Raw genomic sequence first — 59,422 nt, forward strand, 5'->3', positions numbered from 1 at the left:
AACATTAATGCTTATATACAGGGTTGCTCTGTATTGATTATGCTACTGTATGAGATTACAGTGCATTACTGGGTCCAACATTAGATGTTGCAGAAAATTATTGGTCTGTGAGATACGAACTGAAGAAATTTTAGAAGTGTCTGCTTTGGGCGGTCACCATTGCTTAAGAGGTTTCATAAAGACCTTGCGCTGATGTCCTAATTTTAAAAGTTTGGGTTTGTTTGGGGTTTTTTGTCAATGGCACTAATGAAATTTCTGCAAATAAAATTATAACTTGTCACTTTTTTTTTCCCCCCGATATTTTGGCAGTTGGCATCTTGCATATTGTAAGCCAAATGAATTTGAAGAATTAGAATCTGTACCTGTGTGCACAACATCTTACATGTCTTGAAATCATGAAGAAGAAAATCAACCAAACCTGATTTCTATCAGATACACACTTGGGATTTTTGAGTGAGCCTGTATTTTGAACATCAAAATTCACTGAGAATGAGGATTAATTTCCTAGAGGGAATAAGGATTGTAGCTGTGTGTGCTAAGTTTTCAACAGATACAGATGAAGCCTCTAACCCCACAGCTTTTTTTTCAGGTGTGGCTTTCACGATGTTCTTCCTCAAAATAGCAAGAAAAAAAACCCCCAGTTTGTGTTATTTATGTTAAATTGATTAACTTATGGAACTTACTGGGATGAATTTTATTTTTAGGAGTTTAGTTGTACACCCTTTCTAAACCTTTCAGCCTGGAAACAACCCACACACTGCGAAGGAGTGTATGTGCTGTTACAGTCTGGAAACTTCAAACTAGCCTTGGTCTCTGATTTATAGAAAACAAACAAACATCCTTTTAAGTAGCATGCTGATCAGCTGCAGAAATTATTTACTACAGCCTGTTTAGGGTCAGAATTTAGGAAATTCCTGATGAAGATAACACATCATCTCTTGAAGTGTCATCTCTCCAACTTTTTTTTCAGCTGATGCAGAGACTACGTTTTCCTAGATAAGATTATTTTATTTGCTCTGTTCAAGTCCTGGCAGCATTTATTTGGCTTCTCCAAATCCTCACTCACTTTGTTCTTTTCACAAAACATTTTTTTGGGTTTTTTTTTTAGGCCTATGATGCTGTATTTTCACCTTATTTTTCACTTTTCCAAGTAAGTTGTTTCCATATTTTGAGGATATGTAACAAAAATCTGGCTTTCTTTACCAAAAAAAAAAAAAAAAAAAAAAAAAGGATTTACAGGTCTGGATTTTATTTTATATTCACATTTAGATTTTTTCACATCTGTTTCTTTTTTTGCAAGCATTCTGAGGGAACCACTTTGCTTGAATTTTTTTTCATTATAAAAGACCTCAAATTCTGTTCCTATGGATTTTAAATATTTTCATGTTCAGTTATCTGCAAAATAAAATTAGTCTTCGACTCAATATTGTTTCAAAATAAAAAAGACTATGGTTTTAGGAGGCAGACAGGAAGTTATGCCCTTTTGACCCAAAGAACTAAGAGGAAGGTTGGGAGGAAGATGATAAAGAAAAAGAAAAGGAGAATACAATTTGTATGCCCTGGTCATACATGTTAAAAGTTTTAAATCATCCCAGTAGGAGGTACTTGGGGAGCAATCCCAGGCAGAATGTGGAAACATGTTGTAGTGCACCAGACTGTATTGACTTTTCCTCCTTGTCCCCGGGATCTTTGGATATAGCTGTTCCCAGACATCTCACAGAAGACTGGGTTTTTGTGATCCTTTCAACGGGTTATGTGCGGAATTAGTGTTTATGAGGAGAAAATGTTCCTGCATAGTTTTGTCAATCTAGGAAGTGCACATTACTGTGGAAGTGGAAGTGTCAGCTATGCAAATACTTGGGATCATGGCTTCTTTTCTGTACCTTTGTTTTTTCTCTTTCTTATTTCATACTATTTTTTTCCTTTTTTATTTTTTTCTATATTCTTCTCTGGCTTGCAGGGTTTTATCTTTCGTTTTTAATCTGTTTTCCCTAAACTATTTATATTTATGCTTTTTTATACCCCCCAGCCCTCCTCATAACCTGCCAGTGCCTATGGGAAAGGAAAATGGGGTAAAGCTTATCTTTTTCCATTCTGCAGATGAGAATCCAGAGGTTGCACACAGAGAGATCCAGAGAGATAGGGGAAGGAGTGCTCTTGCTAAAGGAGTCTTCTTTACTTCCTCTCTTCTGCAAGAGCTTGTCCTTAGAGAGTCTGGGGGACTCAGGATAGGAAAAGGCTCTGAAATTCTTGCCAGAAATAGAAAACAGGTAACTTGATCCTCCTTTTATCCCACAGAAACATGAGGAGGAATGAGTGTGCCCAGTGTGACAGCAAGGCAAGAAATTAGAAACAGTCCCGTGAATGAGGAGAATAAAAGAGAAGAATGGACAGAGATGCCAGGACCACACATTTTACATCTCCTTGGCATGTAGAAGGACAGGGAAAGGCAAAGAATTGCACTGACCCCCTGTTGCATCAGCCAAAATGTACAGCTGGACGGTGAGATAAATTACTCCCACAACCAAGCAGATGAGTCTCACTGTCAGTGTGTCCCAGTGCTCCTCCTGGCCTGGGGCAGCTGAATGCAGAGCCCTCCTGAGACCTCAGATGAGGCAGAAGGGTCTAGCTAGTAAAGCAAAGTGACAAATGTATATGGACATTTCTCATAAACCTAGCAATATTTTCGATGTCTATGTCATGACATTTTATGCCTTGCCATAAATATGTGTCAAACACCTTGTACAAGCAAATCATTAGCTGCTGCAGAGTGCAAAACTTGTCTTTAATTAAAATTTATTCCACGCATCCTGGACATTTGAATTTGTGACCCTTACATTTATTAAAACAAACTTTCTTACATCTGTTGGGTTGAAGTGTTATTGGAGCTTATGTTTTCAGGCACTTACACCAGGCAAATCTAAGCTTAATAAATGTCTGAAGACTGATGAAATTGGGATAGAGAAGAATTTGGTCCAGTCTCTTCAAAATCAGGAGATCTATAGGGGGATGTAATAGCCCTACTTCATATTTGCAGGGGTAGATGCACGTGAGTTTCTGTTAAATTCAATTACTTCATTGTTTTTATAATATTTGACAACTTGTCCTCTTTATATCTTATATCTTTCCAGTACATCTAACAATGGATACAATGTAAAGCTGCTGATAAGCTGAATTGCATGTTTCCACTTAAATGTGCATTCCTTGTTGGATTTTTTTGTTATTTTTCTTTAGAAATGTCCCCATATTTTGCCTACCACATTTCCAGTATACCTGTACTTAATGCTCTTTCATTTCCTTTGTCTAGCACAAGATGCTGTTATTCCACAAAGTCCCAGGGAAAGTAGGGGGAAAAAAAAGAGAAAAATGTTAATTTATGATGTAAATCTGCTCAGTGTTTTATCCCAGCATCCTGTCCTCCTACTGCTTTTCATACGACCTTTTGTGCTGCACAGAATTCATTACTATTGTAAAAACCATGGTTATGCTTCTCACAAAATTTCGAGAAATCCGTGCCCTGTTTTAAAGTAGATGGAATTCACAAATTACAAACCATGCTCTCTTTGAAATCCTTTTCATTCAGTAGCAACTCTGGAAGTTTGCTAATTAGGCCCACTAAACCAAAACACCACGGCAATAGCACTGTGCAGAAGGACAGGAGAAGACATCATTATCACTCTATTATTTACCATTTCACTGCAAGACAGCACAGGAACCCTACTCAGGTCACAACTACATTGTGTCAGGTGCTGTACACAACAAAGAGCAGTTCCTGCTTCAGGAAACGTGAAATTTGTGAATATATTTATAGGCAGGTTTGTGGCACCCTGGTAACTCCTTTCATGGTTACCTGGACAAATAAATGCTAGTGTAGGAATCCAGAAATGTTTGCTGCAGGATACAAACACCTGTGGTTTTCTCGGGGCTCAAGCCCAGTACAGTTTCACCTCCATGGAAGAGTAATAGCACCTTAGTGTAAACAGAGTAGAATAAGACCCAAGACACTTTGTGTTCTTTATATGAAAGGCCTTCCAAAGAGGCATAATTATGTAGGAATCTTTGTAATATGCCTGGGTCAATGCTAGTGTTAGACAGTACTTATTCTGTGGGGTAGATGTATTGCTGCTGTTTGCAGCCCTGACCCATCGGTCTGTAATGAATCAATCTGCAGAAGAACTAGACTAATGTGTATCTGTCTCAGCTTTCTTAATTGCAGACCACAAACACTGATAGAACCTAAAATGTTTGTTCAGTGTAGATTGAGCAGAGAAACAAAGGAGCACATTGAATGTGTCCTTTGGGGAGCACCTTCAGCTCCTTTTAAGGAGGCAAAGCCTACATTTGGCACCAGAAATTCAGACTGTGTACAAAAGCAACAAGTACTAATAATTGGCTCCTTAAAAATAATTTAAATTAATACAAAATAATCAGATTTGTGGGTGCTAAAATTTGGGAGTGCATTTAGCATCTCTGGATGTGCTGGCTAGACCATCCACCACGAATATGAGCAGCAGGTGAGACACTGCCATCTCCCTTGTCCCATACTAGAGGGGACAGGTCCTTTGCTTGCTGAAATGACCCCAGAGCTGCAAACGCTGACATCAAAGACACACCGAGTTATCCTGTCCCCAGTGTCCCTTCCTGCACCCCCAGCTCCCGCAAGGACAGGCTTTCAGGAAGAGCCATCCCAACTGACTGGCCAACAGAGGAGAACCTGCAATCTGAACCAGCAGCCTATGGTCACATTGCTGTCACGAGGTCTCTTTGTGCAGACAGGCAGGAATGTGATCCCACTCCTCCAGAGAACAGGGCAAGAAGAGCCCTGTGGGCTGGAGTGGGACAGGGCTGCTGCTTCCCTCTGCTTGGAAGCTGGGCACTCCATTCTACTGGAGCTACATTAAAAATAGCAGCCAAAGCCAAGTGCTGGGATATTTACAATCCAAAAGCCTCAATGGCATTCAAGAACACTTGGCTTTGGGTGCCAGGAAGGGCCATGCTGGGCTGTGAGTCAGTGTCACCCTCACAAGCCTCAGCAAGCCCATGGCTACTGTTTGAGGGAGACAGTCCCCACCTTGAACCCCAGTGCAGGTGGCCTGGTCTCGCCCTTTCACCGTCTGCATGCAGCTGGTGTGCTTCTCTCAGCGCCTCGGTTCTTCTTGGTGCAAATGGCACCTTCCACTGGAAGTAAAAAGTCACTTTCTAGCTCTGATGGAGCCAGTGCAAAGCCCAACGTGACTAAAGGGCTCAGGAGCCAGCAGGAAAGTCCAACTGCCAGTGTTAGTGTGGGCTTTTTCCAAGAGGTCTCCATCCCAAAGAAGGCACATCCATGGTTTCCCAAAGGCAGGGTTGGCTGTGGAATGGGGCATCAAGGCCTTCACCTTTCCTGGGCTGAAATGCTGCTGACAGAGAGGCAGGCAGTGGAAACTGTGCTGCCTTGTTGGGAATGAGGCGTGCTTGGAGCTGAGGTTGCTCATGGTTTTGCCTGGCATCCAGCTTGGGCACATATTTTGGGTATGGAGATGCATCTCTGGCCACCTGCCCTTTTTCCTGTGATTTCCACATGGGGAACATTGAAGGCCTTTCTAAGAGTCCTTGGTGCAGTTGTTTAAGGGCAGTGCCAGCAGCTGTGGGGAAGCGCCTTGACGGGAGCATTCCACACAAAGCAGGACACCTGGGACAGGATCCTTGCAGCCCTGATGCTCCCATCTGTGCCAGCCACCAGCACTAGCCACTATGGGGGCCCCTCATGCTTCAGCAAAGCTGGAAGCTGAAGGCAGGAATTCCTGACTTGGCTGTCCTGAATCCAAAAATCTGAGATTTAGAATGAAAAAAAGAAATAAATAAAAAAGCAGTTAGCTCTTCTCAATTGAATTAATAATTAATGCATTTTCCAGGCTTGTCTCGTCTGCCAGAGAACAGGAAGCAATGCCCCTGAAAAACTTCAATTTTCATGTGTTGCCTTGGCCCATGAGGGTCACAGAAACAGCCTCCCACCTGGGATAATCCAGGGCTGCTCGTCCTGTGCAAACACAAGCAGCCAGCTCCCCTGTGTCCCTCTCCAGTGCCTGGGATCAATAGGCATCACTCTGGAGAAGGCTTTAAAGGGTTACCAGGCTGTGAGAGGGAAGGGTGGGGAGCGGAAGGAGCAGGAAGGCGCGGGGGAACCGCAGTTCTCTTACAATCATCAGATCAAGTCACAGGGTGGAGGAGGATTTTCCAGATCCTCTGACCTTAAGGTTGGGGAGTGAAAGGAAGAGGAAGCACATTTGCACAGATCCTCTGTCAGAGCTTCCTCAGGGAGGGGCTTGGGCCTTCTGGCCCTTTGCGACATGCAGGGCCATGCACACACATATGCACAGCTAAATAAACACGGGAATGAAGTTCAAAGTAGACCTACGAGAGAAAATATAATCTATGGGAACCTGTGATTAACCCTTGTGTTCACCAGCCCTTCATATCTTAAGCATTAAGTGTGTAACCAGCCATAAAAGAAGATTTTTGCTGGGTAGGGGGACTACTTTGCAGTCCTATAGCACTTCCTAAGATCTTACAAACACAGTATGAGCCATTAAGCCTGATTATGCCTTTGTGCAGGAACTTTAACAGACTCAGAAAAGCAGGGAAACTGAGGCATAAAGCATAAATTAACAGCTGGGATCACTTGGAAATCCTGTGGTAGAGTTGGACAGGTGGCAGAGACCCCATCGTTCCCCATCACTTACTTTGTGCCTGATTCTATGCCTATTGAAAACACCAGGAGATTTTTTTATTGACTTTAATATCTTTTGGCTTAACCTCTTCTGCCACAAAGATATCCTCATTTGTATTTTATAGGGCACCTGTCCTGCAGAACAGATATCTGAATCCTCAGCGTAAGTTTCTGAGACAGTAAGACATACTAGAAATAGACATGAGAGAATCTTTTTTTTTCTCAAAAAGTAAGCATCAAAAATAGGAATTCAAAGGTTTGTTAATGGTAGAACCAAATCTCTCCTATGTTTTTCTTCTTTTTCTCCTCTTGGTCATGTTTTTTGTCCCCCTCTTCATTTTGTTTTCAAGCTACAGGAAGTTTTAGTATGGACCATTTTAGATTGGACACAGGATTCAGTGGGTGAGACCTTCCCTTCAGCAGATTTCAAAGAATGTTATCACTGTAAAGATGAACTCAGAGCTGTAAAATTGACCAGTAGTTTATGTTTCCTAATCCTGAATAATTCTTCTCCTGAAGAACATTAAAAATAATAACCTAGCATGCAAGAAATTAATCTTCTTACAGTGGCAGATGAACTGTCCAAAGTGTCAAATTCAGTAAGACCTCTTTTCATAAGCATTTTTTTCTGTTACATACATCATAATTGTGAGTGTCTGCAGCAGTGTGGTCCACTGGTAAGTGAGCCGGCTGAAGGTAGCTGAAACTTTTTCTAGAATCACTAAGCTAATTTGCCAAGGGTAGCAGCCGTGTTGGCATCTCCATTGGCTCTGTGGCTGGATTTTTATCTCAATGGGAATGTAGTTCAGTCTCCTTCACTGTTAGTCTGATCACTTCTCAGTGTTTGCTCATTGTTTATCAGTCTTTTTATGGCACATCTAAGCCATTTTTTTCCTATCCACCTGTACTCCTACATCTCTTTCTTTTATTGCTTCTATGATGCCGATACAAGGAAATAATAAAACTCTTCTAGTGACCACATATTTTCTTCTTTTGGCACTAAGCGATGCTTACACAGCATTCTGTTCACCATAACAGGGGAGAAACAGACCCTTTGCAAAGTGCTTTACAAACTCTTCAATCTGTCATTTTTATATCCAAGAACCACTGGTTCTGACAAATGAGCCAACACATCTGAACATCAGTACATTCTATATTTTTGATGTTTCTTTTCTTCCAATCATCAGCTTTGATTTAGACTATGTATTTCTTCCTCTTTCTTTTGAGTGCTTTACTCCTGTGAAAAAGATAATGCTATTTATTGATCATTACCTTCTGGAAGTCTAAATTTTATTCCTACAAGCTAACAAAGATGGCAATAGACCACTTGTGATTACACATCATCTCTGCCCATTAGAAAAAAATGCACAATTTGCAGAGATAAAGGGACCTAGACAGATGGAGAGCATTGAATACAATTGCCTTTCTGGTTTACAACTAAAAGGGCTCTGCCATCAGGAGGTCTGCAGGTAGTGAAACCCAGGTGCCAGCGCATCCTGCTCACTGCTGGATTTCTATGAGCCATTGTGTAGATACAGCACTTGAAACACTGGTGACTAGCCTCTTCCAGGTCATCTCCATCCAGCCCCATCCTGCAGAAAGTCTCCAGGGCGTTCAGTACGGGTCGTCTTCAGGAGGCTCCAGGGTGAGGAAAAATGGCAGGAATTGGCTATCTTAGACTGAAATCAATACATGAGTGGCAACATTCCCTCAATCTTTCTGGAATATGCAACACAAAAAGTCAGCCTTATCTCCCAATTCTTGATCATGCCGGTTGTCACTTGTTGCCATCTTGGTAAATGTTGTACATATGACCTAAGTATCTACCGAGTGTTGACCTGCTTAGACTCCTGGATGCTTTTGAATAACCCAAATATTCAAGACAGGTAAAACTTCGTGTTCACTCTGTAGCTTCTAAGAAAATTGCAACCCTAAAATAACCTGGACTTCTGGACACAGTGTCAGAACATCTTTAGCATCAGCAATTCATCCAGTAGTTGAAATTTTTTGGAGGTGTACCTTACTTGTACACTGGTAAAAAAGCTTCCTTCAATCCTTCCTGACAAGGTCACTCCTTTCTGTCTGTGACAGCACCTGTCTTTAAGATTTGCATCCTCTTGGAGTGCTGATGTTACTACCAATAGGAGGAAAGAGCCAGGGCTAGATTAAACCATACCCCTTACTACATCAGAGACAGGAACAACTGCAGGGTTTGCAGGAGGAAACCAAAGGCAAATCTAATTTCTTCAACTTAGCATTTCTTTAGTAGCATTTTAGGCATATAACAGGGAATTTCAAGCAGTGATACCTCACTGCATATTCCAAAGTTTAGTCCTGCGGGTGAGGGGAGGAGGAGGAGGACAGAGAGTCTTTTTTTTCTGGAGGTGGGTATTCCAGCTGCCTTATCCTGGGGAGGCTTTCCTGAGCCCGATGTCACAGGCTTTCCCATCAGCAGCCTCTGAATGATGATGGTGACAGCTTCCTCTCCCATCTCCAGACCCACCTGGAATTGGGCACAGCTGGATGGGGTTCCCACAGGAGGACTTTGTGATGTGAAGGATCTATTGTGAAAACTGAAAACCTAAGTTTTTAAAAGCAAAGGTAAAAGGAGCTTGGTGCTTCCTCCCCAAGGGCAGGAAGAAAAGCTTCCAACTTGTCAGTCATGTGTTTTTGCTCTGCCTTGTGTGGACAGAGTAGTCATACTTGTCTTCTTTCAAGGCTCCCAAGAGAGGCCAAAACTAAGTTACAACAGATTTTTGCATTTCAGGAAGGACGTATGGTCTTTCAAGGAAAAGAATAAACAGTGCCACTGTTCACATCTTGAGCTCCCACTGGAGCAACATGGCAATGTCTTTTCATAAACCAACCTCTCTTTGCTTACTAACTGAACCAGTGCTCTCATAGGAAGTCAGACAGCTTGTGCATTGGGCTCTGTGAAGCTTGCATCTTGTCACCTGCAGAAAGCGCTCCACTGGATTTGGTCATGGTCCTATGCATGGGGTCCTTTACTTTCTGCCAGTTAATGAGGCTTTTAATGCTCTCCAGGCAGAAATTTGAAGCAAAATCCCATATCACGTTTTAGAAATGATTTGTTTGCCACTCCAGGGTCAGATGTCTGCGCTAGCTGAGCATTTTTAGTTACGAAAAGTCGTGGCCATGGCTTAGAGGGATTGTGTTCTTAAATAATTTGCAAAAAAACTAGTATGGAATTGAAATGTTTTTGAAATGTTTTTGAAATGTTTTCTGTTCTCCACTTGATTCCCATATCTCTGTCTCAGAAGGGTAAAGAGCAATCTTCTAATAGTGAGGTCAAAATCTAATAGTATGGTCAAATCTTCTAGTAGTCCAAGCTCTGTAATAGTGGTGTACAATCAATTATAGCTATCAATCTGGAAATCTGAGATAAGCCTTAAAATTCATTTGGGCATAATTTCTGAGAGGAAGAGGTAAGTGTCTGGAGAAATCCCTCTGTGTGAATCCTCATTACTCCTAAATTTTCTGCTCTTCTTATAAAAAAGTATTGTGACCCAGACTTGGCTACAATTTTCATTTTCAAATTTCCATGCCTTGTAGAACACCTGGCTAGCTGCTGACTTCTCAGGAGTGGGTTGAAGCATTTAAAGCTGTTCCTCATGAAGTAGCAGTGCCTGGCACCCATGTCAGAGGGTAGAAGTGGCTGGAGGGGTGCCAGCAGGAGTGCAGAGGAGGGACACAGGCCAGCACCACTGCTCGGGCACACTGCTGAGTGTGCACTCGCACTGGGGCAGGAGAAGGCAGCAACAGACCCAAACTGGGAGTGTGCTGGCAGACTGCCTTCCTGCCCAGCTGCAGAAAAGGTGGATGTGATTAAGAAAACTGTCCTGCCCATTAAATGCACTCGTACAGCAAATGCAGAGTGAAGGTCAGCCTGAGCCACAACTGTGGGACACTTGGATGTCATGGATTTATTTACCTCATCACAGGAGTGGAGGCTAGTGTTAAAATTTGCAGTGTACTGGTCTCTACAAACAGTATGTTTCCTAGTTTGTGATTTCCATTAAAAAGATCTTTCATCCTCTTATTGCTTGGTTGTTTGTTGGTGTGGATTTTTTTACCAGACGAGAACACCTGTACACTGGCATTGGAAAGGAGAGGGAATTATCCTGTAGCAGGAGCCAATAATGAATGAATTGATCAATTTTTCTTTTGGAGAGGAGGAAACAGAGGGTAGGCAGACATGGGTGGGAGGAAGTGCTAAATGTTCAATTAATCAAATGAACTAGCAGGTTCAACTTTGGGGAGTGCTTTATATGATATATTACCATGCAATTAAATGGCAGTGTGGTGTGGTTTGGGTTACATCAAATTCAATTTTATTTCCTGTAAGCTGTCGTGATGAAAATGAAGGCAAAAGCTGATTCTGTTGATCTCTTTTGCTCTAACCTACTGGACAGCTCCTCAGGGGACAAATGACTGTTTTCCTTAGGTTAGCTATATATGAATATAATCTAAACTTAAACACTGTGAGGTAATTACTTGCTCATGTAAATGGCTTCACTGCATGCCTTTGGGACATATTTAGGATGTCATCTGATTGAACGCATGATGTGTATAGCTTAGTATGTGATGATAAATTTTTGTTGCTCTTTGTTTTTGTTCTTCTTTCCTTTCACTATTGCCAAAATCCATGATGATGACTACTTTTTTTCCAAATGTAGAAATGAGTCACTTTTTAAAGTGGTTGAAAACCAAAGATTGGGGTGGGGGGGGGGGGGGGGTGTGGAAATTAGTGCTGCAAGCTTAAACATGTTCATTTTGCCACTTTGTATCAGTCTTCAGTCACTAACACGCCCTTCATCTAAGGACTGAATCTTGCAATCACGTTCCCCTAAAGCATAAACAATTAATATGGTTGTGTGAATGAGGGGGCTTAAACCAACATAGGAATGCATTGCAAAGTAGTGATGTACCTAAGTACGTTCTTAAATGCTCACGGCTGTAATGAAAGTCGTGATTGTTGGTCAGGTACCACAGCGCTGAAGTGTTATTATTTCGTATTCCTCTCATTATAAGAAACTCCAGTGGGTTCACTAGCCTTAAATTACGCAAAGTGAGTAATTCTTCAGTTCTTGCAGCATCTGCAGTTCCTGTTACCACCACCGTCAGTCTGGAAAGGAGCGTAACCTGGAGGAGGGAAGGAGTGCAGCCGGCCGGGGCCGGGCTGAGAGGGAGAGCTAGGACAGGCACTACCCGGGATACACCGAGACCATGTTAGTTCCTACTTACTGATGCTAATTTGTAATTTTCATGAGCCCTGTGATCAAATAAATTTACAAAAACATAATCCAGATTGCTGGGGCAGAGGAACACTGAACACAGGGCTTTTCAAACATCCTGTGTATTATTGGCCCAGAGCCATTGCCAGCTGCAACATTTTTCTGTTAGAGAGATGAAATTGCTGCTCCTGAATGCACACAAATATTTAAACAACCAACACAATATAAAGTAATGGATATAAGGATGTAGAAGTAAATCAGCCTTTTGGCAATGTATCTTGACAGGAGAGCAACAACCTAGTAAATCCCATCTAGCTTTTGGCAGAGCCTTAGCCCTAACACTGGCCTCTAAAAATACATTTGTGTATAGACTTGATAGCAATCCCAACATCTTGGGTCTTGGTTTTCCTTTCACCAAGTTATTACTAATACAGCACATTTGACGTGACTGTTCCACTTCATCTGAGACCTGCAAAATAAATATTCTCTTTCATTTACATTGAGTAATAACTATAAATAATTTGCATTTACAGCACCTTCTCTTGAAAACTGAAAGCACTTCATAAGTAGGAGGATCAGAGCCCCTTAATACTTCTGAGAGGCAGTGTATTATTTTCCCTGTTCAAAACTACAGAAGCTATTGTAGAGAAAATGTCACATTTGGTGTTACGGCTGAAAGAGAAAGGCAGAGCCTTGAGGAGATGTCAAACCCCTTGAGTGGTTTTGCCACAAAACCACCCTGCAGTAAATGAGAAAACTGCATGCACCATAAAAAGGGTAGTCACTCTGAATGAAGCCAGTAGCAGTACCTCTGAAATACTAAGCCATTTTAGAGTCAAAGGATTTTTATGAAACCTGTTCATTTGAAGTACTTCCCATGAGGCATTTTGAGTCAGATTCAACCTGCTAAATGGGGGGGGGGGGGGGGGGAATGCTAACTCGCATTAAGGGAAAGGTCAAAACTGCATGGACTAGCAAATGTGGGAAATAACCAGGCTGTCTACAGCTCAACCCAAGGAATGCTGATAACTGGAGACCTCAGTCCTCCCACTCCGTGTGCCTCAGCAGACTCCTGCTTACTTGATGCTCCTCACAGCGGCAGAGATCTTCTCTCACAAAGGCACTTTATGGCACTGAAGTGTTCAGAAGGCTCCCTCTTCTGCACCGCACGGGTGGAGGGAGCTGGGCTGATACGAAGCCGGGTTTCTGCCGTCTCAGTGCCTTGTGACGGGAACTACAGCAATATGTTGCCTAGTAATGATCTTTCCAGGGACTCAAAAGGCTCTATAAATTTTTAATGCTCCAAATTCGTTTTCTGATAGCCTTAATACAGGTTTATGATTTCAGTCTGTGAAACAAAAGCTAGTGCATGTTCCCAGTTATTAAGGTCCTACATTTTTTTGTTTAATTTTCAGTAGTATCACAATTTTGTGTGAAGCTGCTTTTTTAGCAAGAGATTTGGCAATTTTTATCAATCTCAGCTCACTGTTCTGTGCTGGCCACAACACAGGGTGATTCAGGTCTCGTGCAAATGAGTTTTAGAGTGGGTTTAACTTCTGAGCTCCCTGTGGAGTGACTCCTCCTTACACTGTGGTTAGTGCAGGATAAGGATCAAGCTATTGATATTTACAACTTTTCTTCCCTAGGAACTGTGCACCAAAGTCTACCGCTGTGATATGGGTAGTGAATGTATCCATTCTGCTCCACTTACAGGCATTCATTCCCTGTAATATAATTTATAAGGTAGTTCAACGAAAAGAGATTTTTTTTTTCTTTTCTTTTTGATCTCTCTTAAAAGCCTATTACTACTTTTAGTTACTGTTGTTTAATTTTTAAGGACAGAAAGCAGACTCGTTGAGCTGCTTAAGTCTCTCGTTAATCACTTCAAGTCAGCATGGTTTGTGTCAGCTGCAAGCCTAATGCAGAAGAGGGCAGCAGAGGCAGGGACCGTGCATCTACCCACGTGCCTCTTTGTGGCATGCTTTTACCCGTGCTTCCCTGGGTTTTTGTCATTTTAGTCTTGCCCCAATTGCATCATGGACACACTGGCACCATAAGACCTGCAGAATCAAGAGTCTTTGCCTCTGCTTATGGCATATCAAGACCCCAGGCCCCCACCAACATGGATCAAGTGAGCAAAGTTAGATGCAGAGCCAGTGAACAGAGTACAAGGTGGGAAAAAAGGGCTTGTCTTCACCCTGCCTAGCTGCAGCAAGCTGTGAAGCACGTAAGAACACTGGGAGAGCATTGGTGCTCCTGCCTCCTACACAACTCGCCTGTGACAGTTTGCTCTCTGTCACTAACAACCTCTGGTCATCATGGATGAAAACTCCTTCTGCTTCCCAAGGAGGAGCTAGTTTGGATATACTCTGCCATGGGCCATAAAATAGTCATAGAGATGGTTGATTTTCTCCTATCTGAAGGACGTCGATAGGGGTGCCCTGTCTGCGGCTTTCCCCCTCCTTTACACTTCTTTCTTCACATTTCTTCCTTTCTCCTCTAAGAAAACTTTACTGAGGAAAGTGTCTGTGTTAGACAACTGCTCACTTCTATCAGTGCTTCTTGAAGAGCTCATGATTCCTGGTTGTTTATCTGGTTTGTGTAAATGAGAACGTGGCACTGTAGTTTGAACAGAGAGAACAAAATAAGTAATGGTATGATGTGTTAGGCAGTTTTTCCTCTTGAAGACATAATGAGGCTGCTTACTGCTGGATCATTGTTTCTTCCTGCAAGCTCTGTTGTAAAACCTCTTGCTGCCACCATCAGGACATCAAAATATAAAATACTTTTTTTTTTCCTTTTTTTACATTATACAGCATCAAATAAGTCAGTAGAACCAATAAAAATGCCACTGAGACATAAATCTTTTGAATGTACACAACAATATGTACTGGATTGTTGTCTCTCCAGGGAGAAGTCCATAAGGAGAAGTGTGTGTCAGGGGATATGTCTATTATTTGTGCAATGGTCATCTGGTAAATAAAAATCTAATTAAAATAACATGCATTGCACATATTCATGGACATGAATTAAAGGGACATTTAATTATAACATTGTAAAAATATTAAGAATATTTTTGCCAGTACTTCAGTACATGATGTATGGCTCATTGAACACTGTCTTCTTTCCATGTTGATGCTGACTGCATTCACGAATTATCAGAGAGCTTTTGTGTATAACCTGGAAACCTAAATTCTTAAAACATTCTTTCTGCCACTTCGCAAATTCAGTCTCAATTTTCTATGAGGTATTTAACTGTCTAACACCAAATATAGCCAGGAAGTACCACATTGACATGGTATCACTTGGCTAACATCAGGAATTGTTGCTGGAGGCTGGACTGGGCTGAGTGTCAGGAGATGGAAATGGTCTCCTTCTAATGTAATGTATATTAGCAGAGAATTTGGTATTCTCTGTAGAGATTTGTGTAGTAGCTTTGTGTAGTCCAAACAAAGAATCACTAACACAACAATGCATAATAAAGGCATTGCAGAGTTCATTGCAATGCAACACTCCAGACAGCTTTTGCAGCCAAGGATGTGGAACAGCATCTGCTCTACCGTCCCATCTGCAGTAAATTTTTGTTTACTCCCATTCACTAATAAATTATATCGCGATCCAGGTGAATATGGTTTGGATGTTTTCACTTAAAATTATATCAGCCTTGAATCAAACTGTCTTCCCTGAAGAAGTTAAGCTACCCTCCTTCAATGTCAGTAGCTCTCTACCTACTGTGCAGTTTCTCCAGTCCACTGCTGTGCTCTTCCTGCTGTGACTAAGGACCCCAGGACCCCCATGGGTGTAAAAGCAAATCAAGTACATAAAGAATTTACAGGCACGCTAAAGGTAAGTAGATATTTACTGTCAGCAATTATGTGCATACCTGCATCCTCATTGTCCAATGAAATCACTGATGGTGATGCCCTTGTGACTTTACTGCTTTAATGTGTGTAACCCAGCATTAAAAAAATTGTAGGAACAGCTTTTGCTTTCCTGAATGAACAGGGCCCAGTCTTTGATAGCAAGTTGTTTTGGGACTTGATTGTTCTTATACGGCTGTCTCAAAAAGAACTTTCTGTCATTCCCAATAATTCCTTTAAAAGGAGAGGCAAATTAAAGTGGAAAGCAGTGGGATTACCAGGAGAGTGAAGAGCCATTCCTTATGGTCATTTGTGGGAACAGTTTTGAGAACATATAGGCGTTTCTCCACAGCTCAGTAAAGGGAAGCATTTGGCCCTGATGGGCTTATAGAAGAGATCACAGGGAAGTCCATGGAGCAAGAGGCATGGGGAAATGAAAAGAGGTGCAGAGTGAGGACAAGCAGTCCTCACAATGCAGTCTTGCATCTCACAGCTGACAATCTCTTGTGGGATGGATGGGGATTTCTTCTGGACTACATTTCTTGAAGTGCTGGGGAAATACTCTGGGTCATCAAGGAAGCTGGAAGAGCAGGAGAATACAGGCTACAGGAGAGCTGGAAGGTTTGAGGTCTAGGTCTGAGACTGCCAGAGGTCTTCGAGTCTTAGGAATGGGGCAGGAATATTCCCAGGTGGGGGACTCCTATGGATGAATTTTAACATTGGAAGAACTTTATACCAAAGGAGCACAAAGCACAACAGCAACTTCCCAGCCTGCTTAGGGTGTCTGATCCAAATGTGGAATCAAGGCAGGATATCAGCTAGCTATGTGTTACTGCAGACCAGTAAGGACCATCAGGCTGCTGGGAGGGGGGTGTTGCACAGCTGTGGTCGTGCTGAAAATTACTTGTGTTCTGCATGAACATTTACAGACTTTCAGGAAAAATACTTTCAATTATCTGAGTTTCCATGGAGGTCTGTGGAGGAAGACATGGTCCTTCGAGACCAGCCTCTAAACCACTTAGCAGCCATCCAGTTTTATACAGTGCTAACAGCTCAGATTACATCCAGATGGGGAAACCGTGTGGCTGTGCCACTCCTTCAGCCAGTCCTCCCCAGCGTGGAAACATGCTCTGCTCACGCTGCTGGAACAGGTGACTGGCTTTGCTGTATTGTCACTTGCACCAGCCATGGTCTGTTAAGTAACTAAATGCAGGAGGAGAAGTTTTGTGTGAGGTGGAACTATGAAGGTCCAGTACGGTCTCATGTCTGAATTACCGGGAATCTAAGGAGACATGAACTCTAGCAGATGATTTTCCTCTATTTGAGAAGAAATGGTTCATAATGTTTCTCCTCCATGATGCTAAAGAGGGCAAAATGTCACAGCCTTCCCCTCAGTAGAGGCACTAGTAGGATTTTTCTTCCCTTCCCAGTTATTTATTTTCATTTAATTATACTAAGCATCATTTTTTCAACTCACGGTAGCTGGGTTAAGCATACTTGGTTGTTACTCCCCTGCTTGTGACCAGTCTCAAACTCACTGAGAGTGGTTTCATTTTGTAGGTGTTCACCTCCAAAACAAACAAATAAATCTGTCTGCCTGCAGCAGCATAGCATGTGCTAGCCTTCCAGCAAAGAGCTAGAAGAAGTCAAAATTAGAGGAAGGCTGTATTCCTGATATAGCTGAGTAACAAGATCTGTAAGCAGGTATTTGTGACCCTCTAAGGATGCTCTTTACAGGAAAGGTAGCCAAGTAATCAGAGTACTGGGAGTCTAACCCTCAGCTCTGGAGAACATGGTGGGATCATAGTGAGAGTAAGGCTGTGGAAAGCTGCTATTCTCTACACCGAGAGCGATACAGGACAATCTGAAACAAAATTTTAGTGGGAACAACCACTCTTGTTTTGTGCTTTCCAGAACCAGAGGCAAAAATGCCTCCTTCTTTTATTAATGTACTGCATATGTGGATGGTTGCCTTTTCTCTCTTTCCACATTTGAGGTATGTTTGTATATTGTATTACAATTACCTGCAAATGGATTTGATAGGGACAGATTCCAGCCTGGAATATTTAAATGGTCAGACTGGATTGATGTATCTCTTTGTGCAAAGATGAGGTTCTCTTTTTTTTCCATGCAAAAGCACAGAAGGGCAGGGGGGGAAGGTGAAGGGGAATGTGGGAAAGGCATGAAAAATAAGGAAAATGGCACCTGGAAAGGGCAAAGGGAAATGGAAAGCACTCCACACACAAGCCCTCTTTGGCTCATGAATTTAACATGTGTGTAATGTTTCTTATGAGAAGTCATGTGAGCAATTTAAACTAGCCCCTAGGCAAGTCTAATCTGAACAAGCTGCTCTGTGACAAGCTACAAATTGCAGGATTTAATAAAAAGGGTTAGCAGAACAGAGGATAACACAGGAGGGGAAATGCTAGTATAATATCAGAACTAGAAATGAAGTCTCTATTAGCAGATCTTAAAAATACATTACACTGAGGTAGCCAAGGCTGAAAAGGAGATAGTGCATCAAAATTCTGCCCAGTTGGGGGTGTACATTGCATAAAGTATCGTGACATTGACTTCCTATCCATGAAGAGTGATACAGTTCTTATATCTCATTTGCACCCCTGCTGTGTCCTTGTCTTATATTGTGCCACTACCATTAGGTGTCACCACTCCACAGCAGCAGATTTCTGAGGAGATATACCAGAAACTCACATCTAATATGACAGATGCAGTCTTTCTTTCTTAAGGGCTCCTCTACTCCTACAAAAGGATTTTCCTAACTAATGAGCAGAGCTACTGCAGCAGACAGCAAGAGTGGCGCTGGATGAGACTGAGCAGATCCTGAAAGACCCTGGCATTGCTGGAACAGTTTGGTTTCAGGCTCTTAATATTGAGGTTCAACTTCTGTGTAGGTTCAGCCTCAACACTGCAAAGCAAGGCTCCCACCTAGCCTTCAGAATGCCTCGCTTGCCTTGCTCGGGACTCGCTTGGCTGGAATGAGCGGGGTCTGAGCCGTTGCCACTGCACCTGCACGTGGTGCATCTTGGCTTCACATCATCCGTGCTCGTCCAACAGACCGAGAGTCTACCTGTGGGTTCACAGCAGCCAAAGTGGCAGTGGGGCTAACGTGGCTACTTGTGTTTCATGAGGAAAACAGAGCTGGAAATGTGTTCTTTCCTCTCTGCCTCATGTACTGTAATCCTCTACACCTTCCCCACGAGAAGAGATTATACAACAGGGGATCGAACACTGGTACAACATTTCTCCTGGGACATACAAGCGTAATCTGCTTGGAAAAACAGATTTTGGAAATATCAAAATTATTTGTTAACTGGTCACAATTACAGGGATGGCCAGCAAACCTCTCTCAAGTTTTCATGGAGTTAAACAACTCTTTACGCAGACGTTTTCATAATAAACTGTTAACAGTGGCTGAAATGTCTAGTTCAACTAGTTTAGGTCTGTGCAAGCTTGGCTTCCAAGCAAATCCTCAAGCAAAGACAGTAAGTTGCTGGCTCCTAGAGCTGCTGTCTGACCCCACTCCTTGAAGAGTGGGAGGGCTCCAGACCCCTGAGCACAGTGGCCAGGGCAAGGCATGAATTGCCAGGCTGCAACCAGCAACATCTTTCCAATTAATTCAATACCTTCAAAAAACCAAGAAATTTTTTTGAAATTCAAAGTTCAATTTTTCTCCTGTAACTGATATTTCCTTAGCAACATAAACAAGTGACTGAAGGAGAGAACATGAGTCACAATGTGAAATTAATACTATTTGTAATTTTTGCTGACAGGTGAGCGCTCTGTCATGCTGACTGCAGCTGCCAAGCTCATTTTAGCTGGAGACTGTTCAGACCCATTTCTTGGATGTGACAACCTCGTCTGTACTATTGGGAGAGTAACACCAACTGAGCCAAGTGTGTGGGCCCCATGGTAATAATCTTCTCTTCCTACCTTTCAGCTTTCTCCCATCAGGGGAGAAAGATAGAGGGATTTCTTTCCTTTCCATGTTCTCTTGCTCTTTAATTAAGTTGTATCCAAAGAGGTTGCAGGGACCCTGTGATGCTAGGCCCTGCAACCATATGCCTTCCCCACAAAGCTTTGTAGTCGAAATCACAAGCGAGATGAAGGGGAAACTACTCTCATTTAGCAAAACTTTTGAAACGAGCCACATGAAGAGCCTGTGGCAGAACCCAGAAGAGCATCATGTTCTCTGAAATCCCAGTCAGTTCCTGAGACAAGATCCACACTGAGCAGACCCCTATCCTTCCAGTCAGACGCTACACTTCCCAGTGGGATATATGGCTTGCCAGGGACAAAAGTCATATATCTAATTAGAAACACAATCGATTAAGAGGGTCCAGAAGCAGGCTGAACCAATGGCTCACCTCACTCAGTACCTTTGTCCTGTTTAAGGAGAACAGCATAAGATGAAGTATGGAGTGATTTTTACCCCTGCTGTAATCTCCCAGGTTATGGAAACCTGCACTTTATCGATTTCAGGAGCTGGAAGCTGCACCCACTCAAAAGTGTTTTAAAGCACTGTTAGATCTGGATTTCACAACTGTTTAACTCTTTTGAATCTGTTTATGGTCCCAGTGTCCACAACATCCTGTGACAATGAGTTTCATAGTTTAAATGGCTGCATTTAACTCAACTGCGTGAAAAACTGCTTTCTTTTTCATACCTGCTTGCCAAAAATTCCATTGTGTGCCTCCTAGTTCTCGTTTTATGAGTTCATCTTCCCCAGACCACTTGTGATTTTATAGACATCTATTTAAAAAAAATGTTTAAAAATATATTCCCTGAGCTTTCACTGTCTTCACAGAAGTACATAGTTTCATATCGAAGGTTGAAGCTTGCTGTGGCTATTTTCCAGCTACATATTTTAGCAACGAAAGTAAATCTATTCAGCTCAGTCTCTTGCATCATTTTGTGTATTTGTCTGGCAATATTGCTTCCTCCTTTTTAGGGTTTGGCGGAAGTATTTATTTAAAACCAAGACTGGATGAATACTTTCTTCATTGGACTGTCTCAGACACTCAAGGATACTCCAGAGATCAACTGGAGGAAAATCGGGGGGGAGGGGGGAATCCTGCTGGATACAGGCAGTGGAAGAAGGGCAAGCACTGCACTTCCCATGAACTGGACTGATGGCTGGAATATATCACCTGTCAGTGAACACAGGTCCTCAAAGGGTGACTAAACTTCCAGCACCTCTTTGTGTGCATGGGGATTCACCTCATGGTTTGAGATTTGCTATCAGCTGCAAATAGGAATGGGGTGCAGTTATACGTTAAATACAAGCTCAAGTCAAAACCAGTGTAGCTGCTTACTTCTAATAAATTTTGGGAGAGAGGCTGTGCAGTGTGAAAGGTCATATGCAGGATTTCCTTTCCTTTCCTTTCCTTTCCTTTCCTTTCCTTTCCTTTCCTTTCCTTTCCTTTCCTTTCCTTTCCTTTCCTTTCCTTTCCTTTCCTTTCCTTTCCTTTCCTTTCCTTTCCTTTCCTTTCCTTTCCTTTCCTTTCCTTTCCTTTCCTTTCCTTTCCTTTCCTTTCCTTTCCTTTCCTTTCCTTTCCTTTCCTTTCCTTTCCTTTCCTTTCCTTTCCTTTCCTTTCCTTTCCTTTCCTTTCCTTTCCTTTCCTTTCCTTTCCTTTCCTTTCCTTTCCTTTCCTTTCCTTTCCTTTCCTTTCCTTTCCTTTCCTTTCCTTTCCTTTCCTTTCCTTTCCTTTCCTGCCGTAGTGGAAAGAGAGACTGCCCAGCATGTCTGTGCTCACTTGTTTGTTCATTTCTTTGAGGTGCTTGGCACACTTTTAGCCTCCTTCTGGCAGCCCATACACTGATGCAAAATTTACCCTGCCAGGAGATGCTGGTAAGCTAATGAGGGCAATCAGACAGGAAACAAAAGGTAAAAAAAAATAAATACCCCACAACTGAAAAGAGAAATCTATTGATTCCTGGTAGAAATGGTGCATTTTATATTCTGTGAGTGGGATGATGTTGAGAAGGCTTTATGCTGTGCTTTGTAAAAAGCAGGAGAGAAGGGATGTTGGGAAGATTTAAGCTGCTATACCTGCACCAGACCACATGTGGTCAGTCTGCACTGCTTCTGAGAACCATCTCAGTGGGGATGGCCAAGGCTCGGTGGGTGCATGGGCTCCTTGGAGAGTGGCTGGTTATCCCATCAGCCTTGCGTGGTACTCCTTACAGCCTAGCCCTGGCTAATAGGGGCAAGATGGTGAAAGGTGTCAGTCTGGAAAGCTGGGGTGCTGTATTCCTCACAAGATCACAAATCCTTCATTGCTGACTGTTTGCTCTCCTGGCTCACAGAGAGCATGGCTGAAGGAAGGTCTTACCACTGGTCCTGGCAAATTCCAATTCCCAGAACTACAAAGGGGATGCAGCCCCCTTGGCCACCCTGGAATGCCTGAAACCAGATCCCAGAGAGCTAAATTGGCTCCATGGGACTTCAAGCAGAAGCTTGCAGAGGTCAGGCTCTTGCAAAATAAATGTATTTGAACATGTCTTCTGATGAAGTATTTCAGACTTATTATTTCTCCTTAAAGAGATTATTCGAGCCAAAATTACGTCAGGGTCTGCTAAAGAAAGCTGTCTATGCTATTTCTTCAGTCCAGACTGTGCAGTGTTTGCCCAAGCACCCTGGTGTGTGTTCAGGATGAGAAGATCCCACTCCTCGGAGGAGTCCCAGCAGTTACAAGAAGTATTTCTTGCCATGTCTGAGGGACTGCCTATATCTTAGTGCAGTTCTTGATCATCCAGAAGTTTTGGCTCTGGCCTCTTGGGCTTTCTTGAACCTTTGTCTCTACTGAAGATGGCCTTGGACAACTCAGCAAAGACTTTCCTTCAGGTCATGTGATGAGTAAAGTGAAAAAGCATCTCAGTCTACCCCAGTTATCTGATCTCAATCAGACTCAGGGAGTAAGGATGCAGCCCCAAAGTTTTCCCTTGCACTGGGGATATCCCTCATCTATTTCAGCAGGGAAACCAAGGGGGGGAGGTGGAAAGGTCTGCAGTTCATGGCCCTGAACAAAACCTGCACAGGACCCCTTTCCTCTTGGTGTGAGGCCTTTCCCAAGAAGGTCCTGTTTCCCAGGTCTGGAGCTCTCTGCACAGAAAGGGCAGGGCTGCGGACATCATGCTGTAGTAACGCCACATAGCTGAGGTTACTCCAAGAGGAGGAGATCAGTGCCTCCACTGAGAGCACCACACATGTGGAAACCTGGATGGATGGGATGCTCCATAGGTTTTTAGGGGACAGACTTCCACCTGAATAGCATGTTTAATCGGTTCCTGTATTATGTTCCATGTTAGGCAATAAATTGTGAGAGAAGAAGGAAGATATTTCACACTTCTGCCATGTGAAATATCCATGGCAAAAAACCACTATGCAAGAAGTATGGAGATTACTTCCTCTGTTGTGAAAGGCTGGCTGTGCCTGTGGTAAGGGTCTCCAGTTGTTCTCAGATTTGTGGCATCCACACACAGACAAAGGGGGAAGTCTGCTAGTACATCTATTTAGAGAGACTTCACTTTATGGCCAGAACACTGTAGGCTGTGTGGGTATTTCTGCAAAGGAGCTGAGATATCCAGAGCAAAGAAAAGGCAGAGACAACTAACAAAGAGCATTGCAGGGAGCAGCTTATCATGCAGAGTAAACACGGGTACTTATTGACCAGTAGCTGAAATGAGGATAAGGAAAGGCTTGCCCGTGTTTGAGAAATAGAGGACAACAAACTGTGAACAAGCAATTTCTGTTCACACCCTTACAGCCCTTCACCAAGGAGTGATAGAGAATCACATTATCATTCAGTGATTTTGAAAAAAGGGTTTGTCTTTGACTCTTTCAATAATTCTTTTGCTTCCTTTCTGTCTTTTTTTTTCTTCTCCTCTATAACAACGTTTGATTAAACTTCTTTCATTGCTTATTGTGAAAAAGCAGAGTTTTTTAAATATTGGCATAGAATAACTCCATTTTTTCAGCTTGAACTCTACAAATTGACACCAATGCTACTACCAGAAAAGTCACAGAGTGAAATTCAGGCTTAAAAAGATGAGATTCTTATGCATCCAATACAGAACTTTTAAAATTTGGAGAGACTGACAATACCACATAAGGCTGCATGGTAATATAAACATTGCTCTAATAGGTAGTCTTCAGCTCACCCCCCAAGTCTATGCATGAGAGGGGGCAGAAATGTAATATCAAATTGTTTGCAAAAATTTCCATTTGTTGGTGCTGCATCATCAGCAGAATGCTGTAGGTGGTGTGACTGCAGGAAACCAGGCAGAAGAAATAAGCAATGCCTCTGCAACCTCAAAAGTTACAGGGATACTGTTGCCCTAACTGACAAGAGGAAAACACATGACTGAGCTTTTCTTGAAAAATTGCAATAGAAGCTTTTGCCGTTTAATAAATATTTCTTCTCTGCTCCCACTCTTGAATAAAGACATCTTTCATTGCGATGTATAAGACTTCCGCTTTTTGATTACATCTTCAAGTAATAAAGTATTTTTTCTGCACAATTATTTTGTTTCTACTTGTGTTTTTGCTCTGGTTTTTATTCCTGCTCTGAATATGGATGTAAGGGACAAATATCCAGATAATTAATTGCACCATTTCCCTGAAGAATCAAAGAAAGGTTCCAAGAAGCCAATTTAAGTGTAAAAAAAAAGTCAAGCCTAGTTAAGTCCAAGCTACTGATCTACAGAAGTAGGCCTGACAATGAGCTCAAAAGCAGTCAAATTGCTGCATGTTACAGTGACCAGATGGCATGGCCTGGTGCAGAAGCAGGAGGTGGTGGATGCCTTTCTGTGCATCTGTTGGTGAAAGTCAGCAGCAGATCTAGGTGCAATTCCATAGCACTCCTGTAAAACGAGGATCCTCTGCCCAAGCACTCTCACACCATTCCAGGAGCTGCACACACCACCTGAGACTGTAACTCCTGGGACTGGAGTCCCATCACAGTGAGCAGCTCCATGAGCAATGGGTGACCCTTTCAACTCATCGCTCACACATCCCCCCACTCTCAGGTGCACTTCCTCCTCCTTTGGGCTGGACCCTAGATTTCTCAGCCATCAGAATTTATAAAAATAAACAATTCAATAGAGTGGTACAGCAGCAGATCAGCTTGAGCTGGATGCCTTTGGAGACACTCCCCCAACCCCCCCATCACATGCCTTTCTTGGTCCAATGGTGATTTTCGGTCTGGGGTTGTCTAACACCTTATTGGATTCTTTCTCTGTGTCCATGCAGGCAGGCCATTCACTGCTCTTATATTGTCAAGTTGTGGTTTCTGCTGAGAGGTGTAGCCTCCTTATCTTGTGGTTTACACTTGTGGTGCACCTGCTCACTGGCAGAGCATGGAAAGCAAAAAAGTTCTATGCTTAGGATAAACATCACTTAGCAACAACCAAACCATCAGTGTGTTATCAATATTCTTCTCATACTAAAGACAAAACACAGCACAGTACCAGCTACTAAAAAAGTTACTAATAAAATTATCAACAATTAGTATCTCTCAACACTCCTAACTCTAAAACAATACCCCAAGTTTATCCAGAGGCCAGTTTGTATTGATCTCCAGAGAAAATGTTCTGTTCCAGTACCTCATGGAACAGAAAGGACCCAATCACCCAGAAGCAGAAGTCATTAAAATTGATCACCAAGAAGATTGTGAAGCTAGTAATAGCCATAGAAATACGTAAAACATAGATGATTTCTTCATATGCCACAATTCTAGATGATTTCTTCATATGCCACAATTCTGTCTGTATAACAAATTTTGTATGTACTAGGGTTCTCAGATGGAGAAGGATGTTGTAACCCACTGCTGCTACCTACAAATAACATGACCAGAAAGAGGAAGTGGTGTCATCCACGGTATTTCAAAACATTTAACAAAGGAAAAATTTGAGACAAAGCAAAATCCTGAATAGGCAAAGTTGTGTAATAGACATTTAGCATCAAATCAGTAGAAGAGTTGACTGTGCATCATCTAGATTTTTGGGTTTAGGGCAGGAATTATCCTTACTTGAGCCAGTCATGATGACACCCTGAGGTTGCCAGATCTCCAAGTACAGTTAAATAACATCCTCTGGAGAAGAAAACACACTGCACACCTTGAAGTGGTAAAAAGGAATTGTGCCATAACTGTGTAGAAATATAAATATAGTCAGTTCAAGTAACAATTTTAAAGTTAATTACTTAATAGTGTATCCCAAAGTTGTAGGTTAGCATTATCAAATGTGTATTGTGATTTTTGGATGCTTTCCTTTTGAAATAATATGAGTGAATCTGAACATCAGGTCTCTGTAGTAGCTTAAACATATCCTAAAAGACATAACCTAAAAGCTGGGGCTAATTTTTTCTGGTGGTGTAATCTGTGGGTATGTCTAGAAACATGGAAATTACATTTAACAGATTATCTCACAGGTAGAGATGTAACTGTATGAAGTGTTTGCTCACTTTTACAGAAAAGACAGCACTGAGGAACTGTCTTGCTAAGGAAAAATAAAAGAAATAGAATAGACATTCTAAAGCATTGTAAAAAATAAATAAATGGAGAATAAACTACTACTAAGATATTTCTTTAAGATATTTTCCATCTATATGTCGCAGGAAACTGGATCCATTAATGGTTATTCATATACAAAGTGGAACAGTTCCTTGTACATCATTATGCTCAAGTATTAAGTGCTCAAGATGTTAAGAACTACTGGAGAAAAACTGGACATCTAATTTACCCTTCTTATAAGCTCATGTGGACAGATGCCAGGCTAGTCTGGAGGAGCCATAACACCACAGCATGCACTGGGATCGAATGCCTGATGGTGGCCTGGGTATTTTTAACTGACAGGTAGGTCAGTGTCCTGTCTGCTTTATATTAGTGTTGTTCCAGCGACCCGAGTGGAGCTGCAGGAACATGCAGCACCTGAATGCCCAGGCCTGTGTAAAGACATTGGAAATTCTCAGTGAAGAACCAAAGTGGAGTAAAGGGCTCATATCCTCCTAAATTGTCAGTTAATCATGTTTACATTGGATGTCCTGACCTGCAAGAAAACTTGTGAACAATTTGTCATTGTCTATCCCTGCTACTACCCCTTGATGAGCATTTATAGTGACATTTTCTAATCTGCTCCACCTGATCTCCCCATTCATTGATTAGTTTACTTCCAAGTGATATGCAATTAACATAAGTTATTGAGTTTGAAAAGGGGGTCCTATCTTCTTTTCCTTGTCCTTAGAGTAATCATCAATATAAAACTTCCAAGATACTCAGTTCTCCTAAGTTTGTGTTTCATCATTACTAATTACATAAAGTGGTTTTTAACATTTGCAAGCAATATTTTGCTTTTCAAAAATCTCCTTGACAAAGGTTAATTAAAATGTTTGGCAAAATTAGGCATACATAAAATGCACTTAGTTAAATACACATATGAATACAACACTCAGAGGACAGAAGACTTGAAATTACACAGTCCCCAGGGCTTGAACACACTTAAACCAGATGCTTTAGCAAGATGCTATTAACATGCTTATGCTGACACTCCAGCCCACACCTCCCCTCAGTGCTGCTTTGCTACCAGCCTATGAATTCAGCAAGACTGGAACTGGTAATTTACTCTCCAACCTGCTCTTGTCTTGCTGGTTTGGCCACAAACCAGCCTCAATACTGGCTCTCCATGAGCTTTTGATAAATTGAGGATAATAAAACACACACACGATGGCAAGCCAAGTGGGAGGACTAGAAGCATCAGAAGAGATGAAGGTTAAAGCTGTGTGTGGATAATTAAAAAGACATTTGAAGAAGAAATCTGGGCAAGAATTCTACTATCAATACTAAATAGTTTGCTCCTCCAGATTTCATTAGTGCTCATTCAAATTCCCCTTCTGCAATCAACTGCAGAAGTCTTCCAGCCAAGCGATCCCTCACCTTGTGCCTCCTGTGGACTTTGCCCATGAGGAAGCCATCCTGAACTGCACTAGAATTCTCAGGGAGGTCTGAAATGTGTGGGGAGCTGTGTCTGGGTTCGCTGGCCTTCCAGCTGTCCTGGCTCCACACTGCCAGCTGGGGAGCAACAGCACCATGGAGGTGTGTGGGAAGGATTTGGTAGCACAGGAGAAGGGAAAGAGGTTGAGCTAACCTGGATGACTCAGGTGAGAACAAAGTACCCTGCAAGTGGAGAGCGGCTGACCTTGTAAAACCCTGCTCAATGCCCTGAGCTCCTTGTTCCTCTTCCTTTCACCTTTGCCCATGCACAAATGAGAATGGCTTTCTGGGACTTTAGAAAATGTAGGTTTACAGCAAAACTTTGCCTCTTGGGTAGTGGCTTGTGCACTGTGAAAGCTGAATCTGAAAACAAGAACCACGACTAAGCAGGTAGGAAATTGCTTACAAGACTCTTTTTTTATGACTAAAACCGCTGTCAGCAGAGTTCTGTTTTGATTTAATTGCTTTTCTAATCCCTTATTGTTTTATGACAGCTGAAATTGCCTGACTAGATGCCAACACACATGAACTACTAAATGGTTCCTGCATCTTATTTTATGGTCTGACCTCTGTTTTGAAATAAACTGCCTACTAAACAAAATAAGTTCCCTTGATTTTCTGATGACATATATATGTGTATTTTGAGAAAGGGAAGTAAGCGTGGCAGGAAATTCAGAAATCACGAAAGAAAAAATGTTATGGTTATTTTTTATTCCTTTGAAATACAGCAACAGACCTACTGAAACTCCTTTCCTGTCCTGAGCTAGTTTGGCCATGTGGCTCTAGTCTAGCCAGTTTATACAAAGCTCCAGGGTGTCACTGTGGATGGTGCTCACAATCCCCTCTTCTTCATGTGCTTCTCACATTGCCATCTCAGATTCACGTCCAGATGGGACAGCTGGGGCGGTGGGATGATCTTGAGAGGCCCATGAGCTTTGCCATCAGCTGGTGAGCCCACAGAAAGCACCTCTTGGTCTTGCACAGTACATCAAGCCTAGCATTCCTCCTGTGCCCTCAGCTCCCCACAGCTCCTGTTGTGCTGCTGTCTTGGCTGTGCACACTTGGGCTGAAGGTGTGCTGCTTCAGGAACAAACTTCTAAGGATGACAGAGGTTAGACTCTGCATTTGCCATTACATGTCTGTGCTTTCCAGCAACGTTGTGTCGAGAGTAATTGCCCTTTGTTGCCAAACTTTGCTGTCAAGTTCCCTCTTAGCTCTTATTACACAGAGAAAATTTCTCTTGTGTATATCCTCACTTGAGTGCTTGCTGCTGTTTGTGTGGCTGATGCAAGGTCGCTTATGGTACAGAACAATTTGCTTTCAGTGTGCAGTTCAGGGCATCAAATTAGTTTTACTGAAACTGTCTGAGTGCATAAAGCCAGGGCCAGAGCAGGGCTCACGAGCCTCCTGCTCTGAACACTAGGCACATGCATCCCGCACCCCTCGCAGCTGGGTGTCTTGCCCTTTTGCCTTGTGTCCTAATTCCTCACTCCTTATGTGCAATTGGCCATGATGCTATTTCCTGACTTGGAAAAAGAGAAATTTGGGCAATCATATTTTACTGCTCAGCATCTGCTGACCTCCCACAGACAGGAGGAGATCTCTTTTAGTATCTTTTTGCTGAACTGTGAAATAAATAAATAAATACATACATACATTTGTGGCAAAAGGATTAAAAAAGAGGGGGCGCCTAAAAAAGCATTTTCAGTGATAGTAAGTAAAGGTAAGCAGAGATGCTGGAATCTCACAGCTGTTCTGCAAGCTACTCTTAGCTAGTGCACATACAGGCTCCAGCCAGGATCCAGTGAAGCCTCGGGGCTTTCCAATCACCAAAGTTCTCCCTTCGAGGACAAAAATGTCAGGCTGTGCTACCACAAGCCAGGACATGGCCTCTGGTCTTCCCTCTTCTGCTGTGCCTGTTTGACCTGTCCCCCTTCCCATCGTTTCTAACTCAGGTGAGGCTGGGTTAGGTGTTTTCCATCTTGGTTTAAGAAAAAGGATTAATGTTTTTGAAAGGTTTAACCCCTTTGCTCAGCTGTTTGAGCCATTAAAATATGAAAATACTTTCCCTGCAGTTGATCTTGTGAGACCCTGCATCTACCCCAGCCCTGGAGCAGGGAGGCAGCCAGATCCGGACGGGTTTTTTTCTCTGTTTTTCCTATTTCAGAGTCGCAACGCTTTTCCAACGGCTGTCTAGGAACAGGTTTGATTTCCCAAAAAATTTATTTTGTCTGTGGGGTAGAGACAGCTAGCAGAGAAACAAAATGACTGTACCTCCCCGTCGGGGAATCGAACCCCGGTCTCCCGCGTGACAGGCGGGGATACTTACCACTATACTAACGAGGAACTGTACGGACGCAGCTGCTTCAGCAGCGATTATATTCTGTTTGGTTGCTCGCAGCCTGGTGAAGGCCAACTCGGACCAACCATGCTTCTTGGTTTGCCCACCCCGCCTCCCTCGCAATGCACCACGGGTTTTGTAGTTTTCTCGCCGTGCTCCCCTCCTCTCCGTGCGGAGGGCGGCACTACACCTCCCAGGGGCCTCCCCTCCGCGCTCGGCGGCGGGCTCTGTGCTGCCCGCGGTGGCCCGGCCGGGCAGGGCGGGCAGACGGCGCGTGAGCGATGGCGGACCCGAGCTCGTTCGCGTCTCCCGCGTGCTGTCTCACGCGGCACTTCTACCTGCGCTGCCGCGCGGACTTCGGCGCGCGGGCGCTGCGGGGCACAGTCGCCCTCACCGCGCGCGCGGAGCGCGAGGCGCTGCGCTGCCTGGTAACGGGGGGCGGGGGGGGTGAGGGCGGGGGGCGTGAGGGGACCCCGCGGACCGTGAGGGGCGAGCCCGGAGCCCGCGCTGCCGCCGCCTGCCCTCTCCCCCGTGTTTCCCTCGGCTGTCGTCCCGCTCCTTCTTTCCTTCCTTCCCTGCCGCCGCTTGGCTCTCCCCGGACCCTCCGCCCCTGCCTGCGGCTCGGCTGGAGGCTGACAACGCCTCGCAGCCCCCGGTTCCCGCTTAGCCCCCCGGAGCCGGCGCGGTGCGCAAGGGACTGTGTCTCTTCCCTTTAAAATGGCAAAGAGCATGCTACCGAAAAGATAGGAATAAATCACTCGAAATCTAGATTTAGGGCTTTTTTCACCTGTGTGTTTCGTTATGCCGGCTGCTTTCTCTGTTATCTCTGCAAATAGGCATATGAACCTCTTAAGCTTCTCGTTATATGCGAAGCTTGGGGTGTGGTGGGCTTTTCTCATGCTGACTTCCATGTTCTCGTGCTGACTTCCAGTTCCATGTGATTGGCGCTTATTTTTTTAGGAAAAGAGCCCAGTCCTGTTAGTAATAAAGAGTAACGCCTTGTTCGTGCTAAAAATGAGTACTGCGCTCTTTAGTTCATCTTCCATTGCATGAAGGTCTGGATTCGCAGTGGCGTGTTCCAGGATGGAAGCCTTAGCAGGGGCTTTTATACCCTTCTCCTCATTTCATAGCAGTACTGTGGAGTTGCTACCTTTGTAGTTTGTTTAATAATCTTACTTTTATGGTTAGAAGTTAAGTTTTCTTCCTCTTTCCCTTCCAGCTTTCTCAGATCAGTGCTACTCTCTTAAAATGCTGATTCCTGGTGGTCAACAGAGTTAGTCAGCTTTTCTGCTTTTACTTAGTAAATACTTTTTCCTTCAGAGAGACTTGTGTTTAAGATTTCATAGTGCTGTATTTATTATTACATTATTTAACTGGTATGCAATATGTTCTTTATCACAGGTCCTGGATACAAGAGATGTACAGGTATTTAAAGTGACTGTAAATGGACAAGATGCACAATTTGCTTTTGGAGAAAAGCACAGTTTCAAGGGGACCCCCCTAGAAATCACATTTCCTAACGAACTAAGAAGGTATGCATTTTGCCTGTTCCTTTAGGTTGTTTTTAAAATGCACTGTATAAGCTACTTGTCTGCCTGTAGGGTTGTTGAGTAAAGCTTGCAAAGGGACTTAGAATTTAGGGTATTGCATTCATTTGGTATGATCTTGTAGATTACTGTCATATTTGGCTTTCATTAGTCAAAACTTTGCGAGTCTTTGTACCTGTCCCCAGATTTTATATCTTGTACAAAATTACTTATTAAACTGAGTAGCAAAATGATGTGTAATGTATCACAATTTTTCCAGTGCTTATCATCAGTAACATTGTTTCAGCTTTAACTACCTGAATTTTGTCTAGTTCAGAATTGTTACAGTGCAGTGCTCATGGAGCTACAGCCCCTGTTGGATCTTCTTTTATACAGGCGCTGGTTTTGCACTCTGTAGAACTTTGGAGTATTGCTATGATTAGATAGAAGCATGTTTTCAAATCATGAAAGTTTTATTTTGCTGACTATGCTAAGTCGAAGTCCCTGAAAACTGGAACTTGGGTTTCGGCAGCATGATGGAGAGTGAACTAACCACAGTCTACCTCTTAAGCTGAATGTATTAAAAAGCTGTTGAAAATTTACAGTATGCTTTTTGGCAGTTTGCTTTGCATGTTATAACTCGATAGCTCAGTCCTCTGTGGTGCCAAAGTTGAAAGCTGTGATTGTATAAGGAAGTTCCCTTGTTTGAATACAATTGAATATTAAGTTGTTTCTTGCTTCTTATTGTTTGGTTTTTAGAACTCATTACTACCTCTAGAAACTCTTTCAGTTTAGTCTGGTTTCCAAGTTGTTTTTTTTTTAATGTTGTACTCTGAATTAGTGCAATTAAGAAACACAAATAATGAGGAAGAGAAAGGAATGTCATAAAATAGCTGTCCCTTCTGGAGAAATACTTATGGTCTGTTATGAAACTGAACAAATGAAGTACTTGAGCAAACAGGCCACAGCAGAAATATGCACCTGTTTCTTTTGCTGCCTTTTTTTTTTTTTAAGTGCTTTTTTTCTTCAGCCTCCTTTTTTTTTTTTAAGTGCTAAATTTCCTGGTAAGAAAAAAAAAAGAGGGAGGTATGAGTTGTGATCGTAAGAATTTGTAATCTTGTGTGAGACATAGTCCCCCATGTAACTATCAATAAAACAGCGATAGGAAAGGGTAGGAGTTACAACTGAAAGTCTGATTGTTCAGAAAGCAATGTGCCTTATGGTAATATCAATTATTTTCCCTTTTCTTGTCTAATATGTACTTTGGAATACTGGTTATAAACCAGATGTGTACACCTGGTCAGTTTATCTAGTGTCCAACTCCTGTAATTAGCTGAAGTTTGTTCTGATTTATGGCTGTATTGTTTATTCCAAGAGTTGCACGTATGATCTGGAACTTTCTGAGAACAGAAGCAAGTACTTCCATGTGCTTTTGGTGTCAGTGATAGTTAGGGTATGTTTTTAATAAATAAGAGTATGAATGTGTCAGGTTTGTATGTGTTGTCTTGTTAGCAAACTGGCACGTGTTTTGCACATAACTGTTAGTTTTTACTTGACACCAGTTCTGAAACCCTGAATAAAACTTGAACATTATTTATTTTTCTTGTGAACCCCTACTGTTAATAGGAATTTTCTGTAATTACTGATAATTTTCAGGGTGTTTTTTTCTTCTTAAGGGTAATACTTGCAGAACATTAACATCAGATGCAAAATCTAATTTTTTTTATCTAAAGAATACACATTCTATGTTATTCAGTCATGTGTCTTCTTATGTAGGGTTTTGCACCTTTTTGTGTATTGCAGAGGGGTTTTTATACTTACATGTACAAGGTTAGTTATATACATGTAGCTGGTCAAAATAGTTTAAAGAAAAGGCCTGTGCTCTCCTTGAAGAGAGAAGTGGAAAAGTTTCTGGTTAGTAAAAACAATAATAAAAGTGCCTTGGGACATAAAAATTGAAATAAACTAGCCATTTTTTAATATCATTATTGAAAGGGAATAATTGCTTATATGATGCTTACTCTCATTTTTAATGCTTTTGAGACAGTGCTGCAGACCTATTTTCCAGACATCTTTGCAGAGGAATTTCAGTGTGATCAGGATTTGCATCAAAACAGTCTGACTCTGTTCTTTATTATACAGGGGACAAGAAGCAATTGTTGAAATCTCTTTTGAAAGCTCTCCACAGTCTTCAGCTCTCCAGTGGTTTACTCCGGAACAAACTTCTGGAAAGAAACACCCATTTCTCTTCAGCCAGTGCCAGGTTGAGTTCATTTTTTCCAAACTTGTTGACATACCACTGTAATTTCCCTTGGTTTCTAAACAACTGGAGTGAAAGGCTAGAAAGGGAGAGAACAATAGCCTGTAACTTCTAGTTGCATTGTCAAAGGTCCTAAATGAAAACACTTAATGTCAGGGCGTTGAGTATTTATTATATGTTCGCAGTTAGTAATTCTGGAACTGCTTCACCTGCTCCAGTATTCTTGTCGAAGAACATGGTCCTTTACAACCAATATATGTGTCTGTTGATCTGTCTTACCTACTATTATTCCTTTTACAGAGATCTGTAAGCTCTAAGTGATAGAAGTACTGGCTTATAGATAATGAATTCTCTGGAGGAGCTGTATAGATTTCCACTATAGTGTATTAGTTGATTTATTTCTAGTCCTCTGCATTAGAAAGACTGTTTTGTTTCATCTTTTTTCTTTTCCTTTCTCCCTCTGTAGGCTACCCACTGCAGAGCCATTTTCCCATGCCAAGACACACCTGCTGTGAAACTAACCTACTATGCAGAGGTAGATGAACCTAAGTCATGTGTCTTAACTAAAGACTACTGCTACAATGGGTGAATTTATATTGGTCAGGGTCTTTTGGTAGCTGCCAGCATGTGGCATAATATGAAAACAGAATATTGACTTTCAGCTTAATGTGAGAGGAAAGAACTGCTGATCTTCTCTGTGGCAGTTCTCTAACTTTACCACTTCCTTTTTGTATATATCAACTCTTTTTTCACTGATATGTGTCTATTTCCGAAAGGAAATAGAACTGCAGTAGTAAGAAAGAAATGTGCTTTAAAATCAGGAAAAGCTGGCAGTAAGACAGCAAAGAGTGCTGTAAAGTAAAAAATACCTGAAATGGCTCTCATGTATGCCTTAAGTAATATAGTTTGGTACATAGTTAGGGGATTTTGCAGTCCTGGCACAAACAGCTTTAAGGAAGCAAAAAGCAAGGTGTGCGCTGTGACATTACAATTCAGTTGTCTGAAGAAAGTGAGCCTTTTAACTTCTGTCAGAGGTGCTCCTCTGATTAATTCAATATTGCCAGTCTTCAAAACAGCATTTTCCATATGCCTTATGTTCTACTTGACAGAGATGACTTCACAACAGAACAAATCTGGGCTACTCTTTGTTATCAGCTGCTTGTAGTATGGAGTGTAATGCTGAGTGCCAGCTGTGTTGCTCATAGTTGGGTGCCCTTTCAGATATCCGTCCCAAAGGAGCTGGTGGCTCTGATGAGCGCTAATCGCGATGGAGAGGCGCCCGATCCAGAGGACAGCACTCGCAAGATTTACCGTTTCAGCCAGAACGTAAGTGCTCCAGGCTAGGCAATGGCTGCACAAGGTCTCATTCCTGACCTGTGCAGCTCACAATTGCCTCAGATATGCTTTTGATGGCACTGATAAGTCATGTGACTCATGATAGGTCTTTGCCACTTTAGAAATATGAGGTATTATGGAACTCCAACTCTGAGAAGACAACCAGTAAGCACTGGTGGTCTTTTTGGCATTCCCGGGAAAGCCAAAGTTGAATTTTGAAAATGTTTCATATACTCAAGACTAGTCCTGTCAAAACCCTTTCTGTCTGCACTGATTCTTGGAAAATAATGCAGATGCAAATAATATGGGAGCAAGTCTTGGAAAACAGACCCTGCAAATTTTAAGCTCACTAAGATCTAAACAGTGAAACTCAGCATTGGGACCAGTTTTTAGCTGGATGTTAGGCAAATTCCTACAACAGGTTTTTTAAAATTTTTTTTGAATGTGAAAACTTTGGTTTCTATGGAAAGTATCTCCAACTAATTAAAGATTACTGTTCTCTGGAAGTTTTATTAAGTGCTGTAGCTAGTCTAATGATTCCACTGCTCATAAAGCAGCAGTCTTGATTTCCTCTTCTAGCATTTTTGTTCTCACAGTTTTTTGGGTTACAGTTCGGGTGTTTATGGGGTCTCTTGGTGAGTCTAGTTCATTTATCTGAACAAGCAGATAAAATTAACCTGAGATCTGGGCTGGTGAGACTTAATGACTGCAAGGAGGGATGGGATGATGTGATTGGAGGAGAGGAGGGGAACCTGCTCTGAACTGCAGCAGCTGTCGGGTTTGATTTGGCTGCTGTGTGAAACCTGAGAGAGGCAAGAGGGGAGAGAGCGGAAAAAACATTCCCATATCTGTGAGCTCATCAGTAGGCAGTGCTCTGCCCTCTCCGTGGAGCCAAAACATTTGCCACTCTCAGTCTAGTACAGAAGTCTTTTATGCTGTGTGTGTTATCTAGAAATACACTGTTGATAAGCATGGTGGACATGTACTAGAAATAACATTTAGTGTAATTGAAATTATACTACACTTTCTGATCTAGAAAATCATTAGTTTTTTAGAAAAGACATGTTTTTCTTTAAACAAAAAAATGCATTAAGCACAAAATACATAATTTAAAAAGACAAATGCATGAAAAAGGACATGCACATCATCTGATGTACAAAACCACGACATTGATTTGTTAGAAGTCTGTTTCCTTAGATGAAAAAGGCAAATGCATCAAGCTTTTGGATATGTATGTATGCTGAGCTTGCCTAGAACTACCTTTTTTCTCCTGCATAGCCAGGCTGGTAAGAAGGGTAGTGGAGAACAACCTCTGTACAACTGAGTTTACAGCCCAACAGTCATTGACATTTGAATTTCAAAATGTCAGAATGGCAAATTGGACATCAAAATGTGGGGTTGTATTGGTAGTCTTTTAATAACTTGTCTATAACATAAGTCAATGGACTTTGTTCTTTTCAAGAATATGTTCTGTGGGTTAATAGGTAAAATTAACACATCCATGATGATATGGGTATTTTAATAAACAACACTTAAATGGTTTGTGCCTAATGGTGGAATAAATTTTTCTGAAATTTTGTCTCCAACTAATTATAGTTTAAAGTCTTTCTTATTTAACATTGTTTATTCAGATAAAGTGGAATTTTTACAGGGATGGCTGTATTATCCCTTTTTCTTTCCAGAGCACTTGGAGAAAGCATTTCTCTATAAAGATTCTTCAGTCAGGAGTTTTTTCATTAAAGTAATACTTAGATTTTATTTTAATTCCAAACATGGAAATCAAATATATACATTTTGATTTTTCCTGAATCTTTTGTCTCTAATCTATTTATATCCGTAAATATTCTTGTTTACTTCATTAAAGCTCTTCCTGCATCTTTCTGTGTGACCGAACTGCCCTTTATCTGAGCAGTATCTCTTAACTTCTCCTTCCCTAAAATTTAATGGAACTGAAATGGATATGGAAAACTTACTTTCTTTTGAAAAGAAACCAAACCAGCAGGAATTTTGTGTGCAGATTTTTTCGAAGAGAGGTGATATTTACAGTTTTGTGGGTTTTGCCTGAAATATTTGTGAAGCAAGTACATCCTGTAGATAAAGGAGTATCATCTGGGGAGAAAGAACAATGTTTTTGAAAAAACAATGCCTGCCTTTAAGGCAGGAAACTATGGAGGAAAACTTCTTTATTTACATACCTTTGTTCTTCTCTGAGTCATTAGTCTGATAACTGACATTACAAATAAGATTTATTTTTCTCATGTTCTCCACTAGGTTCCCATACCTTGCTACTTGTTTGCTTTAGTGGTTGGAGCTTTAGAAAGTAGGTGAGTGAATCTGTACAATGTATAAATATTAATAACTATAATAAATCTTCAGAGTTTTTTTAAAATTTGTTTCTTGGTGTTATTTCTGAATTTAAAGGGTCTTAGAGGTTCAGTTAACCTGTTTATTTGTATCAAACTGCATGTATCTTGATCTGGTTTTGAATAGTTTTTTAAATTTTGCTGTAAATTAGAGAAACAACATAAAGAGTTTGGACCTAAAAAAGCCCTTAGTGGTTACAATTTAGCACAGGGAATAGATCTTATTTCTTAGGTAGAAGATAAGCCTTGTCATGTACAAAAGGCAGAAAAGTAAGGCTTCAGCTTCATTTCTCACGAGCACAAGGTTGTTAATCTAGGCCACAATAATGCCTTTATGTTAGGGCTTGATAGCACTTAAAAATCTCTAAGTGGTTTTCCTATTCTTTTGTGCTGAGCAGTGCGTGCGTGTTGTTTGTTTTGTTTTCTAAGGCTTTGCTTCAGCAATGGAGAGGAAAAGCAGACAAAGATTCTCTAATGAGTTTCCTCTGCAACATGGATTACTCAAGAGCAGAGTTACACATACACTCCCTGTATTAGTTTCCCATAAAATTATTTCTGGTTCGTAGTGTTTTATTGGCGTTTATTTTTACTTTCAACAGAAAGATTGGCCCAAGGACACTGGTGTGGGCTGAAAAGGAGCTAGTAGATAAATCAGCCTATGAATTTTCTGAGGTGAGTAGTTAACAACAACAAAAAACAATGTTGTAAGATAACTATTTCACATAGTATTGGAAAAGAAACAGACTGCAGGTTGCTGTTTTGTTCATCTTTAGTTCTTTCTCTACCTCACATCCCCCAAAATGCTGCTATTCTATTGCAGTACAAACTTAGTACTGAAAATACATACTGATATAGACCCATATTTATTTTACATGTGGGACTTGCCAAGGTGAAAGAGAACAAAATATGGGATCAAGAGCTTATTATCTGTTCAGTGTTTGTAGTCAGAAGTCATCTTAGAAACTAATGTGAATTCTTGTTTCAGGCTGAAGCTATGCTGAAAACAGCAGAAGATTTGGCAGGACCTTATGTGTGGGGACAGTACGATTTGTTAGTCTTACCACCTTCTTTTCCTTATGGTGGTATGGAAAATCCTTGTCTTACTTTTGTAACTCCAACACTACTGGTAAGTATAGCAGTGGTAAAAGTCAGTTTTTCCCTAGGGCTTGCTTATCAATCAGGTGTTGGATATTAACGCACAAATTGGTTTAGTGTTCTTCCTAGAAAGACTGTAAATGTTCCTGCCTCCTTTGGAGGAATCATACAAGAAACTGCGTAAAGTGGTCTGTTTTGAGGTTGACTTGGACTGACAACTAACTTGTCTTTCCCTTTTCTTTTTAGGCAGGTGATCGATCTCTATCAAATGTAAGTCAAAAATAGGTTCATCTCTTCAAGTAGAACACGACTTGAAGTTGTATCTTAATTCCTTTCTAATAAATACCTGAAAACTTGGTCTCTTTTCATTGGGGAAATTAGAAGTTAAGGGAGTAACTCAAGAAGTCCTGCAAAAGTGAGTGTTAGTTTTAAGTGAACTCTATAAAACTGGAGACAGTTATTTTGTATAATGGACAGATGGAAATAACATGGGTGCCTGTAAACATAGGGAGCTGACTGAGGTTAACTGCTCAGTAGCTCTTTTCCTGTCCTGTTAAACCACAACACCTGTGTATAGATACGTTTAAAAATCGCAACTGATTTGGCCTCATCGAGATTGTTACTAGATAACTTCTTCTTCTCTGTGTGTGTCTGTGCACTAGAACTCGGGTTATATACAGTTTTCTTCAAAGTGGAAATAGTGAGTACAATTTGAGTAAATTAATTCTTTTTTCTGCAAAGTTGTGTACTCTCAATGCAGTTTTATTGCCTGTGTCTTTCTAATAGACTGATGTACTGCTAAATTAAAAAAAAATATTGTCTTAAACCAAGAATACTGATATATTTGATATGGATACTTTTTAATGTATCATGCATCATATCACCTTTTTCACTGCAGAAGTTGCTTAGGTGGGAAAGCAGTACTAGTCCATCACTTGGTATTCTGTATTCTGAAATGTGATTTTATAAACAAATTACCTACACCAAGCTACCAGAGGAATTATTTTTGTTGATCAGTGTGGCTCTGTGGCTTGCAGGCTGGACATGGAAAATTATTTCTGTCAGCTAGGGTAGTGTTGGTCCTCTGCTTAAAATTTATATGGATAGGCCTACATAACTGTGAATGCTAACTGGCTTTGTGAACATAACACAGTAAATGAGATCTCATTAGCATTTTATTCTTTCAGTTGGGACTTGACTTTTTTTTCCAAAGGAGTCTAAATGGTAGATCTGTTTTTTGTGTTTTAGGTTATTGCTCATGAAATTTCTCATAGCTGGACAGGAAACTTGGTAACCAACAAAACATGGGAGCATTTTTGGTGGGTATGATGTTCAATGCAATGCAAATCATATTTTAAATTTAATCTGTAAAGAGACTGACTAAATTCATTTTGCCATCCTACCAGTGCTGAGTTTCTCAATGTCTTCCCAGGCTGAATGAGGGTCATACTGTATACCTGGAACGCAGGATTGGTGGTCGGTTGTTTGGTGAGCAGTTCAGGCACTTTCAGGCCCTAGGAGGTTGGCGAGAACTGCAGAATACGGTAAACAGCTTTAAAGTTACAATACGTGCTTCCCACAAATCAAAGTTGTCTAGTCAGCTTCCCTAATGCTTTCTTATTAGAGGATGAACAACTTTGATTCCAAGGTGTTTGATTGCTACCCAAAGCAATATCTTAATATACCCAGATTAGATAAAGCTTTTTGAATTGTTTTAAGCTTTTCTGTATGGATGAACATCTTTACAGCTTCTTTTGGTTTTCTGGGTATGGCTAAATTGCAGTATTATCTGTTAGCATACTGGTAAGCAGCTGAAAGCTTATCAGACTTATCCACAACCATGACCATCAGAATTTCCGGTGCCTCATGCAAGCAACTGATTTCTTACTGTCTAAGAGGGTTGTTTAGTTTTGTGTTTTGGTAGCATAGTCAAACTTTAGTTTTCAGATTTCTAGTCTCTGATATCTTCCTAGTTCCCGGAGCAGCCTGAAGTCTGTTCTCTTCATATCCAGAGCTGAAGTTTTGCTGGCACTTCTCCCTCTCTCAACAGAGGTTTTAAATTTGAAGGCTTAATGGTGTAGTTCAAATAGTTTGTTAATAAAGGGCTAAATATAGCTAGACTAATAGGTGCTCATGGTTATGACAGGCATGATAATAATTATTTGCTTTGAGACAGTTGGAGCACAGCGTGGTTGGTTCTGAATTTTAGTAAACTAAGGTTTGTGCAGATTCAGAACTTCAGGAAAAAGGAGGAGAATGCTTTGAAAAGAAGCTGTCTCAGTTTTGGATGGTTTATACCTTTATAAATAGAATTGGTACAGATCTGCAGGAGTTCTAGTTTTCCTAGATTAATATGTGTTCTTGTGTTTTTGACACAGATAAATACTCTTGGAGATAAGAATCCTGTAACTAACCTCGTCATTAATCTGGATGAAGTAGATCCTGATGTTGCCTATTCATCTGTGCCATATGAGAAAGGCTTTGCTTTGCTTTTTTACCTTGAACAACTCCTTGGAGGACCAGGTAAGCGTTAGTCAGATTTTATATGTTTTTGTTTTCCACCTGAATTTGAAACACTAAACATTTTCTTTTTTAACTGTTAGATGTCTTCATTGGCTTCTTGAAGGCTTATGTTCAGCAGTTTGCTTATAAGAGCATTGTAACAGAGGACTGGAAGAATTTCTTGTACTCCTACTTCAAGGATAAGGTTGGGTAGTATTTAAAACTGATTGCTTGAAACCTTTCAATTATGTTAAATTATTACTTAGGTCAGAACTTATTAAAAGACCAGTTCTTTATATTTCTTTTTCTTTATTTCAAGAACTTAATAAGATGTAATCTGGCATCTTATGAAAATGGGTTTGCATTATGATGGCTTTTTTTTTCTTTCCTTAGAGGTGATTGCTTTGTTTTGAAGTAATTTGTGTAGGATTCTCCAGGGTAATTAGAGGAATGTTATCAAAACAAATAAAAAGATTGAAACTAGATTTCATTTTCTCAAAAAAAAAAAAAAATCCTAAAATCACATTTAAAATTTAATAAGGTTTTATGTTGCTTTGTAGGTAGATGTTCTTGATAAAGTTGACTGGAACTCGTGGTTTCATGCTCCAGGAATGCCACCAGTGAAGCCTACGTAAGCTGCATTCTTCTGTAGTTCATCTTTTCCTTCTCCTGATTGCATGTGATTTTCCAGTCATGAAGCAGTCTGTAAACAGGGTGAAAGTCTTCTTATAAATGTTTATTTGAAAACACCCTAGTACTATGTAATTGTATATAGGAGTAAAAATAGTCACTCTTAACATTTTCAGTCTTTTATTCTGTGATTATTTCATTGTATGAACCTTCGTTTTTAATATTTGACAGGTATGATATGACACTATCAAATGCTTGCGTTGCCTTGAGCCAAAGATGGATCCAAGTGAGTGGTTAAAGAAAGCTGAGGTGTCTCTGTCTTGAAAAGCTAATTCTCTGTTACACAAAGTGAGCCATTCTTTCCTGAAATCTCTCATTTGCTGAGAGTGTGTGTATTTATAGTCATAGTATGGCTGCCAGGGATTTTGCATTTCGTAGACTAGACCTTCATCATAGCCTGGGGATTAGCTGTGACTTCTGTCTGTGAAGTGCAGTCCATATTTTAACAAGGTACAGAGCCAGCTTCTTGTTACACATGTGTAGTAACCAAGTAGAAAATACTCTTTTTGAAACCCTGATATTATGGCTTGATTTAAAAACAAGTGCCCAGGTACCTCTACATTACTTACTTTATTGTATTAGCAGTAGTTCCCCTATGGTACACTGGAGTTAGTATGCATTTCCCATCAAAAACTTGTACATAAATTATATTAATTAATACCACATAATTTTCTCCTCATTTTAAGCATAAAAGTCATACAGCTAATAGAGGATTCAGCATAGCTTCCTTTTGTTGCCTCTTTGGCTTTGCGCTGTACTTGCATGCTATCTTTTAACTTTCTTCTTCTTAATGTTACTTTTTATAAAAAAAGTACTTGATTTTTCACTTAACTAACAGAAAGACAGTGGAGATAAAAAGATCAGTGGAGAGAAAATAAGTGAAGAATGCAAACATCAGACAGCACCTTAAGTCCCTCCCTCCCCCTTATTGTAATATCCTGCCCAGATACAAATCAGTATCTTCTTTATGTGAAATGACTCAACAGTAAGTGTGGATGTCAAAACAGAAAATTACATCTGATGGTACTTTGAAATACCGATTAAAAATTAAGTAACTGTTTTCTTTTAGGCAAAAGAAAGTGATTTGGGCTCATTCAGCTCAGCAGACCTGAAGGAAATGTCATCTCATCAGTTAATTGAGTTCCTGGCACTGTTGCTTCTGGAGGTAAATGCACACCTGGGATGACTTGATTCTGGTATCACAAAGCAGACACAGAAGCTCTACTGTGCTTAGAAATTAAGTTACTCTTTTTCTTTTCAGTTTTGCTAAATTAATCTGCTCTCATACATAGTTACTGAAACCTTCAACCTTTGCCTCCCTTACTATGTCTGGCTCTTCAGCTAATGAGCAGCATACAGAGTATTTTGTATTGAAAGCTACAAACAAAACCATGAGGTGTTTGAATCCATCTGTATTGGATGTTATAGCAAATAAGCTATAAATAAAATTGAACAAAAATACTTTGTTTTGAATGTTTCAGTAGTACTGAATGTAGGAATTATTTATTCCTTCCCCCTTCCCATACACTATGAAAAGAAGAAAGGAACAAATGAAATATTTATCATGGTAAGACTTCAATTTCTTTGTAGCATCCATCTTCTTGAATTACTCTGTTTATTTTTGAAGTGTCTGGCTTGAAGTCTTCCTCTGGCTTATTCTGGCAATTTCTTTTTCAGGCACCTCTTCCATTGTCACATGTCCAACGCATGCAGGAAGTATATGATTTCAATGCTATAAACAACTCTGAAATAAGATTCAGGTTTGTTCTAATATGGGCACTTTTCAAATCTTAAATGCTTTCTTAAAACAAGGTGTCCTGCTTCATCTGAGACATCCTGTTTTATAGAACTGGTGCGGATTTGGGTTTGGGGTTTTTGTTGTGGCTTTGTAAATGCACGTGCAAGCATCATGCTTACCAGAGTGGTATCCTGCTATTTATGAATTGGACAAATGTAGCCTAGTAGAAGAACTCAGTGGACAGTGGATTAGCTGTTCTTTATTTTCATCTGGCATGCTAGTAAAGGAACCTGATGACCTGATAACAAAGTATTTTGAACATATTGTATACTTTGTATTTCTTGTAACAAGATCAATTTATTTTTGAAACAAAACAAGCACATGCCAGTATGGTGACATTTTATTTGGGTGTGTGTTTGTTTGTTTGTCCCATTGGTCAAATGGGACAAGTGCTGTATAATTCAGTTCTGAGTGATGCAACTGGACACTATTGTAATATAAAAAAATACATAGCTGCAGAAAATAATCCTCCATTCCAGAGGAACTGCATTCTTTTCCTGTTTTACAAAAAAGTTGATGTTTGTAATGTGCTAGTCAAACACTGAATATTTTAGGTTGAACTTAGCTAGAATCTCATTCCCATGATGACACAGCAGTGGCCAAAGCATTTATGGGAACAGAATCGTTAGATAACCAACCACCACACTACCACAAATGAAATTAAAAGTGCACATTTTTTCTTCTGCTTCCAGATGGCTGCGCCTGTGTATCAGGTCCAAGTGGGAAGAAGCTATTCCTCTGGCTCTAAAAATGGCAACAGATCAGGGCAGGATGAAGTTTACTCGACCATTGTTCAGGTAAAAGTAATCTCCAAATTGCAGGAGCTCATGCTGTTGGCATTTCTAGTATAATGGAATGTATAATATTGAAATGCTTTTATGGTACATGTTGAAGTGGTACAGTGCAGTCTCTGTATACTCTGAACAAGCTTATCTTCAGAGGTGCTTTCCACTTGCTGACATTTTTTTGCATAGAAGGAAGCTTAGTCCCAGTATGCACCTTAAGGCGAGGCTTTCAAGGGAAAAGTAAAACCTTGGGGTAATCCCTGTTGTATTATTTTTCTGGATTTTTGTAATGGTGCCTCCCCCTACTCCTTCTTTTACAGGGACCTTTACAGTTTTGACAAGAGTCAGGATCTGGCTGTCAAGACATTTTTGGAGCATAGAGCCTCTATGCACCCCGTCACTTCAATGCTTGTGGGGAAAGACTTGAAGCAGGACCAGTGACAAATGTACTGATTTCTTTGAGATTTTCATGTTGCTGAAAGAAGAGACTGGTTGTCCAAGCTGTTGATATGTGTGCCCGATTATGCCATAAAATGCTTTGCTGCTTTGGTACTAATGTAACTTAAAATTAATTTTCCAAATCAAGTTCAGTACTTTCTATTTTGCATTTCCAACTAAAGCAGAAAAATTGCTACATCCCTGGAATTGAGAGAATGTTTTTGTTACAAGCAATTTTTAGAATACACAAAAACTGTTCTGAGATGTGGTCATTTGTCAGTGATAGAATTGAAAAACGTGGAAAATTGATTGGTGGATGGTATGGCTCCCTTGTGCACAACATTCTTTTCCATAGCAGTGGTTGAAACTTTAAGTATTTAAAAAATAAATCTTTTCATTCCCTACTTGTCTGTGTATTGATCTGTACAAAAAGTTTTGATTTAATAGTTTTATTTATTCTTCTTTGTTGTGGGAGAAATTTTTATTATGAGTCCAAGAGGACAATGAAGACCGAAATGATTTTTCAACCCACTATATATTTTCAAAACTTATTATTGCAGGGGGGGCTAAAGCCCAAGTCTTTCCTTACCCAGTTTGATTTTTTTAATATTTCCATTTCTTAACCAGTTGTGGGCACTACCCCTTATGCTAATATAACAACTTAGAGGTATGTTTAAAAACAATGGGAGAGCTGTTTTTCCTGTATTTGTCAAGCAGTTCAAGACAATGGTTTAGATGATGCTGTGGAGAATGCTGCCATCTCTAGGTTGGGTTTTGCAGCGAGTTTGACAAGAACTGCTGTTCCTGGGGATGATCAGTTGCATAAATTAAATCTGTTGACATAGGGATAACCCTGTCAAGGAGTGACAAAACCAAAAAGTGCTGGTTTAGGGGAAGAGGGTGGCAATATAAGTCATGGCAAAAGGCTTGGTTTAATACTAGCACTTAGGATGAGAGGGGAGAGCCTTTCAGCTGATTTATTTCTGAGTTTTGATCCGTATGAACTTTCAACTTGTGGTTTAAACCCAGGCAGTAACTAATCCCCACGCAGGTGCTCACCCACTCCCCCTATGGGATGAGGGAGAGAATTGGAAGAGTAAAAGTGAGAAAACTCAGGGGTTGAGATAAAGAGGGACAGTTTAACAGATAAAGCAAAAGCTGCGCACACAAGCAAAGCCAAACAAGGAATTCATTCACTGCTTCCCATGGGCAGGCACGTATTCAATCTTCTCCAGGAGAGCAGGGTTACTCAGGGACACAAATGCCATCACTCCAAAAGTCCTCCTGCTTCTTCCTTCTTCCCCCAACTGTGTATGTGAGCATGAGCTCTGGTCAGAGGAAGCGATATCTGATGTTAACAGGCTCTGGCTTGAGCTATCAGCTTGCAATGAAACTTGTTTATAAAGACATTAGGTCACTAGTGTTAGGGTAAATTGCGTTTTGTTGTAAAAGCCCATGTATCGTATATAGTGCTTTGGTAGTTAGAGTTCATGCTGCCAGATAATCCTGGTTTCTTGGTGTCAGAGTCAGAAAAAAGAAAATTGTCAGGCATGGCTTTCTCTAGCATGATTCTAGGTAGCTCTGCTGGGACAGTGTCTCCCACCAGTGGGACCCAAGTTAACATTTCCTACAATAATTAAACCCTAGGTAGTCCCTTTGTTTGGGAGCACTAGTGTGGGTAGCATGGACTGTGAGTGGTGCAGCTGTTCTGCCTTTAAAAAACAGAGGTATTTTCAGATGCCGTGTGTACATGGTTATTGCTAAACTTTTTATTTTGGCACCGTCTTAACAGGCATCTCCACGTCTTTTCCTCTGTGCCTTCTGCCTGCAAAAAAGCATCACATAGCAGCACTGGGCTTGATAGTGTGCAGCTGTGGCCTAGTATTTGTTGATACCTGTTCTAGTAACATCTTCCAGAGCATAAGGGAAAAGGCTATAGAAATTAATTAATCTTTTCCTTACCTACAATAAAAAAATTCAGTTTTTAAACTTGACCATGGGGCTGATGAAAGCAGGCTTGCTGCCTCTGCTGCCTGCTTTTATCCTGCTCTGGATAGCGATGTAAAACTATAATACAATCTTCTTTCAGTCCTAAGAGCCATGAGCAACCCATATTCCCAAGGTGCCTCTCTTGCAGCCCTGTCCCTTGTGGAGGTTTTTGTTAGGCAATAGCTGTTAACTCTTGTTAAAACCTTACATTTTTAGAACAGTTGCACTGCATCTTAGTCCAATTTATCTATTCCTGCTACATAAGCTCAGCTCCTGGATTTTCATGTCTATATTCCCTATGTGATCTTCAGAATAAAATTCCTGTGGCAATACCTGGGGCGTGTGTGCCTTTCTGTGAAAAGGGTGTGTTCCCTGGGTTTGTTTTGATTGGATGAAGTCAGCCAAACACATTGATCTCATGTATTTACAAAGATGAGGATTTTGAGGGTGGATTTTTGCCTCTATCTGATTGCAACACTGGGCTCCAGACAGGCACAGCTCTTCAGGCCATTGTGTGGTAAATGTGAGGCTGCTGCACACTGCAGCCCTTCTTGGTCAAGGAACAATTTTTGGAGAGAAAACATGCCGAGGTACACGGTGCATGTCCGAGGAGAATGGCTGGCAGTGCCATGCCTAAACTCCACAAACACCATTGAGTGGCTGGGAAAGGAAGCTGTGAGACGGTACATGAAAAACAAGCCTGACAATGGGGGATTTGCCTCGGTGGAAGAAGTAAAGTTTTACATTCGAAGGTGCAAGGGACTTGGCTTGCTGGATCTTGATGATACCGTGGGGGATGCTCTAGAGGACAATGAATTTGTTGAAGTTGGTAAGCAAAACCTTAAGCATTGCAGAGTGACTGTGTTGTCATCTGAGTCAGCAAACTGTGGTTTTATCTAGATTCATCTAAAATTACACTGGAGAGATTGTCTAGAGCTTTTATGGGAAAATGCCCAATAATTTAAGAATATTTAGGAACAGAACTACACAAAAGTTAGAAGGTATAGGATTCTATATACATCTTCTCTATCTGCTGTCATATATAGTGTAAGCTGTTATGCCTTTGCTTTTGGAATACCTTAAATAAATACATACCTCCTTGTTATTTTCCCAGAAGTGAACAAGTATGTTCAGGGATGATAACTGGAAATCAGAATTCTTACTGCTGTGAATTGTAATAAATAACAAACTAACTTATCTGAAGAATGCAATTTAATCATGTATGTGCTTATTCTGCATATTTCTTCTAGTTATAGAAGGAGATATAATGTCTCCAGATTTCATTCCATCTCAACCAGAAGGAGTTCATTTGTATCCTTTTTGACTGCTTTGTGAAAGTTTACAATTACAGATGTGTAATTTTCCAGATTGCCTGGTTTTTTTAGAGTTCCTTCATTCTTAAAACACATTGCCAGCTGTAACTGAGTGCTCACTACCTGTGAAATCCTGTCTGCCCTTTTTCCTTTACAAAACTTTCAGATACAGCAAATACCGAGAACCTGAACAGGTAGGAATAACCAATGATTTTACAACTTGGTAACAAATCCTGCTACTCACCAGAAAATGCTGAGAGTTCAGTCAGTGCAGCATTCACAAAAGCAGGGGCTATTCGATTGGCTGGGTCTAGAAAACTAAACTATAATGTGCTTATAATGTTTTTGTTACCTGGGTTCCTGTCTTATGAATAAGCATGAAGAAGCTTCCTGTCATTGCTGAGTTTTGACTGTATTTTTTATTATTATTGATTATTAAGCAACATTATATGTATCCATATCCCAAACTAAAATGTGGTTCTTTGGTGTAGTATATTTCTTTAGATGGCAACAGCTTAACAACGGAGGACTTGGTCAATTTAGGAAAGGGACTCTACAAGATAAAGGTAAAAATTCTGAACAAATGCAGCTAAAAAGTATGTGTTTATTTTTCTACAACTAAATAATGAGAAATAAGCTAATATTTAAACTACTTATGCTTTAGCTCACACCCGAAGCTGAAGCTAAAGTCAAACAATCACGAGAAGTGATTGAAAGGATCGTAAAGGAACAGACAGGTAAATAATTTTGCTTTTAACTAATAGTTGTTTAGAAGACTTCATCAGGTTCTCTCCTTAACCAGCAGTGTACATTTCTTGCAGTTGTTTATGGCATCACCACGGGTTTTGGAAAGTTTGCCAGGACTGTCATCCCAAACAGTAATCTGAGGTATGTTGTGTGTGCAGCCTTTTCTGCCCTCACTTTTCAGGAAAGGAAGAAGAGGGAGCAGTTCGACCCTGTAGTTGTACAGTTTGGGGTTAAATGAGAGAGCTGCTTCAGGACTTCCTTCTGTTTTGTGCAAAATAAAACCTGATGAGACTTTTTTTGAGGTTTAACATATTTTTTTTTTTTCTGTAGGGAGCTTCAAGTGAACTTGGTTCGTTCACATTCTGCAGGTAATGAGAGATTGCTTGGTGTTTCCCTTTTCTGCCCTTGTTGGTAGCAGGTGAGTAACCAAGAGGGTTCTGTTACCGTTTCAGGTGTGGGGAAACCTTTGACCCCAGAGAGATCTCGCATGCTGTTGGCACTGAGAATCAATGTCCTAGCCAAAGGATACAGTGGAATATCCCTAGAAACCCTCGAGCAAGTTATTAAAGCATTTAATGGTAAAAAGATGTTTAAAGAAAATCTTCCTTTCGCTTTTGTTTTTCCTTTTAACTGTTTTGTTAAGAAGTGTAGCTCAATGGGTCAAGCTACAGATGCTGGTCTTTCAGCTTGGTAGTTGAGAGATCAGGGCTAGAGTTTGGCTGTACAAGCTCACAACTGGAGACCATTGTTCTGTTGAAGGACATGGGGTATGAGCTTAACTGACCGGAAAGGCTGAAAGGGATGCAACAGGCAGAAATTTGGGAAATGAGCCTCTGAAAGGTCAGATAATTAGTTCAAGGCTAAGCTTGACTAAGAGCATGGCTTTGGGAAAGCTTTTTTACAAAGGCTCAAGTCTCTGTCCTCTCTCTTCTGTCTCTTCTGTCCTGTCGGGGGGTATCGTGTGTGTCACCATCTCTAGGAATACAGGGATTTAGGGAGGAGGGGGCCATTACCATACAGAACACTGCATGTGTTGGTGTTTGTGAAGCAGACCCACTTAAGCACCACCTGGTTTTGGGAGCAGACCCCCTGAGACCTACAGAGGTGTTTGTACACAAGGGCTACAAGGCAGCCACACAGAAGCCCATGGCCAGTCAGCAGCTTACATGGCCACAACTGCCACAGCAGTTCCAGCTGGGTGGCCTTCCCTCCCTTGCCAGATGCTGTGGCAGAGAACCCAAAGCAGTGGCTGATGTTCATTAGCTGATGACCACTGGATGGCCCCTCTGGTGGGGCCTGCCAAGCAAGGAGCACCTTCTGTCTAATGTCAGTGTTAGGATCAACTCTCCTTCTCTTCTTTTCCTAAACTGTAGATTGGGAAGATTGTTCTGAAACCACAGACCACGTGTATGAGAGAAGAGCCATGTTCATTTATGTGAGCCCCAAAAACAGTCTTTGTGCTGCACTCTGTAACACCCTCCTCCTCCTGCAGCGTGTGAAGGAGCTGCAATTCAGTGTTTAGCTCTGCAAAATAAGAGGAACAGACAGGTTCCCTCCTTGCTTCTTCTGATGTTTCCCAGGCTCCATTTCTTCATTTCCACGTTTCAGTGCCCAGAGGAGTAGGATGGGGAGAAGAGGGCTCAAAGATGGTTTCTAAGAATAGCCCAGTGTTTAGTGGAGTAAGAAATTAGGAGATAGCTTTGTCCATACCAAGTGGTCACCCTGTGATGGAGAGCTGAGACAAGAAGCATTGTAGCTGCCTTGCTGTAGGTGCAATCACCCTGGGCTGTGTCCCCCAGGCTGCAACGAGAGTAGTCCTGTTGGGGACACTGTTCATGATTGCAGGATGTTACTGTGACCACACTTACGAGCTGGCTTCTCTGTTTTCCAAGGAGTGTATCAAGGGAAGGTTCTAAAATGAGTGATTTTTGTGTTCTTTCTAGCATCCTGCCTTCCTTATATCCCAGAGAAAGGGACAGTTGGAGCCAGCGGAGACTTGGCCCCCCTCTCTCATCTTGCTCTGGGATTAATTGGAGAGGGAAAGATGTGGTCCCCGAAGAGTGGCTGGGCTGATGCTAAATATGTAAGATTCGTGCAGCTGATTGGATTTGCTCAGATTAATAACATTTAAAAGTCTTTGGATTTTCTATACTAGTTTGAATTAGGACTAGGTTGCCTTTAGCTACTCATCCTCTAATTTGAGGAAGGTGGGTCCATCAAGAATGTAATAACTGACCCACATGTCACTGGAGGAGACATAAATAAGCAGCATGTTATTGAGCCTTAAAGACATATCATGCCATAGTATTGCAATACAAGATAGCACGGTGACATCATTTATGAACTGGAGAAAGGGACAGGATATGATACCAACTCTGAAAGAATTATTACTGTATCTCCAGCTCCATGAACATCAACGCTTTTCTAAAAAACCCAAGATCACCTCTCAAATGCAGAGAGTACCTGGAGATTTACTGGAGGCAAGATCTTCGCAGTAAAATTTCTACTGATTTTGTAAGGGCTTTAAGTAAATACATAGGTTTGGATATTTTATTTTTGATAAACTAACTAGGGTTACAAGGAGCCTTTATATCATTCTCCTTCACAAGACAGAAGTGTTAGAATGGAATTAGGTTTTAATCAATTGTTATTCTGTCACTAACACATCAGCAGATTGATCTTGTGTTAAGTATCTCCAAGTCCGGCTCCTCCGAAGTCTTTCACGGTAGTTTGTTCTGCTACACCTATCACTCCTATCCATGAATATTTGAATACCAGACTTGTTCATGAATTGATAGGTGTACATCACTATAGACTGGAGAAGGATTGAGGACTACACAGGGAGAGGAGTAGGGAGGAAGTAGACCAGTGTGTTCTGGACCTTTGAAATCAGAAGTTATAGCTGTACACTTCTGAGATGCATTACCTCTTCTGTTGGAAAGGGTGAGAGGATTAAATGAGAAATAGGTTATGCTGTTTCTCCATTTCCTACAAGACCAATTGCCCTCTAGAATAGACATGTATAGAATAAACTGGATAGGACTCCTCTTGCCATTAGAGATTTTCTATAGAAAGGATTAGGGGATCATTTTAAAAGGAATAATTTATGCCAAGCCAAAATGCTATGAGGCAGGGTGTAGGCAGAATTGCCTTCCCAAGAGGTTTCCAGCCTTCTTTACTGTTGCCCTCTCCCATCATCTAGAACACAGTAGATGTTAATGGGCTGTGACAGTATCTTGCTTCAGTGCTCCTGCTACCTTCTTGTACTGGCACTAGGAAATAAGGTGCTAGTTTGGAAGCCCTTTATTTAGCCCAGCAGAAAAAAATATGTTATATGTTTGTGATATAAAGGTCTTTTTCTCCCATCACTTAAGAAATTTGTTAGTATTTCTATTCATGGAAACATTTAAGTTTTAGTGACTTAGTTACTGAAGAGTATTTTTCATTAATTATCTTGGCATTGAACTCCTTCACAGGTCCTGGAAGCCCATGGACTGAAACCAATTACCTTGAAACCTAAAGAGGTAATAAAGTTTAATGATGTCAGCTGATGAAAACGAGCACAGTCAATCACTATTTGCTTTATATGTACAATAAAAGCATTAAATGAATTAATGATTTTAAATCAAGCTTCAGAAGGATGTTGATGAAGTGTTGTCAGGAGCGGGATTCACTCCTCCTAGTGTCACCCTGCTTGACCTGAAATGTCAGACCCAAGCTTGGTGTTCAGATTGGCTCTGTGGTCAGTGGAGACAGACAGGCCCCTTAAGAAAGCACTTTATGCCATCCTGAAACAGCTAGAGGCACCTTCAAGACAGTACCTATCTGCCCTTTGGCCGTAACAGGAGGTCAGATGACTGACTTGAAGCAGGTGTCTGACTTACTTGGAACTACTGGTGCCCCAAGGGTGTCTGCAGTGACTTAGTGGGGTCATGAGCATTGACACTTTACATAGCAAAGAAGCTCAGTCAAGCTGTGCATTTTATGATTTCAGGATGGTCCAAGAAGCTAGGCAAAGGTCTTTAACTTCTTCATGTGGGAAGGAGAATTGTCACAGATATGGGGAATTGTCACAGTGTGTGGAATAGCTGCAAGGACTTTGCTTAACACCTGCTCTCCCTTTGAAGGGTCTGGCCCTCATCAATGGGACACAGATGATCACCTCACTGGGCTGTGAGGCAGTTGAAAGAGCAGGGGCCATAGCGAGGCAAGCTGACATCATCGCTGCCCTTACACTCGAAGTCCTGAAGGGTACAACGAGGGCCTTTGACACTGGTGGGTACTGGGCCTTCCCTGTCTGTTTGCTGAACAAAAGCTTTGCAAAGCCTAACCATCTAACTTGTCTTACTAGATATCCATGCAGTGCGCCCACATCGAGGGCAGGCTGAAGTGGCCTTTCGATTCAGGTCCCTTCTAGATTCTGACCATCATCCATCAGAAATAGCAGGTGAACAATCTTAACCTTCACCCTCTCAGATTACCAGGACAAGCTGGGTCCTTCAACAGGACACAATGCTTTTGTGTAAGGAATATTTGGGTTTTGCCCCCCTTTTTTCTTCCAGAGAGCCATAGATTCTGTGACCGAGTTCAGGATGCGTACACAATGCGCTGCTGCCCTCAGGTAAAAACTGACTTTTGTATCCTTCTATTACAATAGATAAATGATGATGAAATTTCCACCTCAGAAATACTGTCAGTTATGTGCTGTCTGACTCTGTCTGACTCTTATTTTGCTTCTTCTTCACTTCAAAATTGTAATAATGGAGACATGTAATTTGTTGATCGCGTGCATGCACCCATCAGCAGCATCTAACAAAGCAGTGTTCCGATCTGAAAGAGGCCGGGGGTCAGAAGCAGAGGGAAAGCGCTAGTTTCCATGCTTGCAGATTTTGTAGGGACTTTCTTGTGCAGTGGTGTTAAGAACATGAACTAGGTGTTTCCAAAAGCCAACGGAGTGTAGTATCTCAAACATGTTGGAAGAAGTCAATCGTATGTGTTTTAACAGGAGCAAAGCTATTAAACCAGTGGAATTAATGGAAGCCAATTAATTAATAAGAGGTTTTCTGTGAGTCTTTGTAAGGCTACTTCTTCCCTCATAACACTTCTGCCACTGAATGAATATCTTCCATTTAGGTAAACCAACCCAAACAAGTAAAGAATATCATATTCAGATTACTCTTTTGGCAAAACTGCCACAATAATAGTGAATATCATCTTTCAAGTGTCTAGGATTGGCAGTGATGCTCCTCATGTTGAAACAAATCCAAGACTGTCTTCCATGTGTGAAAGTCGAGTGGGATGATGGGAAAGAGGGTCCCTGCAACTCAGTCAGCATCCTGAAGGTGAACTAAGTGCAGATACTAAGCTCAGGCACAAATGTCTTTTGTTCTAGGTCCATGGAATTGTAAATGATACAATTGCTTTTGTGAAGGACATAATAACGACCGAAATCAACAGTGCCACGGACAACCCTGTATCTTTTCGATTACTTTAATACTTTGTAAAATCCTGCTTGGCCTTTTTTATTCTTTTCTTCAGTATAATTACTCTCACAGGAGGCAAAAAAGTCATAACTGGCTTTGGTCAATAACTGCCATTGTTTGCAACAGTAACCTCTCTTCCTTTCCTATGACAGCACGGGAGGATTTCTGTCAGCACTGCAATGCAAGGCTGCATTTCTGTCACCACTGTAATGATGCTGTACATAGCATCATATCAATTGCTGATAAGCATTATGGCTTCTAATCTGTCCAAAATTGTAACTGTCATGGAGAGGATCTATCAAGGAACTGAAAATCTATGCTAGGATCTGAACAGATGGGTTTCTTTGCCCCCCTCCCCACCCTCCATCAAAGACCTCCCTTTATGTAGCTTATTTGAAAAAAATACATATCAAAATTGTATGTACAAGTTTGAAGAACTGAGATTGTGTCTTCATTTCCTGAAAAGTGGAAGTGTGGATGCAATATAAAGTGCTTGCACATAAAAGCCTATGAGCACAAATACTCCTTCAGTTAAGATATTCCGATTACCGCAGATACCTCTCATGTAAACTGTGTTTCACTTGTGTGTGCCTCAACTTCTCCTTAAAGATGGTGTTTGCTGAAAGAGAAGAGACCATTTCTGGAGGAAATTTTCATGGGGAATATCCTGCAAAGGTAATTCAGCATTTGAAGAAAGGAAAAAACTTTGTTTCTGTTTTGGTTTTTTTTGCTTGCTTGTTTCTGTCATCTGGTTTAATGAGATCTTTTTTTGTAGGCTCTGGACTATTTGGCAATCGGTGTGCATGAACTCGCTGCAATTAGTGAAAGAAGAATTGAGAGGCTGTGCAACCCCTCACTGAGTGAACTGCCTGCATTTTTAGTCACTGAAGGAGGTCTGAATTCAGGCTTCATGATTGCACACTGCACAGCAGCTGCCCTGGGTGAGTGCTTGAGCAATACCACAGGGAGAGCAAGCTAGAAAGACTGATTTCTTTCAAGACAGATGTAATCTAATAGTAGACACAAAGGTATCTGGCTCCTGTTTTCTGTCTCTTCTCCGCTTGTTTTTTGCTGTCTTATAAAGTGTGAGTGTTGAGTGCAGCTGCTATTATTTCAGCTCAGGCTTCCTTACTCTGCACTGACCCTTGGGCATGTTCAGTGCTCTGAGCGTGCAAACTCTTAAGTGGACTTTGGTGGGAAGGCTTGTCTCAAAGGTGGCCTGATGCCCTCAGTACTGGGTGTCTCCATTTGACAGCCTGGTCTGTACATCAGTATTAGACCCCACAGTCCTCAGCAGACTGGAGTTTGCAGGGCTGGCTATTGGGGGAGCACACTGAAATTAGACATCAGTTCAGTGTTTCCTCTAGTACCCGTGACTAAGGCAACAAGAAACCTGATGGCCGCTAGGATATCACAGTTCATAGGTTCAGGGAAGCATGAGCCAATATAAACATGCTATGAGAAGAGAGTAAATTTTAAAAGATACAAACAAACACAGGAACAGAGGATATCAGATAAATGTGTAGATAAACATTCTGCAGAAAAACAAGTGAATTAACTAAATCAATATGCTAAAGGAACCCTGCCTAGAGGCTGGTTTGGCAAGTGGGCCTGGAAGAGAAGCTGAAATGCTCATCCCCCCTCGTTTAAGGGCTGGAAGCTTTACCTTTTGGCTGGGGAGAGTTTAGGATGGCTCCAGGCCTCAGCTGGTTACATGGCATCAGGTTTCACTGCACACTTTTGCAATCTGGTGTGACAGATTCTGGGGTGTTTGTGATTTCTGCTGTGGGAAATGAAAATTATAGCACTGCCTCTGCTGACACTAGGAGTCCATGGGTCAAAATCATCTCATCCTGATCAAAATAGACAGGATTTTATCTGAATTGAAGTTTGAGTTCCTTTTATTTTTTTTAACCTATTTTTTAATCATTAGTATTTTTTTAATCACTCTGCCATTTTCTGGGTTGTTTGTGTACCAGCTAATGTTTTTCACTCCCAGGGTTAATAGATAAAGCTGCAAAAAATTTGCAGGCATTTTGCAGCGCCGCTGGATGTGTCTGTCTGCCCCCGTTCCAGCAGCTCTGCGCCTGCCAGACCGAGCTGTTTGCAGCAGCCACATGCAGCCTCTCTGGGACCTGCTGTCACCTGCCTGAATGTGCCAGCTGGGCTCTGGTCCTAGACTGTGTCACTCCAGCCTGTTTGCAGTTGGTGTCACCACCTCTCTGTCGCTCTTGTAGCTTTTCTGAAGCCACTAATTTGGCAAGGGCATTATGCAGCATCCTGCTGGGCTTCAGAAAGAAAAGGCCCAGTGCAGCCAGAGATTCAGACCTCATTTTTTTCTCTTTTAAAGAGCAATTCTCAACCTCAAATTGTCATTGAATGGTACCTAAGGCCTTTGCTGCAGCCAAATTGCCATTGCTTTGGGGTGCAGCATGAGAATTTACTCCAGAGCTTGCACCTGGCTCTCAAAGCTGGAGTGGTGTCATGCTCATGGACGTGGGCAGCCTTGTAGCAAGACGAGAGTGGGAGATTTGTATCACACTCCTGCATTTTTGTACAGGAAGTTCTGAAAGTACCTCAGCTGCAATGAGCAGACCAGATGCTGATCTCTAGCTATGTTTGAAAACAGGGGAGGGGCAATATTCGTGACCAAAACCAGAGGGAGCCAATACCCTTTACAGAGAGTTGCCCTAGAGCAACAGGCAGGACCAGGCTTGTGTTTCAGTTATGCTGTCTGCTCTTCTTCTTCAGTTTCCTTCAGGCCTTTTAGCCACAGCAACTCAAGCCTGGAGATGGAGGAGTGAAGAGTGAGCAGTCGTTCCATATTTGATTAATATTTGAGTCTAAAGACTGATGTTGGTTAGTTTTCAGAGGCAATGGCAGATTTTCAAGGTGGTTATTACAAATTACTCAGTCCAGGTAAAATACTGATGCATCCTCAAAAGAGGAGCAATAGTTGGACCCAAGGTGGTAGATAGGCTCTTATCTCCATGTTGTCCATTGCTTCTGCTGTCTCATGCCCATTCTCCCAACATTCATTGTGCCGGATTTTTGCAGTTTCTGAAAACAAAGCCTTGTGCCACCCCTCTTCTGTGGATTCTCTCTCAACCAGTGCTGCTACAGAGGATCATGTATCCATGGGAGGATGGGCTGCAAGAAAAGCTTTGAGAGTTATTGAACACGTGGAACAAGGTAAAATTAAAATCTTGATTTCCGGACAGACCTTGACTCACGAAAATGAGAAGCTAATACCAATAATGATCAGGTGTGAGGTAGGCAGATACAATGCAAGCATCTCCAGACAGAAGACTCTCTTCCAAAGCGCTGTCATTTTACCGGTGTTTTCATGTGGGCTCTTGCAAGCTTCATAGAGAGAACTTTAATTTTTAGCTCAGGCCCTTCTTTTCTCAGTGCTAAAGAAGTTTTCTGATTTATGATGGACATTAATTTGAGTATTCAAGTTAACCTGGAAGAGATTCCTAGGGATTTAAGACTCTGGTGACCAGGATTTCCTGGTACACTTGAAAGGTCTGTACAACAGAGCACCCAAAATCTGCTTGCTGAAATGCTTGATACTGCCCCCAGCATCATCCATGAAATGGTCCTGCCACTGGGCTGGCTCTCTGGGGCATGTGGATCCACTGGTTTTTCACATTGCCTGAAACCATATCATATTAGTGAGAACAAAGGCCAGGGATAGCTTTACACAGGAAACCTCGCCTTGAGCTGTACCTGCCAAACATCCCTTTCGCTGTTCTGTTTCCTAGTTCTGGCTATCGAGCTGCTCGCTGCGTGCCAGGGCATTGAATTCCTACGCCCTCTGAGAACAACAACCCCATTGGAGAAGGTCTACGACCTTGTGCGCTCCGTGGTGAGGTAAGATCAGATAAACACCTTCCTCAGAGGTTGCCTGCCTGGAGAGCAGCTGCTGGCAGTGGTGGTTAATGTTTCTCCAACGTCTTGTTACAGGCCCTGGATAAAGGATCGCTTCATGGCCCCAGACATTGAAGCAGCTCACAGGCTGCTCGTGGACCAGAAGGCGAGTGCTGGCTTTTGGCTTGTGCCGTAGGATTGTCTAGAACCCTTTTTCTTTGTCCATGCCAGCTGCTGTTTTTGCTGCTCTAGCCTCTTCATGGTCAAGTGGTTTTGTAGCAAGTGCAGTGATTGTCTCCCAGCTATTGCACACAGAGCATTAGCCTGGTAACAAGACAAGACAAAGTATTTTTGCCTTGAATCCTTTCACCTTGTCCCCTTGGAGCTGTATCCTTTCCCATCCCTTGTCAACTCCATCCATGTGCTCTTCCCTAAACCTCACTCTATCTGCCTCTCTGGTTCTGCTCATCCCATATAGCATATCTACATAGCTTTGCCACCTCTATCCCAATAACTTTTCTATAAGGTTTCCTGAACTCATGTGTTGATGTCTTAGCTGACCTTTTGTCTTGCCTCTGACTCTGCTGTTTCACATTCTTGTTTCACAGGTGTGGGAAGTGGCTCAACCTTACATTGAAAAGTACAGGAGGGAACACATCCCTGAATCAAGACCCATTTCACCTACAGCTTTCTCCCTAGGATCGCTGAGAATGAGTGCAGATGATAGTCATGACCACAGGCATCAGAATGAACTTTGAGAGTTGCAATCCTCTGGAAGAAAGCAGATCCTTTCCAGAACCTTACCTGAGCATGGCTGTTCTACTCAATGTGGTTTCTCCAGGTGACCCAGAGGACCTGACTGTCTAGCTCAGGAGCAAATAGATAGTGAAGAAAAGTCTCACTGCTTTCCTCACATGTGAAAGACAACTTTGTCATGATAGTGTGGTTTTGACTGAATTTCATGAACTTCTGAACACAAATCATTCAGACTCCTGCTGAAAGCAGTATTTGTTTTGTCAACTCTTCGTTTGTATTCTCTTCATCTGTTCCAA

At 41.5% G+C, this 59,422-nt stretch overlaps 2 protein-coding genes across 2 annotated transcripts; both read left to right on the top strand.

Moving 5' to 3' along the window:
• The first annotated feature begins 30,445 nt into the window (after positions 1-30,445).
• Positions 30,446-45,361, top strand: LTA4H (leukotriene A4 hydrolase). The gene is made up of 19 exons (XM_082280400.1): positions 30,446-30,601; positions 31,575-31,705; positions 33,842-33,962; positions 34,426-34,494; positions 35,181-35,285; positions 37,566-37,618; positions 38,257-38,329; positions 38,643-38,783; positions 38,999-39,022; positions 40,001-40,071; positions 40,185-40,296; positions 41,131-41,275; positions 41,356-41,459; positions 41,815-41,885; positions 42,116-42,170; positions 43,014-43,109; positions 43,622-43,704; positions 44,435-44,539; positions 44,848-45,361. Exons 1-19 carry the CDS (start codon positions 30,455-30,457, stop codon positions 44,966-44,968), a joined length of 1,827 nt encoding a protein of 608 aa, XP_082136526.1. The 5' UTR covers positions 30,446-30,454; the 3' UTR covers positions 44,969-45,361.
• Positions 45,362-47,536: 2,175 nt separating this feature from the next.
• On the top strand, positions 47,537-59,128 carry HAL (histidine ammonia-lyase; the record flags this gene model as incomplete). Its single annotated transcript, XM_082280976.1, has 20 exons — positions 47,537-47,783; positions 48,205-48,265; positions 48,434-48,461; positions 48,759-48,833; positions 48,932-49,004; positions 49,089-49,155; positions 49,345-49,382; positions 49,467-49,592; positions 50,958-51,097; positions 52,491-52,538; positions 53,142-53,289; positions 53,366-53,461; positions 53,577-53,635; positions 54,407-54,487; positions 55,107-55,172; positions 55,273-55,438; positions 57,555-57,689; positions 58,265-58,373; positions 58,467-58,536; positions 58,979-59,128. 20 exons carry the CDS (start codon positions 47,537-47,539, stop codon positions 59,126-59,128), a joined length of 1,983 nt encoding a protein of 660 aa, XP_082137102.1.
• Between the last annotated feature and the right edge of the window lie 294 nt (positions 59,129-59,422).

The sequence above is a fragment of the Coloeus monedula genome (genome assembly GCF_965178545.1).
Source record: "Coloeus monedula genome assembly, chromosome: 4".
NCBI classification, from domain to species: domain Eukaryota; kingdom Metazoa; phylum Chordata; class Aves; order Passeriformes; family Corvidae; genus Coloeus; species Coloeus monedula.

Bases quoted from the DNA above. Each gene is read 5' to 3' on its own strand.
- LTA4H (XM_082280400.1), top strand. From the start codon at position 30,455: ATGGCGGACCCGAGCTCGTTCGCGTCTCCCGCGTGCTGTCTCACGCGG. The intron at 34,495-35,180 runs GTAGATGAACCT...GTGCCCTTTCAG, and splicing joins AACTAACCTACTATGCAGAG to ATATCCGTCCCAAAGGAGCT. The intron at 41,276-41,355 runs GTAAGCGTTAGT...TTTAACTGTTAG, and splicing joins ACAACTCCTTGGAGGACCAG to ATGTCTTCATTGGCTTCTTG.